This window comes from Pongo pygmaeus, chromosome 14, assembly GCF_028885625.2.
Source record: "Pongo pygmaeus isolate AG05252 chromosome 14, NHGRI_mPonPyg2-v2.0_pri, whole genome shotgun sequence".
NCBI lineage: Eukaryota > Metazoa > Chordata > Mammalia > Primates > Hominidae > Pongo > Pongo pygmaeus.
In genome coordinates this window covers 17,572,542-17,644,630 of record NC_072387.2, presented here as the reverse complement: position 1 = coordinate 17,644,630, position 72,089 = coordinate 17,572,542, and positions in this window count along the sequence as shown.

Sequence of the window (72,089 nt, the reverse complement as noted above, 5' to 3'; positions counted from 1 at the left end):
AAGTCTCTGACAAAACACTGCAATATATATGAATTTTGGAAATGGCCCTACTGCCCATCTATAAAGGAATGGATAAACACAGCATAGTTCATCTATGCAATGCAATATTATAATGGAATATTACACAGCCTGGAACAGGAACAAGGCTCTGACAAAGGCTGCAACGTGAATGAATTTTTGGAAACAGCCCTACTGCCCATCTATGAAGAAATGATAAACACAATGTGATTCCTCCATGCAATGGAATATTATGCACCCTGGAAAAGGAACAAGGCTCTGACAAAAGCTGCAACATGAAAGAATTTTTGGAACAACCCGAACAACCCGACTGCCCATCTATGAATGAATGGATACACATAGCATGGTTCATCCATGCAATGGAATATTATAATGGAATATTATGCAGCCTTGAAAAGAAACGAGGCTCTGACAGAAGACTACAAAATGAATGAACTTTGGAAGCAGCCCTACTGCCCATCTATGAAGCAATGGATAAATAAAGCACAGTTCATCCATGCAGTGGAATATTATGCAGCCAAAAAAAAGAACAAGGCTCTGACAAAGGCTGCAATGTGAATGAATTTTTGGAAACAGCCCTACTGTCCATCTTTGAATGAATGTTAAACACAGTATGGTTTATCCATGCAATAGAATATTATGCAGCCTTGAAAAGGAGCAAGGTTCTGACAAAGGCAGAGACAAGTTGCAATGTGAATGAATTTTTGGAAACAGCCCTACTGCACATCTATGAATGAATAATACACACAATGTGGTTCATCCATGCAATGCCATAATATAATGGAATATTATGCAGCCTTGAAAAGGAAGGAGGCTCTGATAAAGACTGCAACATGCATGAATTTTTGGAAACAGCCCTACTGCCCATCTATGAAGGAATGATAAACACAGTGTGATTCCTCCATGCAATGGAATATTATGCAGCCTGGAAAAGGAACAAGGCTCTGACAAAGGCGGTAACGTGAATGAATTTTTGGAAATAGCCCTACTGCCCATCTATGAAGGAATGACAAACACACCGTCGTTTATCCATGCAGTGGAATATTATGCAGTCTAGAAAAGGAACAATATTTTGACAAAGGCTGTAACATGAATGAATTTTGGAAACAGCCCTACTGCCCATCTATGAAAGAATGATAAACACCATGTGATTCATCCATGCAATGCAATATTATAATGGAATATTATGCAGCCTGGAAAATGAAGAAGGCTCTGACAAAAGGCTGCAATGTGAATGAATTTTTGGAAACAGCCCTACTGCCCACCTATGAATGAATGATAAACACAGTGTTTTTCATCTGTGCAATGCAATCCTATAATGGAATATTATGCAGCCTGGAAAAGGAATGAGACTATGACAAAGACTGCAATGTCAATGAATTTTGGAAACAGCCATACTGCCCATCTGTGTATGAATGGATAAACATCACGTGATTCATTCGTGCAATGCAATATTGTAATGGAATATTATGCAGCCTTGAAAAGGAACAAGGCTCTGACAAAAGGCTGCAATGTTGATGAATTTTGGAAACAGCTCTACTGTCCATCCATGAAGGAATGGAGAAACACAGCATAGTTCATCCATGCAATGGAATATTATAATGGAATATTACACAGCCTGGAAAAGGAACAAGGCTCTGACAAAGACTGCAACGTGAATGAACCTTGAGGACATCATGCTCAGGGAGAAAAGCCAGGCAAAAACACAAAAGCACACGTAGGGTATGATTCCCTTTCAATGAAACGTGCTGAACAGGTAAACTCCTAGAGAAAGATAGTGGATTTGTGGGTGCCAGGGCCTGGGAAGGAGAAATGGAAGTGACTGTTTAATGCGTACAGGGTGCGTTTTTGGGGGTGATGAGAAATTTCTGGACCTAGAGATTGGTGATGGTTGTACAACATTGTGAAAGCACTAAATATCACTGACTCATTGAGTTTAAAACGGCTATAATACTGAATTTTATATATTTGTATTTTGTCATCATAAAAAAGAGTGTACATTGTGAATTTTCCTTTTTTAACAGGTGAGAGGTTGGGTAAAGAATCTTCCAGAATGGACGGACATGGTGACTCACCCCTGAAACCCCAGCACTTTCGGAAGTCAAGGTGGGCAGATCATCTGATGTCAGAAGTTCGAAACTAGCGTGGCCAACATGGCGAAACCCCGTCTCTGCTAAATATACAAAAAAATTAGCCGGGTGTGGTGGTGCACGCCTTAATCCCAGCTACTTGGGAGGCTAAGGCAGCAGAATCGCTTGAACCTGGGAGGCAGAGGTTGCAGTGAGCTAAGACTGTGCCACTGCACTCCAACCTGGAGGACGGAGCAAAAACTCTAAAAAAAAAAAAAAAAAAAAAAAAACTTCCAGAATGCTTGCCTTCTCCACACGCTATGTCACTTTTGCTGGTTGACCTAGAATCCATCCTTTTTTTTTCTTTTTTTTTTTTTCCTCGAATGCAATCCAAACATACAAGCTGAAACTGGCCACAATCGCCACTTATAAAGTGTGATTGGTGTAATAGAGTTGAACTTCCATTTTTACTTAGTTATTTTCATCATACCCAGAACGATTTATGTGGTTTCACACTTAGATGTCCAAAGGGTGCCGGCATTAAAGTGGTTTGTGCTGAATGCCGTTGTAATTCGGAAGGGTTGGGGGCGTCCACTGGCGTAATTGATACTCTAACCCGTAATTGGCACTCTAACTTGAAACACATTTTATTTATAATTTTTATTTATTTATTTATTAATAAAATAAAATTTTATTTACACAATGTGTTTCATTCACGTTGCTGTCTTTGTCGGAAACCTGTTCCTTTTCCAGGCTGCATAATATTCCATTATGAGTCCACGGTTTCTGTGAAGGTATCACCCAAAAAGCCATAACCAAACAAAATGAAGTTCAGAGCCATCATCACAGCCCAGAATGCTGGTGTTCACTTTGGCCCCATTGAGTCTAAGATGTTTTGGTGGGGAGCCCTGATATTCATTTCTGTGCTGCTGGAGACCTTGTAGAGAAATCTCAGCTTACCAAAGGCCAGAAGAGAAACGGCGGAAACGATTTGACATTCTCTGGCTGGGATGCCTGGAGAATTACGCAATGATCCCGAATCATGTGGGTAAAGAAGGAGTTTGGGAAACTTTTGCTGTTTTTGTTTGTTGTTTGTTTGTTTTTGAGACGGACTTTCACCCTGTCACCCAGGCTGGAGTGTAATGGTGTGATCTCGGCTCACTGCAAACTCCACCTCTGGGGTTCAAGAAATTCTCCTGCCTTAGCCTCCCGAGTAGCTGGGATTACAGGCACACGCCACCAAGCCCGACTAATTTTTTTTTTTTTTTGAGATGGAGTCTTGCTCTGTCTCCCAGGCTGGAGTGCAATGTCACGATCTTGGCTCACTGCAACCTCCGCCTCCCGTGTTCAAGCCATTCCCCTGCCTCAGCCTCCGGAGTAGCTGGGACTACAGGCATGCGCTACTGCGCCCAGCTAATTTTTATATTTTTGGTAGAGATGGGGTTTCTCCATGTTGGCCAGGCTAATCTCGAACTCCTGACCTCAGGTGATCTGCCCGTCTCGGCCTCCTGAAGTGCTGTGATTACAGGCGTGAGCCCCTGCACCTGGCCGAGCTAATTTTTTTTTTCTTTGAGACAGACTCTTTCTCTGTCGCCCAGGCTGGAGTGCAGTGGCACAATCTCGGCACACTGCAACCTCCGCCTCCAGGGTTCAAGCAATTCTCCTGCCTCAGCCTCCCAAGTAGCTGGGATTACAGGCACCCGCCACCACGCCTGGCTAATGTTTGTATTTTTAGTAGAGACGGGGTTTCACCATGTTGGCCAGGCTGGTCTCGAACTCCCAACCACAGGTGATCCACCCAGCTCAGCCTCCCAAAGTGCTGGAATAACAGGCGTGAGCCACCACGCCCGGCCGAGTCTGGGAAGGCTTTGACAAAAACGTCGCTTTTCCTGGGAGTTGGTGGCACCAAATGACTGTTGACAAATTCTGTCAGGGTGAAATTGAGCCAGTTGTCACCTTCGGCCACCAGCAAATAAGCCAGTGTGACAGTTGTCACATCTTCTGTAGGCCTTAGCTCAAAGCAAATGTGGCTTGGTGTTTTCCTGGCCTGGTACAAACCTGACCATCTCCCTGTAAACTCTGCCCTCCTCCTTGGGCCTGAAGCAGACCCTGTCCCTTGTCAAACCTCATAGCAGGCTGGGCGTGGCTGCTCACGCCTACGATCAAAGCACTTTGAGAGGCTGAGGCAGGAAGATTGCTTGAGACTTGAAGTTCAAGACCAGCCTAGGCAACACAGTGAGGTCCCGTCACTACAAAAAATGAAAAAATAGCTGGGCATGGTGGTAAGTGCCTGTGGTTCCAGCTACTCGGGAGGCTGAGGGAGGAGAATCACTGGAGCCCAGGAGGTTGAGGCTGCAGTGAGCTGTGATAATGCTGCTGTACTCCAGCCTGGACAACAGAGCAAGACCCTGTTTTTCTTCCTCAAAACACACACACACACACACACACACACACACACACACAAACTCCTTAGGAATTATGGTTCACATATGATTTTTTTTTTTTTTGAGACAGAGTCTTGCTCTCTTCCCCAGGCTGGAGTGCAGTGGGGTGATCTCAGCTCACTGCAACCTCTGCTTCCCCAATTCAAGTGATTCTCCTGCCTCAGCCTCCCAAGTAGCTAGGACTAGAGGCACCTGATACCACGCCCGGCTAATTTTATGTTTTTAGTTGAGACGGGGTTTCGCCATGTTGGCCAGGTTGGTCTCAAACTCCCGACCTCAAATGATCCACCCACTTCAGCCTCCCAAAGTGCTAGGATTATAGGTGTAAGCCATCCCACCTGGCATTTCTTTTCTAAGTATTTTAACGTTGGTTGGACTCAAGGGCGACTAGTCCATGGAGTCAAGGACGATCTGTAATTTCTTTTGAATTTTTTTACATTTTAATTTTAATTTGTGTAGATTTACGGGTTCCAGTTCCAGTTTTGCTCCACGGATATTGTGCGTGGTGAAGTCTCCGCCTTCAGCATCACCAAAGGTTTTGTTCAGTCCTCAAATCATTGATCCCAGGTACTGTTTAAAACCATTTTTTCAGGATAAATGTTAACTTGTTAAGTAAAGTAAGGCTAAGCAGGGAAAAAAAAGAAAAACACCTTTGGACTCAAAAGAGGCATGATATATTTTATATCATGTTCTGCCTGATGGAGGGAAATAAATATTTCTGTACTTATGCCTTGGAGGACCAGGTGAAGCCCCAGAGTGGACGCCCATCACTGTGTTGGAGGCTGTTTACTGAGGTCCTACTATGTGCAAAGCTCTGAGCGGCACGTTGTGAGGAAGAATGAATGATTTGACCTCTGAAAACTCATGTCCCTACTAGGGTAATCCAACACGGGACAGATACAGAAAGGAGATAACGGCCGGGCACGGTAGCTCACACCTGTAATCCTAGCACTTTGGGAGGCAGAGGCAGGAGGATCATGAGGTCAGGAGTTCGAGAGCAGCCTGGCCAACATGGAGAAACCCCATCTCTACTAAAAATGCAAAATTAGCTAGGCATGGTGGCGGGTGCCTGTAATACGAGCTACTGTGGAGGCTGAGGCAGGAAAATCACTTGAACCCAGGAGGTGAATGTTACAGTGAGCTGAGATCATGCCACTGCATTCCAGCCTGGGCAACAGAGCAAAACACCATCCCCCAAACGAAAACAGAAACAAACAAACAAACAGAAACACAGGAGGGAGAGCTCAGCCTTATTTCTGCAAGGGTGACTAATGTGAGTCACGAGGGATCAGGTAAATGGGGTTTTGCAGACTGCATAGGAGTTTGCAAGGGAGATTTAGGAGAGTTTGTGGAGAGGGATCAATACTTGCAAATGCTTAGAGGTGTGGTTGTGGGCACCTTTAACGGGAATAGCAGAAAGGGTGTTGTATGAAGACAGAATCAAAGGGAATGTTATTATTTCTCCAAACAAAGCAGGTACCCCCCAAATCAGGGCATTTTTCTTTATCGTTGTTCTTATTTTAATTTGTCCTCCCAGGCTCTGCCGTTAGGACTCTCGGCTCTTGAGCCTTAATTTTTGCCTTCACTTTTATCTTAATAGTTACATATATATTTAAGATGTTAGTTAGGTATTCTTAATACCCCAACGCAATTTTATAGTTGATTTTTTTTCATGGGGGTTAGGTGGAGGTCCCTTTTAACACTCTAATGCAATCTGTCCAACCTTCACCAATATATAAACAGAGACATTAAGAATAACGGACACCCATCGCTTCTCCCACCCCATCCAGCCCTCTGCGACGCTACCCACAACCCAAGGTGACCCTGTGTGGAGTTTGGTATCCTTCATTTTCTGAATTTCCTTTGATACTTCACTTTATTGCATTTCTCTATTTTAATTGTCTCTAACTTTATGAAAAGTGTATATCATGCTCTATGTAATTTTTTGAGACCAGCATTTCCCACTGAAAACGTCATTTCAAAGATTCTTCCATACTGGATTTCTGCTGTGTCTTCATTTTGGTGGCTCCGTAATATCCCAGTGGGTGAATATTCCACAACATATGGATGCGTCCTTCTGCCTATGGGCATTAGGTTATTTCCTCGTAGAAACAGGAAATGGAAATAGGAATATTTCTATGGGGTATTTTGCGGCAGGGCTACTGTAAACATTTTTAGACATGTTACCTGATGGGCAAATCAAGACTGCCGTGAGACACCCTTTTCACACCAATATTGAAAGACAGGACTAGCTGGATTTCCTAGGCCAACTCGGAATTCCTAAGTCTAGGTGGGGAAGGTGATAGCACCCACCTTGTAACTCAGCTCACACCCAACCAATCGGGTAGCAAAGAGGGAGCTCACTAAAATACAAATTAGGCTAAAAGCAGGAGGTAAAGAAATAGTCAGATCATCTACTACCTGAGAGCACAGGGGGAGGGACAATTATTGGGATATAAACCCAGGTATTTGAACCGGGAGGAGGCAACCCCTTTTGGGTCCCCTCCCATTGTATGAGAGCTCTGTTTTAAAGCTGTTAAATCTTGCAACTGCACACTCTTCTGGTGCATGTTTGTTCCGGCTCGAGCTGAGCTTTCGCTCGCCGTCCACCACTGCTGAACGCCACCGTTGCAGACCCACCATTGACTTCCACCCCTCTGGATAGGGCAGGGTATCTGCTGTGCTTCTGATCCAGCAAGGCACCCCCTGCTATTCACAATCATTGTTCCTGCGTGGCTAAGTGCCCAGGTTTGTCATAATGGAGCTGAACACCAGTCCTGGGTTCCAGGGTTCTCTTCCGTGACCCATGGCTTCTAATAGAACTACAACACTCACTGCATGGCCCAAGGTTCCATTCCTTGGAATCCATGAGGCCAAGAACCCCAGTTCAGAGAACAAAAGACTTGCCGCCATCTTGGGAGTGGCCGGCTGCCATCTTGGGAGTGGCCCACCCCCATCTTGGGAGTGGCCTGCCCCCATCTTGGGAGCTCTAAGACCAAAGACCTGCCCGTAACGATATGATTGGCAAAAATGTTAAAAATGGAGCATTCTGACGGTTGCAGATGTTGCCGTAGGTGCCAGAGATTGGCTTTCCTCAACATTGTAGGGCGAAATGTCTGTCTCAACCACCATTTTGGAAAGGGGTTTGGCCTCATCTTAAAGTTGAGAAACACGGGTTCCCCAGCCCAGCAATTGTACTCTGGTTGTGTCCCCAAGATGAACTCCAGCCTTTGGGTATTGTCAGAGGCACTGGAACCGGAACAACTTCAGCTTGAATAGGGGCTGGGTAAAATGAGGCTGAGACGTACTGGGCTGCATCCCCAGATGGATAAGTCATCCTAAGCTACAGGATGAGTTAGGAGGTTTGCACAAGACACAGGTCACAAAAACCTTGCTGATGTAACAGGTTGCAGTAAAGAAGCTGAATGAAACCCACCAAAACCAAGATGGCAATGAGAGTGACCTCTGGTCATCCTCACTGCTACACTCCCACCAGCGCTAAGACAGTTTACAAATACCATGGCAACGTCAGGAAATTACCCTATATGGTCTAAAAAGGGGAGCCATGAATTATCCACCCCTTGTTTAGCATAAATCCTTTCCTGGGGGCTCCAGGCCTCCTCCCTCTCTGGGGGGTCTGGAATGGCATCCCTGGGCTTGTGGCCTCATCACTCCAGTCTCTACCTCCACTCACAGGTTTTTGGGTTAGAATATGAAACATATCTTTTTTGGGATACATAGTTCAATCCACTTCAAATGTATCAAGTTCTCTCTGGAGGCTCTAGGGAGGATCCTTCCTGCCTCTCCCAGCTCCTAGGGGATCCAGAGTCCCTGAGCTTGTGGCTGCATCACTCCAGTCTCTGTCTCCGTCTCCAGGTGGCCTTCTCCTTTGTGTCTGTGTCTCCTCTTCTGTCTCTTGAAAAGACACTTGTCATTGTATTCAGGGCTTACCCTACTCTACTCCAGGATGATCTCATCTCAAGGCCCTTCACTTTATCACATCTACAGAGACCCTATTTCGAAATAAGTTCTCACTCCAGGTTCTGGGCTTTCAGATGTGGAGAGATCTTTCTGGGGGCCACTGTTCAATCCAGTACAATTGTATCCAGTTAACTCTGGAGGCTCTAGGGGAGGATCCTTCCTGCCTCTCCCAGCTCCTGGGGGATCCGGCATCCCTGGCCTTGTGGTCCCATCACTCCAGTCTCTGCCTCCGTCTCCACGTGACCTTCTCCTATGTGTCTGTGTCTCCTCTTCTGTCTCTTATGGGGACAGCTGTCATTGGATTTAGAGTCCACCCTAATCCAATATGACCTCACCATAACTTGACTAAAACTGCAAAGAGCATATTTCCAAAGAAGGTGATGATCAGAGATTCTGAGTGGATGCGAAGTTTGGAGAGGACACAGTTCCATCCTCTGCAGAGTGTCTTGTGCTGTCTCCAATGTCCTTATCTGCCGGAGACCCTGTGGGCGTTCAGCAAGGTGGTCCTCCTGTGTCACCACCTCCGGGATCTTACCTTTCACCAGGTGTGCCCACCTTGTGGCCGAATGGTGCAATATGAAATGATCTTTGCTCTCCGCTCCCTCATCTCTCTCTCTCTCTGTGTCTCTCTCTCTCTCTCTCTCTCTCTGTCTCTCTCTCTCTGTTTCTCCAGCATGCTGGTCCTGTCCACACCACCTAATCCAGCCGGGTGGACCCCATTCTCATCCACTCAGCAAGGTAGGAAAGAGCTCACGTGAAAACAGGTGAGGATGTGAAGAGGGGCTTCGGAACATGGAGCCAGGGCAAGAGGGTGGGTAACACTGGGATGGAGCCCACAGCATTCTGTGCTAATCCCTGCAGCGGCCTGGGGGCTTTGTATGCATTTGCTCCTCTCCACCATCCACAGCTTCTCACTCTTCCTCCATGTGGTACACATTTTCCTGCCCAGGAGCTGCTCCCTGAGCTCGGGATGCTCTCCCTCTAGATCCCTGCATGGCTGTCACCTTCCTGTCCACACTTAGCAAGACCCACAGTTGTTTAGTTCAGTCTTTGAGGGCAGCTGTCTCCTGAGCAAGACCACCTCTCTCAAGCCTAGAATGTGAGTCAAGGAAGCAGCCAGGAGCTGAACCAGCAGCACTAAAGCTACATCCGCCTCTTCCCAGGAAACGATGGTTTAGAATCATCCTTGTGCACCTGCCAGGATTGTTAGACTCAAAACATAAACAAAGAAAAATAATAAGTGGGCTGGACACAGTGGCTCACGCCTGAAATCCCAGCACTTTGGGAGGCCAAGGTGGGCGGATCACCTGAGGTCAGGAGTTCGAGACCAGCCTGACCAACATGGAGAAACCCCGTCTCTACCAAAAATACAAAACTTGCCGGGCGTGGTGTTGCACACCTGTAATCCAAGCTACTTGGGAGCCTGAGGCTGGAGAATCGCTGGAACCTGGGAGGAGGAGATTGAGTTGAGCTGAGATCGGGCCACTGCACTCCAGCCTGGGTGACAGAGTGAGACTCCATTTCAAAAAAAAAAAAGAGGAACCGTATTTGCAAACTATGCCTCTCTGAAATGCGTTAATTTTAATATATAAGACACTTAGGGCCAGACACACTGGCTCACGCCTGTAATCCCAGCACTTTGTGGGGCTGAGGTGGGCAGATCACGAGGTTAGGAGATCGAGACCATCCTGGCTAACACGGTGAAACACCGTCTCTACTAAAAATATTTAAAAAATTAGCCTGACGTGGTGGCGGGCAACTGTAGTCCCAGTTACTGGGAAGGCTGAGGCAGGAGAATGTCATGAACCCGGGAGGCGGAGGTTGCAGTGAGCTGAGATCGCACCATTGCACTGCAGCCTGGGTGACAGAATGAGACTCCACCTCAAAACAAAACAAACAAACAAACAAACAAAAATTCACAAAGTGAGTGAGATGGCTTGGCCCCTGTGCGCTGACAGTACCTTGCAGAGGAAGCTTTCATGGGATTTTCAGAACGGGTCAGCTGCTCAGGAAGCTCCTCCTGTAGCAGGAAGATGGGGAGGATATTGAAGTAAGACGTGTTCGCTGGGAATAGGCCATCAATGCACGTACTTCCATTCCAAGTTCCATTCCACGTTACATTCCATGTTCCATTCCGCGTTCCATTCCACATTCCACGCCATTCCATTCCACATTCCATTCCATTCCAATCCCCATTCCATAACACATTCCATTCCATTCCATTCCAAACTCCATTCCATTCCATTCCACATTCCATTCCATTCCATTCCATTCCACATTCCATTCCATTCCATTCCATTCCCTTCCACATTCCGTTCCAGATTCCATTCCATTCCATTTCACATTCCATTCCATGTCATTCCACAATCCATTCAACATTCCTCTCCAATACATTCCATATTTCGTTCCATTCCATTCCTCATTCAATTCCATTCTATTCCAATCCACATTCCATTCCATTCCATTCCATTACACATTACACATTCCATTCCACATTTCATTCCACTTTCCATTCCACGTTCCATTCCACATTCCATTCAATTCCATTCTACGTTGTATCCCACGTTCCATTCCATTCCATTCCACTTTCCATTCCGCATTTCATTGCATTCCATTCCACCTTCCTTTGCATTCCATTATACATTCCATTCCACATTCCTTTCCATTCCTTTCCACATTCCATTCCACATTCAATTTCCTTCCATTCCACATTCTATTCCACATTCCGTTCCTTTCCATTTCACATTCCATTCTACGTTCCATTCCTTTCCATTCCACGTTCCATTCCACATTCCATTCCACTCCATAACAAATTCCTTTCCACATTCCATTCCACATTCCATTCCATTCGAATCCATTCCACATTCTATTACATTCCATTCCATATTCTTTCCCATTCCATTTCACATTGCAATCTATTGCATTCCATATTCCATTCCATATTCCATTCCATTCCATTCCACTTTCCATGCCATTCCATTCCACATTCCATTCCATTCCATTACATTACATTACATTCCGCATTACCTTCCATTGCATTCCACATTCCATTCCATTCCACATGGCATTCCTTTTCATTCCACATTCCATTTCATTACATATTTCATTCCATTCCATTACACATTTCATTCCATTCCATTCGACATTCCATTCCATTCCACACTCCATTCCATTCCATTCCACATTCCATTGCATTCCATTCCACATGGTATTCCACATTCAATTCCATTCCATTCCATTCCATTTTCATTGCATTCCATACAAAACTCCATGGCATTCAATTCCACATTCCATTCCTTTCCATTCCATTCCACATTCCATTCCACATTCCATTCCATTCCATTCCAATTTCCACTCTATTCCATTCCACATTCCGTTCCTTTCCATTCCACATTCCATTATATTCCATTCCATTCCGTTCCATTCCAAATTGCATTCCACATTCCATTCCATTTCTTTCCACATTCCATTCCATTCCATTCCACTTTCCATCCCATTCCATTCCATTCCATTCCACTCTCCCTTCCGTTCCATTCCACATTCGATTCCATTCCATTCCACATTCGATTCCATTCCATTCCACATTGCATTCCATTCAACTCCACATTCCATTCCATTAAATTCCACATTCCATTCCATTCCATTCCACATTCCATTCCATTCCAGATTGCATTCCTTTCCATTCCACATTCCATTTCATTCCACATTCCATTCCATTCCACATTCCATTCCATTACATTCCATTTCATACCACATTCGATTCCACATTCAATTACATTGCATTCCACATTCCATTCCATTCAATTCCACTTTCCATTTCATTCTATTCCACATTCCATTCCACTCCATTCCACATTCCATTCCACTCCATTCCATTCCACATTGCATTCCATTCCATTCCACATTCCAATCCATTCCATTCCACATTCCATTCCATTCCAAACCATTCCTTTCCATTCCATTCCACGTACAATTCCATTCCATTCCACGTTCCATTCCATTGCATTCCAAGTTCCATTCACTTCCATTCCACATTCCATTCCATTCAATTCCACATTGCATACCACATTCCATTCCATTGCATTCTATATTCCATTCCACGTTCCATTCCATTCCATTCCACATTACCTTCCACATTCCATTCCATTCCAGTCCACATTCAATTCCATTCCATTCCGTTTCTCATTCCATTCCATTCCATGCCATTCCACATTCCATTCCATTCCATTGCATTCCGCATACCATTCCATTCCATTCCACATTCCATTCCATTCCGCATTCCATTCCACATTCCATTCCGTTCCATTCCAGATTCCATTTCTTTCCATTCCACATTCCAATCCATTCCATTCCACATTCCATTTCTTTCCACATTGCAATCCATTCCATTCCACATTCCATTCCATTCCACACTTCATTCAATTCCACTCCGCATTCTATTCCATTCCTCATTCTGTTCCATTCCATACCATTCCATTCTAGGTTCCATTCCATTCCATTCAAAGTTCCATTCCATTCCATTCCACATTCCATTCCATTCCATTACACATTCCATTCCACATTGCATTCCATTCCATTCTACATTCCATTCCACGCACCGTACCATTCCATTCCAAATTCCTTTCCACATTCCATTACATTACATTCCATTCCAGTCCACATTCCATTCCATTCCATTAAATTCCACATTCAATTCCAAATTCCATACCTTTCCATTCCACATTCCATTCCATTCCGTTTCACATTCCATTCCATTCCATTCCACTTTCCTTTCCATTCCACATTCCATTCCATGCCCTTCTATATTCCATTACATTCCATTCCACATTCCATTGCATTACATTCCATATTTCTTTGCATGCCACATTCCATTCCATTCAATTCCATTACATTCCATTCCAAATTCCATTCCATTCCATTCCATTCCATTCCACATTCCATTCATTTCCATATGGCATTCCATACCGTTCTACCTTCCATTCCATTCCATTCTACATTCCATTCCATTCTGTTGCACATTCCATTCCATTCCTCATCCCAGTGCATTCCATACCATTTCATTCTAATCCATTCCACGTTCCATTCCATTCCATTCTACGTTCCAATCCATTCCATTCCACTTTCCATTCCCTTCCATTCCAAGATCCATTCCATTCCATTCCACATCCATTTCATTCCATTCCACATTCTATTCCACTTTCTATTGTACATTCCATTCCATGTTCCATTCCATTTCATTCCACATTGCATTCCACATTCCATTCCATTTTATTCCATTCCAGTCCACATTCCATTCCATTCCAATAATTCCTCTTTTCATTCAGTTCCATTGCATTCCACATTCCATTTGATTCCATTCCTCATTCCATTCCGCATTCCGTTCCACATCCCATTCCATTCCATTCCATTCCGCATCCCATTGCATTCCATTCCAAATTCCATTCCATTCCATTCCATTCCATTCCACATTCCATTCGATTCCATTCCACATTGCATTCCATTCCATTCCACATTGCATTGCATACCATTCCACATTCTATTCCATGCCATGCCAAATTTAATTCCACATTCCATTCCATTTAATTTCACATTCCATTAGATTCCATTCCATTCCATTCCATTCCATGTTCCATTCCATTCCATCCAAGTTCCATTCCATTCCATTCCAAATTCCATTCCTTTCCATTCCACTTTCCATTCCATTCCGTTCCACTTTCCATTACAGATTCCATTCCTTGCCATTCCAGATTCCATTCCATTCCATTCCACATTCCTTTAAATTCCATTCCACATTCCATTCCAATCCACGTTCCATTCCATTCCACTACGCATTCCTTTCCGCATTCCATTCCACATTCCTTTCCGTTCGATTCCATTCCACATTCCTTTCCATTCCATTCCACGTTCCATTCCACTTTCCATGGCATTCCATTCATTTCCTTTCCGCATTCCATTCCACATTCCATTCCATTCACTTCCATTCCACATTCCCTTCCATTCCATTGCATTCCCTTCCACATTCCATTCCATTCCACATTCCATTCCATTCCATTCCATTCCACATTCCATTCCATTCCACATTCCATTCCATTCCACAGTCCTTTCCACTCCTTTCCGGAATCCATTCCATTCAATTGCACATTCCGTTCCATTCCTCATTCCATTCCATTCCATACCATTCCATTCCATTCCATTCCACGTTCCATTCCATTCCATTCCAAGATCCAATCCATTCCATTCCACTTTCCATTCCATTTCACGTTCCATTCCACATTCCATTCCTCGTTCCATTCCATTCCATTCCACTTTCCATTCCACATTCCATTCCATTCCATTCCATTGCAGTCCACATTCCATTCCATTCCATTCCATTCTACATTCCATTCCATTCCATTCCATTGCAGTCCACATTCCATTCCATTCCATTCCATTCTACATTCCATTCCATTCCATTCCATTGCACATTCCTTTCCACTCCATTCCACATTCCATTCCTCTTTCCACTCCTCATTCCATTCCATTCCATTCCATTCCGCATTCCATTCAATTCCATTCCACATTCCTTTCCATTCCATTCCATTCCATTCCTTTCCACATTCTAGTCGATTCCATTCCACATTCCATTTGATTCCATTCCACATTCCATTCGTTTCCATTCCACATTCCATTCGATTCCATTCCACATTCCATTCCATACCATTCCACATTCTATTCCATGCCATTCCACATTGCATTCCACTTTCCATTCGAATTCATTCCACATTCCATGCAATTCCATTCCATTCCATTCCACATTCCATTCCATTCCATTCCACATTCAATTCCACCTTCCATTGCAATCCATTCCACATTCTATTCCTCATTCCATTCCATTCCATTCCACGTTCCATTACACTCCATTCCACATTCCATTCGATTCCATTCCACATTCCATTCAATTCCATTCCACATTCTATTCCATGCCATTCCACATTGCATTCCACTTTCCATTCGAATTCATTCCTCATTCCATGCAATTCCATTCCATTACATTCCACATTCCATTCCATTCCATTCCACATTCAATTCCACCTTCCATTGCAATCCATTCCACATTCTATTCCTCATTCCATTCCATTCCATTCCACGTTCCATTACACTCCATTCCACATTCCATTCCATTCCATTCCACATTCCATTCCAATCCAGATTGGATTCCGTTCCATTCCACCTTCCATTCCATTCTATTCCACTTTCCATTCCATTCCATTCCACATTCCATTCCTCATGCCATTCCCTCCCATAGCATTCCATTGCATTCTATTAAACGATCCATTCCATTTCATTTCACATTCCATTACATTCCTATCCATTTCCGTCCAAATTCCATACAATTCCATTCCATACCACATTCTTTTCCATTTCATTGCACATTCCATTCCATTCCATTCAATGTTCCATTGCATTCCATTCCACGTTCCATTCCATTCCAATCCACTTTCCATTCCATATAATTCCAAGATCCATTCCACGTTCCATTCCAAGTTCCATTCCACATTCCATTCCATTCCACTTTCCATTCCACATTCCATTCCATTCCTTTCCATTCCACATTCCATTAAATTCTATTCCAGTCCACATTCCATTCCATTCCATTGCATTCCCCATTCCATTCCACGTTCCATTCCATTCCGTTACACACTCCATTCCATTCCTTTCCACATTCCACATTGCATTCCATATTCCATTCTACATTCCATTCCACGGCCCTTTCCGCTTTCCTTTACACGTTCCACTCCATTCCATTCCACGTTCCATTCAACGTTCCATTTCATCAACTCAACATTCCCTTCCATTCCATTCCTTATTCCATTCCGTTCCTAATTCCATTCCATTCCATAACAAATTCGACTCAATTCCATTCCACATTCTTATCCATTCCATTCCACATTCCATTCCATTCCATTCCACATTCCCTTCCATTCCATTCCACATTCCATTTCATTCCATTCCACGTTGCATTCCATTCCATTCCACGTTGCATTCCATTCCCTTCCACATTCCATTCCAAATTCTATTCCATTCCTTTCCACATTCAATTCCACATTCCATTCCACGTTCCATTCCACGTTCCATTAAACGTTCCTTTTCCCGTTCCATTCCACGTTCCATTCCAGTTTCCATTTCATTCCATTCAATATTCCATTCCACATTCCATGTAACGTTCCATTCCACTTTCCATTCCACATTTCATTCCATTCCATTCTACATTCCTCTCCATTTCATTCCATTCCACATTCCACTCCATTCCATTACAGATTCCTTTCAACATTCTACTCCACATTCCACTTCATTCCGTTCCACATTCCATTCCACATTCCATTCTATGCCATTCCACATTGCACTCTTCCATTACATTCCATTCCACATTCCATTCCATTCCATTCCACATTCCATTCAATTCCATTCCACATTCCATTCCACATTCCATTCAATTCCATTCCACGTTCCTTTCCATGTTCCATTCCACGTTCCATTGCACCTTCCATTACATTTCTTTCCACATTCCATTCCACGTTCAATTCAACGATCCATTCCATTCCATTCCACATTCCGTTCCACATTCCATTCCATTCCATTCCACTTTCCATTACACATTCCATTCCATTCCATTCCACATTCCATTCAACATTCGATTCCATTACATTCCACATTTCAGTCCATTCCATTCCATTCCAGTCCAAATTGCATTCAATTCCATTCCATTCAATTCCACATTCCATTCCATTCCATTCCATTCCACCGTCCTTTCCATTGCAATCCACATTATATTCCATTCCATTCCACGTTCCATTCCATGTTCCATTCCACCTTCCATTCCACATCTCATTCCAGTTTCCATTCCACTTTAAATTCCATGGTCCATTCAACGTTCCATTTCACATTCCATTCCATGTTCCATTCCACGTTCCATTCCATTCCATTCAACATTCCGTTCCACATTAAATTCCATTTCATTCCACATTGCATTCCACGTTCCATTACACGTTCTACTCCATTCCATTCCATGTTCCATTTCACGTTCCATTGCATTCCATTCCACATTGCATTCCATTCCATTCCATTTCACCTTCCTTTCCACATACCACTCCATTCCATTCCACATTCCACTCCATTCCATTCCACGTTCCATTCCACATTTCTCTCCATTACATTCCACATTCCATTGCTCATTGCATTCCACATTCCATTCCACAGTCCATTCCATTCCATTACACGTTCCATTCCACATTCAAATCCTTTCCATTGCACAATACATTCATCATTCCATTCCATTCTATTCCATTATTCATTCCCCTCCATTCCGTTGCGTATTCCATTCCACATTCCATTCCACATTCCATTCCATTCCATATTCCATTCCACGTTCCATTCCACCCTCCATTCCACGTTCCATTCCAATTTCCATTCTAATTTAATTTCCACCGTCCATTCCACATTGCATTCCACATTCCATTCTACATTCCAGTTCATTCCATTCACATTCCGTTGCAAGTTCCATTCCATCTTCCATTTCAAGTTCCGTTCAACATTCCTTACCACATTGCATTCCATTCCATTCCACATTCCATTCCACATTCCATTCCATTCTGTTCCACATTCCACTCTATGTTCCATTCCATGTTCTATTCCATTCCATTCCACGTTCCATTTCACGTTCCACTTCATTCCATTCCACATTCCATTCCAAATTCCATTGCATTCCATTCCACATTCCACTCCCTTCCATTGCAATTTCCACTCCATTCCATTCCACATCCCACTCCATTCCATTCCACATTCCATTAAACATTTCTCTCCATTCAATTCCACATTCCATTGCACATTCCATTCCACAATCGATTCCACATTGCATTTCATTCCATTCCAAGTTCCATTCCACATTCCATTCCACATTCAATTCCATTCCATTCCACATTCCATTCCACATTCCATTCCATTCCATTCCATTCCACATTCAACTCCATTCCATTCCATATTCCATTCCTTATTCCATTCCATATTCCATTCCTCATTCCATTCCACATTCCATTCCATATTACATTCCACATTCTATTCCATTCCATTACACATTCAGTTCCATAATCCATTCCACGTTCCATTCCACGTTCAATTCCGCATTCCATTCCAGTTTCCATTTCATTGCATTCCACATTCCATTCCACATTCCATTACACATTCCATTCCATTCCATTCCATTCCATACTCCTTCCCATTCCATTCCACATTCCCTTCCATTCCATTCCTTTCCATTACACATTCCATTACATTCCATTCCCCTTTCCATTCTACGGTCCATTCCACGTTCCATTCCAACTTTCTTTCCAGTTTACATATCACTTACCATTTCAAGTTCCATTCCTCGTCAAATTCCATTGCATTCCTCACTTCATTCCACATTCCCTTCACTGCATTCCACGTTCCATTCCACATTCTGTTCGATTACATTCCACATTCCATTCCATTCCACGTTCCAATCCATTCCATTCCACTTTCCATTCCATTATGTTCCATTCGACATTCCATTCCATTTCATTCCATTCCACATTTTATTGCATTCCATTCGAAATTTCATTCCATTCCATACCACATTCCATTCCACATTCCATTCCATTCCATTCCACATTCCATTGTACATTCCATTCCATTTCATTCCACATTCCATTGTACATTACATTCCATTCCATTCCACATTCCATTCTATTGCATTCCATATTCCATTCCATTTCATTTCACATTCCATTCTACTCCATTCCATTCCAGTCCACAATCCATTCCATTCCACATTCCATTCCATTCCATTCCTTTCCACATTCCATTCCATTCCATTCCATTTCACATTCCGTTACATTCCATTCCGTTCCATTCCATTCCACAATCAATTCCATTCCAATCCGAATTTCATTCCTTTCCATAGCACAATCCGTTCCGCCTTCCATTCCATTCCATTCCATTTTCCATTCTACCTTCCATTCCATGCCATTCCACTTTATATTCAATTCCATTCCACATTCCATTCCATTTCACTTTCCATTCCATTCCATTCCATTCGAGTCCACATTCCATTCCATTCCATTCCACATTCCATTCCATTCCATAAACATTCCATTCCACATTCCACTTCATTCCATTCCACATTCCATTCTAAATTCTTTTCCATTCCATTCCACATTCCATTCTATTCCATTCCACACTCCATTACATTCCATTTCACATTCCATTCCATTCAATTCCTTTGCAGTCCACATTCCATTCTTTTACCTTCCACATTACATTCCATTACATTCCATATTCCAGTCCACATTCTATTCCATTCCTTTCCACATTCCAGTCCACATACTATTCCTTTCCATTCCACATTACATTGCATTCCATTCCACATTCCATTTCATTGCATTCCACATTCTATTACAGATACCATTCCACAATCCATTCCAAATTCCCTTCCCTTCTATTCTACATTCCATTCCGCATTCCATTCATTTCCATTTCAATTTTCATTCCATTCCATTCCATTACACACTGAACTGCCTTCCATTCCACATTCCATTCCATTCCATTGCACATTCAATACCACTTTCCATTCCACATTCCATTCCATTCCATTCCACATTCCATTCCATTCCATTCAACATTCCATTCCACATTCCATTCCACATTGCATTTCAAATTCCATTCCATTCTTTTCCACATTCCATTCCGATTTCCATTCAATTCCAATTCACTTTCCATTACATTCGATTGCATTACACATTCAATTGCATTCCATTCCACATTCCATTACATTTCATTCCACATTCCATTTCCTTCCATTCCGCATTCCATTCCATTCCATTCCGCATTCCATTCCATTCCATTCCAATTCATTCCACATTCCATTCAGTTCCATTCCGTTACACATTCCATTTCATTACGTCACATATTCCATTCCTTTCCATTACATTCCATTCCACATTCCATTCCATTCCATTCCATTCCATTCCATTCCCTGTTCCATTCCATTCCATTCCATTCCACATTGCATTCCATTCCGTTCCACATTGTGTTCCATTCCATCCCGCATTCCATTCCATTCCATTCCATTCCACATTGCATTCCACGTTCTATTCCGCATTCCATTCCATCTTCCATTGCATTCCATTCCACATTCCATTCCATGTTCCATACCATTCCTTTCCACATTGCATTCTACTTTCCATTCCATTCCATTCCTCATTCCATTCCTTATTCCATTCCACTTTCCAGTCAATTGCATTCCACATTCCATTCCATTCCATTCCACATTCCATTCCATTCTGTTCCCTATTCCATTCCACTTTCCATTCCACTCCATTCCACATTACTTTCCACCTTCGATTCCATTCCATTCCTTTCCACCTTCCATTCCATTCCATTACACCTTCCTTTGCATTCCATTCACAATGCATTCCATTCCACTCCACGATCCATTCCATGTTGCATTCCACCTTCCATTCCGCGTTTGATTCCACATTCCACTCCACTTTCCATTCCAGTTTCCACTCCACTTTCCATTCCATTCCCTTCCACGTTCCATTCCACTTTCCCTTCCACTTTCCATTCCACGTTAAAGTCCACGTACCATTCCGCATTCCATTCCACATTACATTCCATTCCACATTACATTCCACTCCACATTGCATTCCACATTTCATTCCACGTTCCATTGCACGTTCCGTTTGAAGTTCCTTTCCACGTTGCATTCCAAGTTCCATTCCACGTTCCATTCAATTACATTCCACATTCCATTCCATTCGATCCCTCATTCCACTCCATTCTATTCCACATTGCACTCCATTCAATTTCACATTCCATTCCACGTTTCACTCCATTCCATTCCACACTCCATTGCACTTTGCATTCCACATTCCATTCCACATTGCATTCCATTTCATTCCACATTCCACTCCATTCCATTCCATTCCACATTCCATTCCATCCCATTCCATTCCATTCCATTCCTCCTTCCATTCCACTTTCCATTCCAGATTCCATTGCACTTTCCATTCCTTTCCATTCTGCATTCCATTCCACATTTCATTGCATTCCATTACACATTCCAATCCACATTCCATACCATTACATTCCACATTCCATTCCAAATTCCATTCCGTTCCATTCCACACTGCATTCCAATACATTCCATAGTCCATCGCATTACATTCCACATTCAATTCGATTCCATTCCACCTTACATTCCATTGCATTCCACATTGCATTCCATTCCATTCCACGTTCCATTCCACTTTCCATTCCAGTTTCCACTCCACTTTCCATTCCACTTTCCACTGCACGTTCCATTCTCTTCCATTCGACGTTCCATTCCACTTTCCATTCCACTTTCCGTTCCACGTTGCATTCCACATTGCATTACACGGTCCATTCCACGTTCCATTCCAAGTTACTTTCCACATTCCATTCCACTTTCCATTCCACGTTACATTCCACGTTCCATTCCACGTTCCATTCCACGTTCCATTCCACGTTACATTCCACTTTCCATTCCATGTTCCGTTCCAAGTTCCATTCCACATTCCATTACATTCCACATTCGATTCAAAATTCCATTCCACATTTCATTCCTCTCCATTCCACGTTCCACTCCATTCAAATCCACATTCCATTCCATTCCATTCCACATTATATTCCACATTTTACTCCATTCCATTCCACGTTGCACTGTACATTCCATTCCACATTCGATTCCACATATCATTCCATTCCATTCCACATTCCACTCCATTCCATTCCATTCCGCATTCCACTCCATTCCATTCAACATTCCCTTCTACATTCCTTTCCATTCCATTCCACATTGCATTACACATTCCATTCCATTCCATTCCATTCTGCAATACATTCCATTCCATTCCACATTCCATTCCATTCCGTCCCATTCCACATTCCATTCCATTCCACATTCCATTCCATTTCATTCCATTCCACATTCCATTCCATTCCATTCCAATCCATTACACATTCCATTCCACATACCATTCCATTCCACCTTCCATTCCCCATTGCATTCCATTCCATTCCATGTTCCATTCCATTCCATTCCATTCCGCAATCCATTCCATTCCTTTCCACATTCCATTCCATTCCATTCCTTTGCACATTCCATTCCATTCCATTCCATTCCGCAATCCATTCCATTCCTTTCCACATTCCATTCCATTCCATTCCTTTGCACACTCCATTCCATTCCATTCCATTCCACATTCTATTCCATTCCATTCCAATCCATTCCACATTCCATTCCATTCCATTCCATTCCACATTCCATTCCATTCCATTGCAATACATTCCACATTCCATTCCCATTCCATTCCATTCCACTTTCCATTTCCCATTCCATTCCATTCCATTCCAGGTTATATTCCATTCCATTCCATTCCATTCTGCAATCCACGCCATTCCATTCCACATTCCACATTCCATTCCATTCCATTCCATTCCATATTCCATTCCATTCCATTCCAAACCATTCCTCATTCAGTTCCATTCCACATTCCGTTCCATATTCCATTCCATTCCCTTTAATATTCCATTCTATTCCATCCCATAAAATTCCACATTCCTTTCCATTCCATTTCAAATTCCATTCCATTCCATTCCACATTCCATTAATTTCCCTTCCACATTCCATATTATTCCATTCCATTCCACATTCCATTCTATTCCACATTCCATTCTACATTCCATTCTATTCCATATTCCATTCCCCATTCCATTCTTTTCCGTTCCACATTCCATTCCAATACATTACACATTCCATTACATTCCATTCCACATTGCATTCCATTTCATTCCACGTTGCATTGCATTCTATTAGACATTCCACTCCAAATTCAATTCCATTCCATTGCACATTCCAATCCACATTTATTTCCATTCCATTCCACATTCCATACCAAATTCCATTCCACTTTCGATTCCAAGTTCCATTCCACATTCCATTCCACGTTCCATTCCACGTTCCATTCCACCTTCCTCTCCATTCCATTCCACATTCCATTCCACATTCCATTCAACGTTCCATTCCATTCCATTCCACATTTCATTACTCATTCGAATCCATTTGATTTCACTTTCCATTCCACATTCAATTCCACATTCCTTTCCATTCCATTTGACATTGCATTCCACATAACATTCCATTGCATTCCACATTCCATTGCATTCCATTCCACATTCCATTCCACATTCCATTCTCTTCCATGCAACATTCCATTCCACATTGCATTCCATTCCATTCCACCTTCCATTCCAAATTCCATTCCATTCCAATCCACATTGCATTCCATTAATTTCCGCATTCCATTCCATTCCATTCCATTCCACATTCCATTCCAATACATTCCACATTCCATTCCATTCCATTCCTCATTGCATTCCATTCCATTACACGTTCCATTCCACGTTCCCTTCCCCTTTCCCCTCCATGTTCCATTCCATTCCATTTCACCCTCCATTCCATGTTCCATTCCACATTCTGTTCAATTCCATTCCGCATTCCATTCTATTCCATTGCACGTATCATTCCTCGTTCCATTCCTTTTCATTCCACATTCCATTCCATTCCATTCCACATTCCATTCCATTCCATTACATTATATTCCTTCCCACATTTTATTCCATTCCATTCAATTCCACTTTCCATTCCATTGCATTCCATTACACTTTCCATTCCATTCCATTCCACATTGCTTTGCATTCCATTCCAAATTCCATTGCGTTACACATTCCATTCCACTCCATTCCACATTCCATTGCATTGCATTATACATTCAATTCCATTCGTTTCCATTCCAGTCCATTCCACATTCCTTTCCATTCCATTCCGTTCCGCAATCCATTCCATTTGATTCCACATCCCATTCCATTCCATTCCACTTTCCATTCCACATTCCATTCCATTCCATGCCACATTCCATTACATTTCATTCGAAATTCTGTTGAATTCCATTCCAGATTCCATTCCTTTCCATTCCACATTCCATTCGACTCCATTCCACATTCCATTCCGTTCCATTCCACATTCCATTCCGTTAAATTCCACATTCCATACTATTCCGTTCCACATTCCATTCCATTCCATTCCACATTCCATTCCATTCCTTTTCACATTTCATTCCATGCCATTCCACATTCCATTCCACATTCCTTTCTATTCCATTCCACATTCCGTTCCATTCCATTCCATTACACATTAATTTCCATTCCATTCCACATTCCATTCCGGATTACCTTCCATTCCATTCCATTCCATTCCATTCCCTTCCATTCCATTCCACTTTCCATTCCATTCCATTCCATTCCTTTCCATTTCATTCCATTTTCCATTCCATTCCACATTCCATTCCATTCCATTCCATTCCATGTTCCATTCTATTCCATTACATTCCATTCTACATTCCATTCCAATCCAATCCACGTTCCATTCAATTCCATACCACATTGCATTCCACGTTCCATTCCATTCCATTCCACATTGCATTCTACATTCTATTCCATTCCATTCCACATTCCATTCCATTCCACATTCCCTTCCATACCATTCCACATTACATTCTTCATTCCATTCTGCATTCCATTCCTATACATTCCACATTCCATTCAATTCCATTCCACGTTACATTGCTTTCTATTTCACATTCAATTGCATTCCTTTTCATTACAGTCCACATTCCTTTCCATTCCACATTTCATTCCATTCCATTCCACCTTCCATTCCATTTCATTCCGCATTCCTTTCAATATCACATTCCATTCCATTACACATTCCGTTCCATTCAATTCCACACTGCTTTCCATTCCATTCCACATTCCATTCCAGATTACATTCCCTTACATTCCACATTCCATTCCACCTTCCATTCCATTCCATTCCATATTCCATTCCATTCCATTCCATTCCAAATTCCGTTCCATTCCATTCCATTCCAACTTCCTTTCCATTCATTTGCACATTGCATTCCATTTCATTCCGTGTTCCATTCCACTTTCCATTCCACCTTCCATTCTACGTTCCATTCCACTTTACACTCCATGTACCATGGCATTGCATTCCACATTCCATTCCACTTTCCATTCCACATTCCATTCCACGTTCCATTCCACATTCCATTCCACATTCCATTCCACATTCCATTCTTTTCCATTCCATATTCCATTCCACCTTCTATTCTACGTTCCATTCCATTCAATTCCACGTTTCATTACATTCTATTGCACATTCCATTCCATTCCTTTCCACATTCCGTTCCACTTTACCTTCCATTCCATTCTGCATTCTACTCCCTTGAATTTACATTGCACTCCGTTTCATTCCTCATACCATTTCACATTTCACTCCATTCCATTAGACATTACATTGCACATTCCTTCCCACCTTCCATTCCACATTGCATTCCATTCCATTTCGCATTCCACTCCATTCCATTCCATTCCACATTCTATTCCATTCCATTCCACTTTCCATTCCATTCCATTTCAATTTCCATTCCTTTACTTTCCAATCCTTTCCACGTTCCATTCCACTCCTTTCCACATTACTTTCCAGTCCATTCCATTCCACGTTCCATTCCAGGTTCCATTCCACCTTTCATTCCACATTCCATTCTATTCCATTTTATTCCATTGCACATTCCACTACTTTCCATTCCTCATTCCATTCCCTTTCCTTTCCGCATTCCATTCCACATTCCATTCCAATCCATTCCACCTTCTGCTTCCTTCCATTCCAGTCCACATTCTATTCCATTCCATTCAACATTCCACTCCACATTTCATTCCATTCCGTTCCTCATTCCATTCAATATTCCATTCCGCTTTCCATTCCACGTTCCATTCCACGTTCCATTCCAGAATCCATTCCATTGCATTCCACATTCCATTCCACATTCCATTCCATTCCATTCCGCATTTCATTCCACATTCCATTCTATTCCTTTCCATTCCACATTCCATTCCATTCCATTCCACATTCCCTTCCATTCCATTCTTTTCCATTCCACATTCCATTCCACATTCCATTGCATTCCATTCCACTTTCCTTTCCATTCCATTCCACATTGCATTCCATTCCATTCCACGTTCCACTCCACATTCCGTTCAACATTCCATTCTACATTCCGTTCCACCTTCCATTCCATTACATTCCATATTAGATTCCATTCCATTCCATTCCATTCCACTCCATATTAGATTCCATTCCATTCCATTCCATTCCACATTCCATTCCATTCCATTCCATTCCACATTCCATTCCACTTTCCATTCCATTCCATTCCACATTTCATTCCATTCCATTCCATTACGTTCCATTCCACATTCCTTTCCATTCCATTAAACCTTCCTTTCCATTCCATTCCACATTGCATTCCATTTCACTCCACTTTCCATTCGACGTTCCATTCCACGTTTCTTTCCACGCTGCATTGCACGTTCCATTTCACGTTCCATTCCATTCCCTTCCACATTTCATTCAAAATTCCATTCCATTCCATTCCACTTTCCATTCTACTTTGCCATCCATTATTTTCCACTTTCCATTCCAAGTGCCATTACATTACATTCCACTTTGTGTTCCACATTCCATTACATTCCGTATTGCATTCCACCTTCCGTTCCACATTCCATTCCACATTCCTTTCTAATCCATTTCATTCCACATTCCATTCCATTCCATTCCATTCCTCTCCATTCCACCTTCCATTCCACATTCCATTCCACATTCCTTTCCTTTCCATTCTACTTTCCATTCCACGGTACGTTGCGCGTTCCATTCCACCTTAAATTCCATTTCCTTCCACATTCCATTCCAAATTCCATTCCATTGAATTCCACATTCCATTCCACATTCCATTGCACATTCCATTCCACATTCCACTCCATTCCATTCCACATTCAACTACTTTCCATTCCATTCCATTCCACATTCCATTCCATTCCATTCCATTCCACATTCCATTCCATTCCATGCCACATTCCATTCGACATTCCATTCCACATTCAATTCCATTCCACTCTACATTCCATTCCTTTCATTTCCACATTCCTTTCAATTCCATTATACATTCCATTCTATTCCATACCGCATTCTATTCCACATTCCATTCCGTTCCACTCTAAATTCCATTCCATTCAATTCCACATTCCATTGCATTCCATTTCACATTCCATTCCATTCCATACCACATTCCATTCCACTTTCCATTCCGTTCCACTCTACATTGTATTCCATTCCATTCCACATTCCATTCCATTCCATTCCATTCCACATTCCGTTCCAAAGCTTTCCACATTCCATTCCATTCCGAATTACTTTCCACATTCCATTCTACTTTCCATTCCATTACATTCCACGTTCCATTCCAAGTGCCATTACATTCCAATCCACTTTCCATTCCACATTCCATTACATTACGTTCCGTATTCCAATCCACCCTCCATTCCACATTCCATTCCACATTCCCCTCCAATCCATTCTATTCCACATTCCATTCCATTCCATTCCTTTCCATTCCACCTTCCATTCCACATTCCATTCCACATTCCGTTCCTTTCCATTCTACTTTCCATTCCACGGTATTTTCAATGTTCCATTCCACCTTAAAATCCATTTCATTCCACATTCCATTCCAGATTCCATTCCATTGCATTCCACATTCCATTCCACATACCATTCCACATTCCATTCCACATTTCACTCCATTCCATACCACATTCAGCTACATTCCATTACATTCCACACCACATTCCATTCCATTCCATTCCATTCCACATTCCATTCAATTCCTTTCCAGAATCCATTCCATTCCATTACATTTCATTACATTCCATTCCAGAGTCCATTCCATTCCATTCCACATTCCAGTCCACGTTGCATTCCATTCCATTCCATTCCGCATTCCATTCCATTCCATTCCACATTCCCTTCCATTTCATTCCATTCCATTGCACATTGCATTCCACATTCCATTCCTTTCCATACCACATTCCATTCCACGGTACATTCCGCGTTCCATTCCTCGTTAAATTCCATTCCATTCCACATTGCTTTCCACATTGCATTCCATTGCCTTCCACGTTGCTTTCCACATTCCATTCCATTCCAATCCACATTCCATTACATTCCATTCCACATTCCATCCCATACAATTCCACTCTACATTCCATTCCATTCCTTTCTTCCCCACATTCCATCCATTCTGTTCCATTGCATGTTCCATTCCATTCCATACTACATTCCATTCCACATTCCATTCCATTCCATTTTACTTTCCATTCCATTCCATTCTACATTCCATCCAATTCCATTCCACATTCCATTCAATTCCATTCCACGTTCCATTCCATTCCATTTCACATTCCATTCCATTCCATTCCAGTCCAAATTCGATTCCATTCCATTTGACATTCCATTCCATTCCATTCCACATCACATTCCATTCCATTCAGCTTTTCATTCCACATTCTGTTCCATTCCATTGCACATTGAATTCCATATTCCATTCCACATTCAGTTACATTGCATTCCACATTCCATTCCACATTCCATTCTACATTCCATTCCAAATTCCATTCCACTCTATTACACACTGTATTCCGCATTACATTCAATTCCATTTCACATTCCATTCCTTTCCATTCCATTCCACATTGAAGAGTATTCCATTCCACTTTCCATTCCATTAAATTGCACATTTAATTCCACATTCCTTTCCACATTCCATTCCATTCTATTCCACATTCCATTCCACATTCCATTAAAGATTCCATTCCACATTCCATTCCATTCTATTCAGCATTCAATTCCGTGTTCCATTCAATTCCATTTCACATTCCATTCCATTCAATTCCACCTTCCATTCCACATTCCATTCCACATTCCATTCCATTCTATTCCCCATTCCATTTCGCAATCCATTCAATCCCGTTTCACATTCCATTCCATACTATTCCACCTTCAATTGCATTCCATTCCACATTCCATTCCATTACGTTGCAGATCAATTCCACATTCCATTCCATTCCATTCCACATTCCATTCCTTTCTGTTCCACATTCCATTCCGCATTCAATTCAATTGTATTTCACATTCCATTGCATTCCATTCCATTCCACATTCAATTGCATTCCATTCCACATTCCATTCCATTTCATTCCATACTATAGTACATTCCATTCCATTCCACATTCCAATCCATTCCACTTCACCTTCCATTCCACATTACATACCATTCAATTTGACATTCCATTCGACGTTCCATTCCATTCCATTCCACATTCCATTCCACATTGCTTTGCATTCTACGTTGCATTCCATTCAATTCCAAATTCCATTCCACATTGCATCCCATTCTTTTCCACATCAATTACATTCCATTCCATTCTACATTCCATTCCATTCCATTCTACATTCCTTTTCATTCAATTTCACTTTCCATTCAAGTCCATTCCGGATTCCATTGCACATTCCATTCCATTCCATTCCATTGTGCTTTCCATTCTAAATTCCCATCCATTCCATTCCACATTCCATTCCTTTACATTCCATTCCATTCCATTCCATATTCCATTCCAATCCACATTCCATTCCATTCCATTCCATTCCACATTCTATTCCATTCTATTCCATTTCTAAATCCATTCAATTCCATTCCACATTCCATTCCATTCCATTCCACATTCAATTCCAATTTCCCTTCCATTCCATTCCAGGTTCCATTCCATTCTATTCCATTCCATTCCACAATACATTCAACATTCCCTTCCCTTCTATTCCACATTCCATTCCATATTCCATTCCATTCCATTCCACATTCCATTTCATTCCACATTCCATTCCATTTCATTCCACATTGCATTCCATTCCATTCCACGTTGCATTCCATTCCATTCCACATTCCATTCCGTTTCATTACATTCCTTTCCTCATTCCACTCCATTCCATTCCATTCCAATCTACATTGCATTCCATTCCATTCCATTCCATTGCATTTTTCATTGCATTCCATTCCTCATTCCATTTCTTTCCATTCCACATTCCATTGCATTCCATTCCACATTACATTCCATTCCACATTTCATTCCACATTCGATTACATTCCGTTATACATTCCATGCAACATTCCATTCCATTCCATTCCACATTCCATTCCAATTTCCACTCCATTTCATTCCACATTCCATTCAACATTCCATTCCACATTCCATTCCACATTCCATTCCAATTTCCACTCCATTTCATTCCACATTCCATTCCACATTCCATTCCATTCCATTCCACATACCATTCTATTCCATTCTATTAAACATTCCATTGCATTGCATTCCACATTTAATTCCAATTCATTCCACATTCCATTTCACATTCCATTCCATTCCATTGCATATTCCATTCCACATTCCGTTCCACATTCCATTCCTCTCCCTTTCACTTTGATTTCCACATAGCATTCCATTCCATTCTACATTCCATTCCATTCCTTTCCGCATTCCATTCCATTGCATAAATCATTCCCTTCCAAATTCCATTCCACATTGCATTCGATTTCATTCCACATTCCATTGAATTCCATTCCACGTTACTTTCCAAATTCCATACAAAATTCCATTCCATTTCATTCCACTTTCCATTCCTCATTCCATTGCACATTCTCTTCCACTTCCCATTCCATTCCATTCCACTTTCCATTCCATTCCATTCCACATTCGATTCCACTTTCCATTCCATTCCATAACACATTCCATTCCATTCCATTCCACTTTCCACATTCCATTTCACTTCCCATTCCACTTTCGTTTCTACATTTCATTCGACGTACCTTTCCACGTTCCATTCCATTCCATTACACGTTCTATTCCACGTTCCATTCCATTCCATTCCACGTTCCATTCCAGTTTCCATTCCGTTCCACTCCACGTTCCACTCCATTCCATTCCACGTTCCTTTCCATGTTCCCTTACATTCCATTCTGTTCCATTCCACATACAATACGATTCATTTCTACTTTCCATTCCACTCCTTTCCAGATTGCATTCCATTGCATTCCATTTCACTTTCCATTCCATTCCATTCCACGTTCCATTCCGTTCCATTCCACATTCCATTCCATTCCAATTCCAATTCCATTCCATTCCATTCCAGTCCACATTCGATTCCATTCCATTTGACATTCCATTGCTTTCCATTCCACGTCACATTCCATTCCTTTCAGCTTTTCATTCCTCATTCCATTCGGTTACATTGCACATTCAATTCCACATTCCATTCCACATTCAATTGCATTGCATTCCACATTCCATTCCTCATTCCATTCTACATTCTATTCCAAATTCCATTCCACTCTATTACACAATGTATTCCACATTACATTCAATTCCTTTTCACATTCCATTCCTTTCCATTCCATTCCTCATTGAATAGTACTCCATTCCACTTTCCATTCCATTCTATTGCACATTTAATTCCACATTCCTTTCCACATTCCATTCCATTCTATTCCACATTCTATTCCACATTCCATTCCACATTCCATTCCATTCTATTCAGCATTCCATTCCGTGTTCCATTCAACTCCATTTCACATTCCATTCCATTCTATTCCACCTTCCATTCCACATTTCATTCCACATTCCATTCCATTCTATTCCCCATTCCATTTCGCAATCCATTCAATCCCGTTTCACATTCCATTTCATACTATTCCACCTTCAATTGCATTCCATTCCACATTCTATTCCATTACATTGCAGATCAATTTCACATTCCATTCCATTCCATTCCACATTCCATTCCTTAGTGTTCCACTTTCCATTCCGCATTCAATTCAATTGTATTTCACATTCCATTGCATTCCATTCAATTCTACATTCAATTGCATTCCATTCCACATTCCATTCCATTTCATTCCATACTATATTACATTCCATTCCATTCCACATTCCAATCCATTCCACTTCACCTTCCATTCCACATTTCACACCATTCAATTTGACATTTCATTCGACATTCCATTCCATTCCATTCCACATTCCATTCCACATTGCATTCCATTCCACGTTGCATTCCATTCAATTCCAAATTCCATTCCACATTGCATCCCATTCTTTTCCACATCCATTATATTCCATTCCATTCTACATTCCATTCCATTCCATTCTACATTCCTTTCCATTCAGTTTCACTTTCCGTTCAAGCCCATTCTGGATTCCATTGCACATTCCATTCCATTCCATTCCATTCCACATTCCATTCTAAATTCCCATCCATTCCATTCCACATTCCATTCCTTTCCATTCCATTCCATTCGACATTCCATTCCATTCCATTCCACATTACATTCCTTTACATTCCATTCCATTCCATATTCCATTCCATTCCACATTCCATTCCATTCCATTCCATTCCACATTCAATTCCATTCTATTCCATTTCAAATTCCATTCAATTCCATTCCACATTCCATTCCATTCCATTCCACATTCTATTCTAAATTCCCTTCCATTCCATTCCAGGTTCCATTCCATTCTATTCCATTCCATTCCACAATACATTCAACATTCCCTTCCCTTCTATTCCACATTCCATTCCATTCCATTCTATTCCATTCCATATTCCATTCCATTCCATTCCACTGTCCATTTCATTCCACATTGCATTCCATTCCATTCCACGTTGCATTCCATTCCATTCCACATTCCATTCCGTTTCATTACATTCCTTTCCTCATTCCACTCCATTCCATTCCATTCCAATCTACATTGCATTCCATTCCATTCCATTCCATCTTTCATTGCATTCCATTCCTCATTCCATTCCTTTCCATCACACATTCCATTGCATTCCATTCCACATTCCATTCCACATTCCATTCCATTCCACATTTCATTCCACATTCGTTTCCATTCCGTTACACATTCCATTCAACATTCCATTCCATTCCATTCCACATTCCATTCCACTTTCCACTCCATTTCATTCCATATTCCATTCCACATTCCATTCCATTCCATTCCACATTCCATTCCATTCCATTCCATTCCACATTCCATTACACTCCATTCCATTCTATTAAACATTCCATTCCTTTGCATTCCACATTTTATTCCAATTCAGTCCACATTCCATTTCACATTCCATTCCATTCCATTCCATTCCATATTCCATTCCACATTCCATTCCACATTCCATTCCAATCCCTTTCACGTTGATTTCCACATTGCATTCCATTCCATTCTATATTCCATTGCATTCCTTTCCGCATTCTATTCCATTGCATTCCGCATTGAATTCCATTCCATTGCATTCCGCATTGCATTCCATTCCATTGCATAAATCATTCCATTCCAAATTCCATTCCACATTCCATTCGATTTCATTCCACATTCCGTTGAATTCCATTCCACGTTACTTTCCACATTCCATACAAAATTCCATTCCATTTCATGCCCCTTTCCATTCCACATTCTATTGCACATTCTCTTCCACTTCCTATTCCATTCCATTCCACTTTCCATTCCATTCCATGCCACATTCGATTCCAATTTCCATTCCATTCCATAACACATTCCATTCCATTCCATTCCACATTCCACATTCCATTTCACTTCCCATTCCACTTTCGTTTCTACATTTCATTCGACGTACCTTTCCATGTTCTATTCCATTCCATTACACGTTCTATTCCACATTCCATTCCATTCCATTCCAAGTTCCATTCCAGTTTCCATTCCGTTCCACTCCACGTTCCATTCCGCTTTCCATTCCATTCCATTCCGTGTTCCTTTCCATGTTCCATTACATTCCATTCTGTTCCATTCCACATACAATTGCATTCATTTCCACTTTCCATTCCACTCCTTTCCAGATTGCATTCCATTGCATTCCATTTCACTTTCCATTCCATTCCATTCCACATTCCATTTCGTTCCATTCCACATTCCATTCCATTCCAATCCCAGTTCCATTCCATTGCATTGCATTCCATTCCATTCCACATTCCAATGCATTCTACTCCACATTCCCTTCCATTCCAATCCATTCCACTTTCCATTCCTTTCCATTCCATGTTCCATTCCGCGTTCCATTCTTCTTTCCATTCCATTCCATTCGACATTCCATTCCACATTGCATTCCATTTCATTCTACATTCCATTACACATTCCATTCAATTCCATTGCTCCTACCATTCCACATTGCATTCAATTCCATTCCACTTTCCACTCCATTCCAATCTACATTCCGTTCCATTCCATTCCACATTCCATTCCATTCAATTCCATTCCATACCATTCCGCATTCCATTCCATTCCACATTCTATTCCGTTCCATTCCACGCTCCTTTTCCTTCCATTCCAATCTATTCCACATGCCATCCCACATTGTATTCCATCCCATTCCACTTTCCATTACACAATCCATTCCATTCTGTTACACATTACATTCCACATTCCATTCCATTCCATTCCACATTCCATTCCACATTGTGTTCCTTTCCATTCCACATTTCATTCCATATTCCATTCCTTTCCATACCACATTCCTTTCAATTCTTTTCCATATTCCATTCCATTCCACATTCCACATTCCATTCCACTTTCCATTCCACGTTCCATTCCATTTCATTCCACTTTGCATTCCACTTTCCATTCCATTGCATTCCTCATTCCATTCAACTTTCCATTCCACATACCATTCCATTACATTCCGTATTCCATTCCACCTTCCATTCCACATTAGATTCCAATTCATTCCTTTCCACATTCTTTTCCATTCCATTCCATTGCTTTCCATTCCACTTTCCATTCTTCATTCCATTCCACATTCCATTCCTTTCCATTCTACTTTCCATTCTGCGGTCCATTCTGCATTCCATTCCACGTTAAATTCCATTCCATTCCACATTCCATTCTACATTACTTTCCATTCCATACCACATTCCATTCCACATTCCATTCCGTTCCTCTCTACATTCCATTCCATTCCATTCCACATTCCATTCCATTCCATTCCATTCCACATTCCATTCCAAAGCATTCCACATTCCATTCCATTCCATTCCACATTCCATTCCATATTCCCCTCCATTGCATTCCACATTCCATTGTACATTCCATTCCACATTCCATTCCACATACCATTGCATTTCATTCCACATTAAACTCTATTGCATTCTTTTCCATATACCATTATATTCATTCCATATTCCATTCCATTCTATTTCAAATTCCATTTCATTCCATTTCATTCCTTTCCACACTCCGTTGAATTCCATTCCACATTCCATTCTATTCCATTCCACATTCCACTGCATTCCATTCCATTCCACATTACACTCCATTCCATTCCACATTCTATTCCATATTCCATTCCATTTTCCATTGCACATTCCATTCCACATTCCTTTCCATTCCATTCCACTTTCCACTCTGTTCCTTTCCATTCCACATTCAATTCCATTCCATTCCACATTCCATTACATATTCCATTCCACATTCCGTTTGACGTTCCTTTCCTTTCCATTCTACATTCCACTCCACATTCCATTCCATTGCATTCCACATTCCATTCCAAATTCCTTTCAATTCCATTCTGCATTGCATTCCACATTCCATTCCATTCCATTCCACATTCCATTCCACTGCATTCCATTCCATTCCAAATCCCATTCCATTCCATTCCACCTTGCAATCCATTCCATTCCACATTCCATTCCATATTCCATTCAAATCCATTCCACATTGCATTCCACTTTCCATTCAATTCCATTCAACTTTTCATTCCATGGCATTCCATTCCATTCCAAATTCCATTCCATTCCAATCCACCATCCATTCCATTCCATTCCACATTACATTCCTTTCCATTCCACGACTGTTTCACGTTTCATTCCACTTTCAATTCCACGTTCCATGGCATTCCATTCCACTTTCCACTCCACGTTCCATTCCACGTTCCATTTCACGTTCTATTCCACGTTGCATTCCATGTTCCATTCCACATTCCATTCCACGTTCCATTCCGCATTCCATTCCACATTCTATTCCAGATTCCTTTTCATTGCATTCCACATTCCATTACGCATTCCACTCCATTCCGTTCCTCATTCCATTCCACATTCTGCCCCATTCCATTAAACATTCCATTCCATTCCATTCCATTCCACATTCCATTCCACATTCCAATTCACATTCCATTCCATTACATTCCACGTTTCATTCCCTTCCATTCCATGTTCCATTCCATTCCGTTTCAGTTTCCAATCCACTTTCCATTCCATTCCACTCCATGTTCCATTCCATTCCATTCAACTTTCCATTCCACATTCCATTCCATTGCAATCCACATTCCATTCCATTCCATTCCACGTTCCATTCCACATTCCATTCCATTCCATTCCTCGTTCCATTCTATTGCATTCCACGTTCCATTCCATTCCATTCCACAATCCATTCTATATTCCATTCCATTCCATTCCACATATCATTCCATTCCATTCCCTTACATTCTGCATTCCATTGCATTCCATTCCACGTTCCATTCCGCATTATATTCCACTGCATTCCACTTTCCATTCCATTCCATTCCATTCCACATGCAATTCCTTTCTATTCCACTTTCAATTCCACGTTCCATTCAATTGCTTTCCACATTCGATTCCATTCCATTAAACCTTCCATTCCACATTTCATTACATTCCTTTTCACATTTCATTCCACATCAACATTCCATTCCACGTTCCTTTCCACTTTACATTCCGTTGCATTCTACATTCCAATCCATTCCATTCCACATTCCATTCCACATTCCATTACGTTCAAATCCACATTCCATTGGATTCCATTCCTCATTCCATTCCATTCCATTCCTCAATCCATTCTACATTCCATTCCATTCCATTCCACATTCCGTTCCATTGCATTCCACGTTGAATTACACATTCCATTCCACATTCCATTCCATTCCTTTCCACATTCCATTCTATATTTCATTCCATTCCATTCCACATTCCATTCCAGTTTCCATTCCATTGCATTCCACATTCCATTCCATTCCATTCCACATTCCATTGCACATTCCAAACCATTACATTCCACTTTCCATTCCATTCCATTCCAGATTCCATTTCACATTCCAATCTCTTCCATTCCACATTCCATTCCACATTTCATTCCATTCCATTTCACGTTCCATTCCACATTCCATTCCGTTCCTTTCCACATTCCATTCCACTCCATTCCACATTCCATTCCACATTATATTCCACATTCCATTCCACATTCCATTCCATTGTATTCCGCAATTCATTCCACATTCTATTCCATTCCATTCCACCTTCCAAAACTTTCCATTCCACATTCAAATCCATTTCATTCAGCATTGCATTCCACTCCTTTCCATATTCTATTCCACCTTCCATTCCATTCCGTTCCACATTCCATTCCATTCCATTCCATATTCCATTCCATTCCACTCCATTCCACTTTCCATTCCATTCCATTCCACATTCCATTCCACATTCCATTCCATTCCATTCCACATTCCATTCTATATTTCATTCCATTCCATTCCACATTCCATTCCAGTTTCCATTCCATTGCATTCCACATTCCATTCCATTCCATTCCACATTCCATTGCACATTCCAAACCATTCCATTCCACTTTCCATTCCATTCCATTCCAGATTCCATTTCACATTCCATTATCTTCCATTCCACATTTCATTCCACATTTCATTCCATTCCATTTCACGTTCCATTCCATTCCAGATTCCATTTCACATTCCATTATCTTCCATTCCACATTTCATTCCACATTTCATTCCATTCCATTTCACGTTCCATTCCACATTCCATTCCGTTCCTTTCCACATTCCATTCCACTCCATTCCACATTTCATTCCACATTATATTGCATTCCATTCCACATTCCATTCCATTCCATTCCACCGTCCATTCCCTTCCATTCCACGTTCCATTGCATTCCGCTGCACTTTCAATTTCATTCCATTCCACTTTCCATTCCACGTTGCATTCAACATTCCATTCCATTCCATTCCACTTTCCAATCCACATTCCTTTCCATTCCATTCCACATTCCATTCCACATTGCACTCCATTCCATTCCACTCCATTCCATGTTCCATTCCATTCAATTCCAAGTTCCATTCTACCTTACATTCCACATTCCATTCCATTCCTTTCCACGTTTCATTATGTTACATTCCACTTTCCATTCCATTGCATTCCACTTTCCAATGGACATTCCAATCCATTCCAGTCCACAATCCATTCCATTGCATTCCACATTCCATTCCACATCCCATTCCATTCCTTTCCACATTCCATTGAGTTCTATTTCACATTCCATTCCACATTGCATTCCATTTCATTCCAATTTCCATTCCACATTTAATTCCATTGCATTCACCATTCCATTCCATTCCATTCCATTCAACAATAATTCCACATTCCATTCCATTGCATTCACCATTCCATTCCATTCAACAATCATTCCACATTCCATTCCATTCTATTCCACATTCCATTCCACGTTCCACACCGTTTCATTTCACGTTCATTCCATTCCAATCCATTCCATTCCATTCCTCATTCCATTGCATTTCATTCCATTGCATTCCACATTCCATTCCACATTCTATTCCACTTTCCATTCCATTCCATTCCACATTCCATTCCACATTCCATTCCAATCCATTTCACTTTCCCTTAAATTTCATTCCAGTCTATTCAACATTCCATTCCAATTGCATTTCACGTTCCATTCCAAGTTCCATTCCATTTTCCATTTCACATTCCATTCCACGTTCCATTCCTCATTTAATTCCATTCCATTTCATATTCCATTCCACATTCAATTCTGTTGAATTCCAAATTGCATTCCACTCCATTGCATTCCACTTTGCATTCCATTCCATTCCATATCCCATTCCTTTGCATTCCACATTGCATTCCATTCCACATTCCATTTCATAACATATCATTCCACATTCCTTTCAATTCCATTCCACTTTACTTTCCTTTGCACATTCCATTGCATTCCATTCCATATTCCATTCCATTCCATTGCATTGCACTATCCATTCCACATCCTATTCTATTCCATGTTGCATTCCACATTCCATTCCACATTCTATTCCATTTCACATTCCATTTCACGTTCCATTCGACGTTCTGTGAAACATTGCATTCCATTCCATTCCACAATCCATTCCACATTCCACTTCTTTCCACGTTCCTTTCCACATTCCATTCCATATTCCATTACATTTTGTTACACATTCCATTCAACTCCACATTCGATTCCATTCCATTCCACATTCCATTCCATTCCATTCCATAGCAGTCCACATTTCATTCCAGTCCATACCATTCCAGATTCCATTCCTTACCATTCCACATTCCATTCCCTTTCATTCCACGTTCCATTCACATTCCATTCCACGTTATATTCCCTTTTCCATTCTACATTCCATTCCACGTTCAATTTCCAATCCCTGACATTCCAATTTCCTTTCCACGTTCCTTTCCACGTTCCATTCCATTCCATTCCATGTTCCATTCCACGTTGCATATCACGTTCCTTTCCTCGTTCCATTCCATTAAATTCTACGTTACATTCCACTTTCTATTCCATGTTACATTCCATTGCATTCCACGTTCCATTCCATTCCATTCCACTTCATTCCACGTTCCATTTCACATTCAATTCCATTCCTTTCCACATTGCATTGAATTCTATTTCACGTTCCATTCCACATTGCATTCCATTTCATTCCATTTTCCATTCCACATTTCATTCAATTGCATTCCCCATTCCATTCCATTCCATTCAACATTCATTCCACATTCCATTCCATTCCACATTCCATTCCACATTCCACACCATTACATTTCACGTTCATTCCATTCCAATCCATTCCATTCCATTCCTAATTCCATTCCATTTCATTCCATTCCATTCCACATTCCATTCCACATTCCATTCCATTGCATTTCACATTCCATTAAACATTCCATTCCAATCCATTTCACGTTGCCTTAAATTTCATTCCAGTCCATTCCACATTCCATTCCCATTGCATTTCACTTTCCTTTCCAAGTTCCATTCCATTTTCCATTTCACATTCCATTCCACGTTCCATTCCACTTTTAATTCCATTCCATTTCATATTCCATTCCACATTCAATTCTGTTGAATTCCACACTGCATTCCACTCCATTCCATTGCAAATTGCATTCCATTCCATTCCATATTCCATTCCATTCCTTTCCAAATTCCATTCCATTCCATTATACATTCCATTCCATAACATATCATTCCACATTCCTTTCAATTCCATTCTACTTCCATTCCATTGCACATTCCATTGCATTCCATTCCACATTCCATTCCATTCCATTCCACAATCCATTCCACATTCTATTCTATTCCACGTTCCATTCCACATTCCATTTGACATTCTATTCCATTCCACGTTCCATTCGACGTTTTGTAAAACATTGCGTTCCATTCCATTCCACAATCTATTCCACCTTCCACTTCATTCCACATTCCATTCCACATAACATTCCATATTCCATTCCATTCCATTACACATTCCATTCCAATACCCATTCGATTCCATTTGATTCCACATTCCATTCCATTCCATTCCATATCAGTCCACATTCCATTCCATTACATAGCATTCCAGATTACATTCCTTACCATTCCACATTCCATTCCATTCCATTCCATGTTCCATTCACGATCCATTCCATGTTCCATTCCCTGTTCCATTCTACTTTCCATTCCACGTACGATTTCACGTTCCAATCCCTGACATTCCAATTTCCATTCCACGTTCCATTACAAGTTCCATTCCATTCCATTCCACGTTCCATTCCACGTTGCATATCACGTTCCATTCCACATTCCATTCCATTAAATTCCACGTTACATTCCACTTTATATTCCATGTTACATTCCATTCCATTCCACGTTCCATTGCACGTTCCATTCCACATTCCATTCCATTCCATTCCACACTCCATTTTACATTCCATTCCATTAAATTCCACATTCCATTGCACACTCCATTCCATTCCATTCCACTTTCCTTTCCTTTCCATTCCACATTATATTCCATTACATTCCACATTCCATTCCACATTCCATTCCATTCCATTCCATGTTCCATTCACGATCCATTCCATGTTCCATTCCCTGTTCCATTCTACTTTCCATTCCACGTACGATTTCACGTTCCAATCCCTGACATTCCAATTTCCATTCCACGTTCCATTACAAGTTCCATTCCATTCCATTCCACGTTCCATTCCACGTTGCATATCACGTTCCATTCCACGTTCCATTCCATTAAATTCCACGTTACATTCCACTTTATATTCCATGTTACATTCCATTCCATTCCACGTTCCATTGCACGTTCCATTCCACATTCCATTCCATTCCATTCCACACTCCATTTTACATTCCATTCCATTAAATTCCACATTCCATTGCACACTCCATTCCATTCCATTCCACTTTCCTTTCCTTTCCATTCCACATTATATTCCATTACATTCCACATTCCATTTCACATTCCATTCCATTCCATTCCACATTCCATTGCACATTCCATTCCATTCCATTGCACTTTGCATTCCACACAGCATTCCATTCCATTCCACATTCCATTCCATTCCATTCCACATCCTTTCTTTCCTTTCCACGGTCCATTCTATTCCATTCCGCATTGCATTGTCATTTAATTCCATTCCGCAGTCCATTCCGCATTCCATTCCATTAAATTCAACTTACCATTTCACATTCCATTCCATTAAATTCTGCATTCCATTCCGCATTCCATTCCATTCTATACTCCATTCCATTCCACATTCCATTCCATTCCATTCCATTCCAGATTCCATTCCATTCCATATTTCATTCCACCATCCAATCCATTTTATTCCACGTTCCATTCCAATCCATTCCACATTCCATTCCATTCCACTCCACGTTCCATTCCACATTCCATTCCATTCCACATTCCATTGCACATTCCATTCCATTCCATTCCACTTTGCATTCCACACAGCATTCCATTCCTTCACACATTCCATTCCATTCCATTTCATGATAGTTTCCATTACATTCCATTCAATTCCACATTGCATTCCATCCCATTCCTTTCCACTTTGCATTCCACACAGCATTCCCTTCCATCCCACATTCCATTCCATTCCATTCCATGATCCTTTCCATTACAATCCATTCCATTCCACATTACATTCCATTCCACTACACCTTCCATTCCACTTTGCAATTAAATCCATTGCACATTCCATTCCACATTCCATTCCATTCCATTCCATTCCACCTTCCATTCCATTCCATTCCACCTTCCATTCGATTCCACATTCCTTTCCACATTTCATATCATGCCATTCCCCATTCCATTCTGCATTCCATTCCCCGTTGCATTCCATTCATTTTCACATTCCATTCTACATTCCATTCAATTCCATTCCGCATTCCGTTCCATTCCATTCTTCATTCCAATCCATCCCATTCCATTCCATTCCACCTTCCATTGCATTTCATTCAGCATTCCATTCCATTCCAGCATTCCATTCCACATTCCATTCCATTCCATTCAACATTCCATTCCATTCCATTCCTTTCCATTCCATATTCCATCCCATTCTATTCCACATTCCATTCCATTCCACTGTATATTCCATTGCATTCCATTCTACTCCACAATCCATTCCACATTCCATTCCATTCCACATTCGATTCCACATTCCATTCCACATTCCATTGGATTCCACTTACCATTCGATTTCACATTCCATTTCATTCCATTTCACTTTCCATTCCATTCCACATTCCATACCACATTGCATTCCATTCCATTCCAAGTTCCATTCTACATTCCATTCCACTCCATTCCGCATTCCATACCATTCCATTCCACCTTCCATTCCATTCCATTCCACGTTCTATTCCACATTCCATCCCATTCCATTCCACATTCCATTCCATTCCATTCTACGTTCCATTCCACTCTATTCTACTTTCCATTCCACATTGCATTCCATTCTATTCCACATTCCATTCAATATTATATTCCACGTTGCATTCCATTCTACGTTCCATTCCACATTCCATTGGATTCCACGTTCCATTCCACATTCCATTCAACATTCCATTCCACATTCTATTCCACGTTCCATTCCAATTTCCATTCCAAACTCAATTCCATTCCATTCTGCTTTCTATTCCATTCCATTCCACATTCCTTTCCATTGCATTTCACATTCCATTCCACATTCCTTTCCCTTCCATTCCACATTCCATTACATATTCCATTCCATTCCATTCCACATTCCGTTCCACATTCCTTTCCACCTTCCATTCCACATTCCAGTCCATTCCATTCCCCCTTCCATTCCACATTCCATTCCTTTCAATTCCACATTCCATTCCACATGCCATTCCACTCCATTTCACTTTCCATTAAATTCCATTGCGTTCCTTTCCAATTTCTATTCCCATTCCATTCCAAGTTCCTTTCCACGTTCCATTCCACGTTCGATTCCTCATTTCATTCCATTACATATTCCATTTCACATTCCATTCCATTCCATTCCACATTCCATTCCACATACCATTCCATTCCATTCCACATTCCATTCCATTCCATTACCCATTCTATTCCACATTTCTTTCCATTCCATTCCGCATTCCATTCCACATACCTTTACGTTCCATTCTGCATTCCATTATACATTCCATTCCATTCCATTCCATATTCCATTTCACTTTCCTTTCCATTGCATTATGCATTCCATTATAAATTCCTTTCCATTCCATTGCCCATTCCATTCCACATTCCATTCCATTCCATTCCACATTCCATTCCATTCCATACTGCATTCCAATCCACTTTCCATTCCATTCCATTAAACATTCCATTCCACATTCCTTTACATTCCATTCTGCATTCCATTCCACATTCCATTCCATTCCGCATTCCATTCCACATTAAATTCCATTGCATTCCACATTCCATTCCACATTACTTTCCATTCCATTCCGCATTCCGTTCCACAACCCATTCCATCCCATTCCCCATTCCACTCCACATTCCATTCCATTCCATTACACATTCCAATCCATTACATACCGCATTCCTTTCCACATTCCATTCCATCCCGCATTTCCTTCCACATTCCATTCCATTCCATTCCACATGCCTTTCCACTTTCCAATTCATTAAATTCCGCATTCCATTCCACATTACATTCCATAAAATTCTGCACTACATTCCACCTTCCATTCCATTCCCTTCCCCGTTGCATTCCATATCCCTTTCCATTCCATTCCATGTACCATTCCACGTTATATATATCATTCCATTCCACATTCTTTCCATTCTATTCCTTTCCATTTCACATTCCATTCCATTCCATTCCACATTCCATTCCACGTTCCAATCCACGTTCCATTCTATTCCATTCCACATTCCATTCCATTCCATTCCACATTCCATTCCATATTCCATACCATTCTTTCCATGTTACATTACATTCCATTCCACAATCCATTCCACATTCCATTCTAATTCATTCCACATTCCACTGCACTCCATTCCACATTCCATTGCCTTCCATTCCATTCTACATCCCAATCAATTCAGTTCAGTATTCAATTCCTTTCCATTCCACATTCCATTCCATTCCATTCCACTTTCCATTCTACATTCCATTCCATTCTATTCCACATTGCACTCCTTTCCATTCCATATTCCACTCCATTCCATTCCATTTAACATTCCATTCCAATCCATTCCACATTCTATTCCATTCCATTTCACATTCCATTCCATTCCATTCCACATTCCATTCCACTTTCCATTCCATTCCATTCCACATTGCATTCCACTCAATTCCACTTTCCATTCCACATTCCATTCCATTCCTTTCCATTTCACATTCCATTCCATTCCATTCCACATTCCATTCAACATTCCATTACATTCCATTCGGCATTCCATTTCACATTCCATTACTTTCTATTTCACATTCCATTCCATTTTATTCCACACAAAATTCCATTCCACCTTCCATTCCATTCCATTCCACATTCCATTAAATTCCATTCCACATTGCATTCCATTCAATTCAATTACATATTCTTTCTACATTCTACTCCTTTCATCTTTCCATTGCACATTCCATTCCACATACATTTCCACGTTCCATTCCACATAACTTTCCACGTTCCATTCCACATTCCATTCCACCTTCCAATCCATTCCATTCCACTTTTCATTCCACATTCCATTTCATTCCATTCCACACAGCGTTACAATCCATTCCACGTTCCATTCTATTCAATTCAACATTCCAGTCCATTCCACGTGCCATTCCTCTTTCAATTCCACGTTCCATTCCACATTCCATTCCATTCCGTTGCATGTTTCATTTCACATTCCCTTCCACATTCCATCACATTAAACGTTCCATTCCACATTCAATTCCACGTTAAATTCCACATTCCATTCCTTTCCATTCCACGTTCTATTCCACATTCCATTCCATTCAATTCCACATTTCATTTCATTCCATTCGATGTTCCATTCCACATTCCTTTCCATTTCTTTCCACATTCCGTTCCATTCCACATTCCCTTCCTTTCCATTCCTTTCCATTCCACTTTCCATTCCATTCCATTGCACATTCCATTCCATTCCCCATTCTATTATATTGTATTCCATATTCCATTCCACATTCCATTCCGTTCCCTTCCACATTCCATTCCACATTCCAATCCATTCCATTCCACATTCCATTCCACATTGCATTCCACATTCCATTCCACTACATTCCACATTGCATTCCATTCAATACCATTCCATTAAATTCCATATTCCGTTCCATTCCATTCCACATTCCATTCCATTCCATTCCACTTTCCGTTCCATTCCTTTCCACATTACATTACTCATTCCATTCCACATACCATTCTACGTTCCATTCCACTTTCCATTCTACATTCCTTTTCACATTCCATTCCATTCCATTACACATTCCATTTCACAATACATTCCATATCGTTCCGCATTGCTTTACAATCCATTCCACATTCCATTTCATTCCATGGAACATTCCATTCCATTCCATTCCACATTACATTCCATTTTCCATTCCACATTCGATTCCATTCCAGTCCATTCCATTCCACATTCCATTCCATATTCCATTCGATGCCACTCCATTCCATTCCACATTCCATTCCACATTCAATTCCATTCCATTCCACTTTCCGTTCCCTACCATTCCACATTCCAATCAGTTGCATTCCACATTCCATTCTGCATTCCATTCCGTTCCACATTCTCTTCCACATTCCATTCCATTACATTCCATTCCACATTCCATTCCTTTCCACATTCCATTCCATAACTCGTTCCATTCTACATTCCATTCTACGTTCCATTCCACGTTCCATTCCACATTCCATTCCATTCCGTTACACTTTCCATTCCGTTACAGTTTCCATTCCACATTCCATTGAATTCTATTCCACATTCCATTATATTCCTTTCCACATTCCATACCACATTCCTTTCCATTCCATTCCACATTCCATTCCACATTCCATTCCACATTCCATTCCACATTCCATTCCAAGTTCCTTTCCACATTCCATTCCACATTTCATTCAGTTTCATTCTACATTCCATTCATTCCAATCCACATTCCACTCCATTCGATTCCATATTCCATTGCATTCTAATCCACATTCCATTCCTTTCCATTCCATATTAAATTCTATTCCATTCCACATTCCATTCCCTTGCATTCCATTCCACATTCCATTCCATTCCATTCCACATTCCATTCCATTCCACATTCCCTTCCACGTTCCATTCCATTCCATTCCACATTCCATTTGATTCCAATCCGCATTCCATTCCACTTTCTATTCCATTCCATTCCACATTTCATTCCACATTCCATTCCATTCCATTCCATTCCAATCCACATTCCATTCCAAATTCCATTCAATTCCTCCATTCAACATTCCCTTCCACATTCCATTCCTTTCGTCCATTCCACATTCAATTCCATTCCATTAAACATTCCATTCTTTTCCATTCCACATTTCATTCCACATTCCATTCCATTCCATTACCTTCCATTCCATTGCATTCCACATTCCGTTACACACTCCATACGACTTTCCATTCCACATTCCATTCCATATTCCATTGCATTCCATTCCTTATTCTGTTCCACTCCATTCCACATTCCATTCCAGTCCATTCCACCTTAAATGCCAAATCGACTCCACATTCTAATCCACATTCCATTCCATTGCATTCCACAATCCATTCGACATTCCTTTCCTTTCCATTCCACATTCCATCCCATTGCATTCCACATTCCATTCCACATTCCATTCCATTCCACATTCCTTTCCATTCCATTTCACATTCCATTCCACTCCACATTCAATACTATTCTTTTCAACACCACATTTCATTGCATTCCATATTCCCGTGCATTCCGTTCCACATTCCTTTCCATTCCATTCCACATTCAATTCCATTCCATTAAACGTTCCATTCCACATTTCATTCCTCATTCCATTCCATTCCATTCCACATTCCATTCCATTCCATTCCATATTCCATTCCATTCCACATTCCATTCCATTCCATTCCACATTTCATTCTAGATTACATTCCACATTCCATTCCATCCCATTCCACATTCCCTTCCACATTCCATTCCATTCCATTCCACATTCCATTCGATTCCAATCCACATTCCATTCCACTTTCTATTCCATTCCATTCCACATTTCATTCCACATTCCATTCCATTCCATTCCATTCCAATCCACATTCCATTCCAAATTCCTTTCAATTCCTCCATTCAAGATTCCTTTCCACATTCCATTCCATTCCTCCATTCCACATTCAATTCCATTCCATTCCACATTCCATTCTGTTGCATTCCACATTTCATTCTACATTCCATTACATTCCATTACATTCCATACCACATTCCGTTCCACATTCTTCTCCATTGCATTCCACATTGTATTCCATTCCATTCCATTCCATATTCCATTCCACATTCCATTCCATACCACGTTCCATTCCTCTTTCCAATCCACATTCGTTTCCACGTTCCATTCTACATTCCATTCCACATTCCATTCCATTCCAGATTCTATTCCACATTCCATTCAATTCCTTTCCTCATTACATTAAACGTTCCATTCCACAGTCCATCCCATTTGATTCCACCTTCCATTCCACATTCCATTGAATTCCATTACACATTCCATTCCACATTTCATTCCACATTCCATACCGCATTCCTTTCCATTCCATTCCACATTCCATACCACATTCCATTTCTTTCCATTCCACATTGCATTCCGTTCCATTCCACATTCAATTCCATTCCATTCCACGTTCCATTCCACATTCCATACCACATTCCATTCCTTTCCATTCCACATTCCATTCCATTCCATTCCACATTCCATTCCATTCCATTCCACGTTCCATTCCACATTCCATTCCATTCCATTCTATTCCACAATCAGTTGCATTCCATTCCATTCCATTCCATTCCATTCCACATTGCATTCCATTCCACTCCATTCAACATTCCATTCCATACCACCTTCCGTTCCACATTGCATTCCACATTCCTTTCCAAGTTCCATTCCACATTCCATTGCATTGCGTGACACTTTCCATTCCACACTGCATTCCATTTCATTCCATATTGCGTTTCATTCCATTCCACATTCTATTCCATTCCATTCCACATTCCAATCCATTGCATTCCATTCCATTCCTTTCAATTCCATTCCACATTCCATTCATTCCATTCCACCTTCCATTCCATTCCATTCCACATTGGATACCATTCCATTCCATTCCACGTACATTTCCACATTCCATTTTATTCCATTCCACATTCCATTCCAGTTTCCTTTCCATTTCATTTCGCATTCCATTCCATTCCATTTCAAATTCCATTCGTTTCCATTCCTCAGTCCATTGCATTCCATGTCATTTCACATTTCATACCATTGCTTTCCACGTACCATTCCATTATACATTTCACATTGCATTCCATTCCATTCCACATTCCATTCCAAATTCCATTTCATTCCTTTCCACTTTACATTCCATTCCATTCCACATTCCATTCCTTTCCATTCCGTTCCACTGCATTCCAATCCATTTTACATTACATTCTACATTCTATTGCATTCCATTCTATTTGCATCACACATTCCATTCCACGTTCCATTCCACAATCCTTTCCAATTAATTCCACACACCATTCCACATTCCGTTCAATTCCATTTCACATTCCATTCCACATTCCATTCCATTTCACGTTCCATTCCAAATTCCATTCGACATTCCATTCCATTCCACGTTCCTTTCCACATTCCAATCAATTCCATTCCACATTCCATTCCATTCCACGTTCCTTTCCACATTCCAATCAATTCCATTCCACATTCCATACCATTACATTCAACATTCCCTACCGCGTTCCATTCCATTCCATTCCTCATTCCATTCGAAATTCCATTGTATTCCATTCCACGTTTCATTTCATTCCATTCCACATCCCATTCCACATTCCATTCCATTCCATTGCACATTCCATTCCATTCCACATTCCATTCCTTTGCACGTTCCATTTCACTTTCCATTCCATTTAAAGCAACATTCCATTAAATTCCATTCCACATTCCATGCCATTCCATTTCATAGTCCATTCCACATTCCGTGCCATTCCATTCCATTCCACATTCCATTCTATTGTATTTCACTTTCAATTACATCACATTCCACATTCCATTCCGTTCCATTCCATTCCATGTTCTGTTGCATTCCATTCCAAGTTCCATTCCATTCCATTTCATGTTCCATTCCATTCCATTCCACTTTCCAGTCCATTCCATTCGACGGTCCATTTCACATTCCATTCCATTCCATTCCATTCCATTCCATTCCACGTTCCATTCTATTCCATTAGACGTTCCATTGAACATTCCATTGCATTCCAATCCACATTCCATTCCATTCCATTCCATTCCATATTGCATTATATTCCATTGTATTCCTCATTCCATTCCATTGCATTCCATTCCACATTCCATTCCATTCCATTTCATTCCAGATTCCATTCCATTCCATTCCATTGCATTCCACATTCCATTCCATTTCATTCAATTGCTTTCCACATTCCATTCCATTCCATTCCACATTCCATTCCATTATATTCCAAATTTCATTCCATTCCACATTTCATTCCATTCCATTCCACATTCCGTTCACTTCCATTAAACATTCCATTCTATTTCAATTTTACATTCCATTCCATTTCATATTCCACTCCATTCCTTTCCATTCCATTCCACATTCCATTCCACATTACATTCCATTCCCTTCCACATTCCATTCCATTCCATTCCTGTTTCCATTTCACTTTCCATTCCATTCCATTCCACTTTCAATTCCATTGTATTCCACATTCCATTCCATTCCATTAAAAATTCCATTCTATTTCCATTACACATTCCATTCCACGTTCCGTTCCATTCCACTACTTTCCTTTCCACATTCCATTCCATTCTACATGCCATTCCATATTCCATTCCATTCCATTCCACAATTCGTTGCACATTCCAATACGTCACTTTCCACATTCCATTCCATTCCATTCCACATTCCATTCCAGTCCATTCCATTCTACATTCCGTTCCACTCCATTCTATTCCATTCAATTCCATTCCATTCCATTGCATTCCACATTCCATTCCATTCCTTTCCACATTCCATTCCACTTCCATTCCATTCCTTTCCACATTGCTTTGCAGTTTCTATTCCATTCCATTCTACATTCCATTCCATTACATTCCACATTCCTTTCCATTCAATTAAACATCGCATTCCATTCCATTTCAAATTCCATTCCATGACTTTCCTTTCCAATCTATTCCACTTTCCATTCCATATTCTATTCCATTCATTTGCCTTCCATTCCACATTACATTCCACTTTCCATTCCATTCCATTCCGCATTCCATTGCACGTTGCATTTCACTTTCTGTTCCAAGTTCCATTCCACATTCCATGTAACGTTCCATTCCATTCCATTCCACATTCCATTTCATTCCATTCCACATTTCATTCCATTCCACATTCCATTCCAAATTCCATTCAATTCCATTCCACATTCCCTTCCATTCCATTCCACATTCCATTCCATTAAATATTCCATTCCAGATTCCATTCCATTCCATTCCACATTGCATTCCATTCCACATTCCATTCGATGCCATTCCACATTCCACTCCACATTCCAATCCATTCCATTCCACATTCCATTCCATTGCTCTTTCCATGCCATTCCATTCCACATTCCATTCAAAATTCCAGACCATTCCATTCCATTCACATTCCATTACATTGCATTCCAATTTCAATTCGATTGCATTCCACATTTCATTCCATTCCATTCCACGTTCCGTTCCATTCTAAGTTCCATTCCATTCCATTTCACGTTCCATTGCATTCCATTCCACTCTCCATTCCATTCCTTTCCAAGTTCCATTTCACATTCTATTCCACTTTCCATTCCATTCCATTCCACATTCCATTCCACATTCCCTTACATTTCTTTCCACATTCCATTTCTCATTCCATTCCATTCCATTCCATTCCATATGCGATTACATTCCATTCTATTCCACATTCCATTAGTTTGCCTTCCATTCCAAATTCCATTCCTTTCCATGTTACATTCCATTACATTCCACATTCCATGCCATTCTATTCCACATTCCATTCCATTCCATTCGACTGCATTCCCCAATTCATTCCAGTCCGTTCCATTCCTTTCCATTCGAATTTCCATTCCATTCCGTTCCATTACACATTCCACTCTATTACATTCAACATTCAATTCCACGTTCCTTTCTATTCCATTCCACATTCCATTCCATTCGATTCCACATACAATTCCATTCCATTTAACATTCCTTTCTATTTCAATTTCATATTCCATTATATTAAATTCCATTCCCAATTCCACTCCGCTACCTTCCACGCCATTCCACATTCCATCCCACTTTTCCTTCCATTCCTTTTCACATTCCATTCTGTTCCATTACACATTACATTACACGTTCCATTCCATTCCATTCCACATTCCAATGCACATTCCGTTCCACTTTCTATTCAATTCCATTGCACATTCCTTTCCATTCCACGTTCCATTCCCCATTCCATTCCTCATTCCCTTGCATTCCATTCTACCTTCCTTTACATTCCATATTCCATACCTCTTTCCATTCCGCGTTCCATTCCTTTCCATTTCATTCCTTTCCACATTCCATTCCATTTCATTTCATTTTCCATTCCACGTTCCATTCTACGTTCCATTCCATGCTCCATTCCATGTTTCATTCCATTTCCTTTCAAATTCCATTCCACTCCATTCCATTCCATTCCACATTCAATGGCATCCCTTTCCACATTCCATTCCATTGCATTCCATTCCACGTTCCATTCCGTTCCATTCCATGTTCCATTCCATTCCATTCCACTTTTGATTCCTCACTCCATTTCATTCCCTCCTCTTTCCATTCCACTTTCCATTCCACATTCCATTCCATTCCTTTCCATTCCATTCCACATTACATTCCATTCCACATTCCGTTCCACATTCCTTTCCAGATTCCATTCCACATTCCACTCCATTCCATTCCACATTCCATTCCAAATTGTATTCCACTTTCCATTCCATTCCATTCCACATTCCCTACCATTCCACATTACAAATCACATTCCATTCCTCATTGCACTCCATTCCATTACACATTTCTTTCCATTCCACATTCCTTTCCACATTCCAATGCACATTCCATTCCATTCCTTTCCATTTCACTCCTCGTTCCATTCCACATTCCATTCCACATTCCATTCCATTCCTTTAATTCCATTCCATTCCATTCCATTCCATTCCGCATTCCATTCCATTCCATTCCGATACATTCCACATTACATTCCATTCGATTCCACTTTCCATTCCCTTCCATTCCACATACCGTTCCAGATTCCATTCCACTTTCCATTTCACTCCATTCCACGTTCCATTCCATACCACTTTACATTCCACTCCATTCCATGTTCCATTCCGCATTCCACTCCAGGTTTCATTCCACGTTATATTCCAAATTCCATTCCGTTCCATTCCACGTTTCATTCCTCAATCCATTCCACTTTCCATTCCATTCAGTTCCAAATTCCCTTCCACATCCCAATCCACAATAAATTCCATTCCATTCCACATTAAAATTCATTACATTCCACATTCCGTTCCATTCTATTCCATTCCATTCCTCATTCCATCACACATTCCATTACATTGCATTCCAAGTTCCATTCCATTCAATTCCACATTCCAATCCACATACGAGTCCATTCATTTCCAAATTTCAATCCATATTCCATTTCTCTCCATTCCACATATCACTCCATTCCATTCCCTTCATTTCCACATTCCATTCCATTCCATTCCACATTCCATTCCATTCAATTCACTTCCATTCCAAATTCCTTTTTATTTCATTCCACATTCCATTCCATTCCATTCCATTTCATTCGACATTCCATACCATTCCATTCCACATTACATTCCACTCCGTTCCATTCCATATTCCATTAAATTCCATTCCACATTCTGTTACATTGCATTCCATATTCCATTCCACATTCTATTCCATTCCACATTCCATTCCATTCCATTGATTCCATTCCATTCCACATTCCATTCCATTCCATTCCACATTCCGTTATATTACATTCCATTTTCCATTCCACATTTCATTCCATTCCACATTCCATTGATTCCATTCCATCCCACATTCCATTCCATTCCATTCCACATTCCATTGCATTCCAATTCACATTCTATTAAACACTCCATTCCATTCCATTCGACATTCCATTCCACATCACATTCCATTCAACCCCTCATTCAATTCCTCATTCCATTCAATTCAGTTCCACATTGCATTCCATATTCCATTCCACATTCCATTTCACATTCCATTCTGTTCCATTCCACATTCCATTCAATTCCATTCTACGTTCCATTCCACATTCCATTTATTTCCATTCCACTTTCCATTCCACATTCCATTCCATTCAACTTTCAATTCTATTCCTTTCCACATTCCATTCCATTCCATTCTATATTCCAGCCCTTTCCATTTCACACTTCATTCCATTCCATTTCATATTCCATTGTGTTCCTTTCCAATTTCCCTTCCATTCCATTGCATCTTCCATTCCATTCTATTAAACATTCCATTCCACATTGCATTCCTCATTCAATTCCATTCCATTACGCATTCCTTTCCATTCCATTTCATTCCACGTTCAATACCATTCCTTCGACATTCGATTCCACATTCCATTCCACGTTCCATTCCACATTCCATTCCATTCGATTCCACATTCCTTTCCACTTTGCATTCCATTCAATGTACCATTCCACTTTCCATTCCTCTTTCCATTCCACATTCCGTTCCACATTCCATTCCATTCCATTCTACATTTCTTTCCATTACGTTTCACATTCCATTCCACATTCCACTTCATTCCTTATTCCATTCCATTCCATTCCATTCCACATTGACTTCCATTCCACTCCACTTTCCATTCCACATTGCATTCCATTTCATTCCGTATTCCATTGCATTCCATTCCACATTCTATTCCATTCCATTCCAAATTCCATTCCATTCCATTAAAAGTTTCATTCCACTTTCTATTCCTCATTCCATTCCATTCCATTCCACATTCCCCTCCATTCCATTTAACATTCCATTCCATTCAATTCCATTCCATTCCACATTCCATTCCATTCCTTTCCATTCAATTCAATTCTATTCCATTCCTCATTCCATTCCATTCCATTCAACATTCCATTCCATTCCATTCCACATTGCATTCCATTCCATTCCATTCCACGTACAATTCCACATTCCATTCCATTTCATTCCATATACCATTCCACATTCCTTTAAATTCCATTCCGCATTGCGTTACACTTTCCGTTACATTCAATTTCACATTGCATTCTATTCCATTCCAAATTCCATTCCAGTCCATTCCATTCCATTCCATTCCACAGTTCATTCCATTCCATTTCATTCCACATTTCAAACCATTGCATTTCATGTACTATTCCACTATCCATTCCTCTTTGCATTCCATTGCATTCCACAATCCATTCCACATTCCTTTCCATTCCATTCCACATTCCATTCCATTCCACATTGCATTCCATTCCATTCCACATTCCATTCCATTCCATTCCACAATTAATTCCATTCCATTCCACGTTGCATTCAATTCCTTTCCACGTTCCATTCCATTCCATTCCACTTTCCATTCCATTCCATTCTATTCCATTCCACGTTCCATTCCAATCCATCCCACATTCCATCCACATTCCATTCCACATTCCTTTCCTTTCCATTAAACATTCCATTCCATTCCACATTATATTGCTTTCCATTCCACAGTCCATTCCATTCCATTCCACATTCCATTGCATACAATTCCATTCCATTCCATTCCACAGTCCATTCCACTTTCCATTCTTTTCCATTACACATTCCATTCCATTCCTTTTCAAATCCCATTCAATTCCATTCCATTCTATTCCATTCCACATTCGTTTGCATTCCAATCCATATTCCATTCCATGGCATTCCAATCCGTATTCCAGTCCATTCCATTCCATGATACATTCCACTTTCCGTTCCACATTCCTTTCCATTCTATTCCACATTCCATGCCACATGCCATTCCATTCCATTCCAAATTCCATCCCGCATTCCATTCCATTCCATTCCACATTTCATTGCATTACAATCCACGTTACATTCCATTCCATTCCTCATTCCATTCCACATTCCTTTCCACATTCAATTCCACATTCCTTTCCGTTCCATTCAACATTCCATTACACATTCTATTACATTCCACTCCACATTCCTATCCACATTCCGTTCCGCATTCAATTCCAGATTCCATTCTAGTGCATTCCACATTCCATTACACATTCCATTCCATTCCATTCTGCATTCCATTCCACATAGCATTCCATTCCATTCCATTCCAAATTTCATTCCACATTCCATTCCATTCAACTTTCCATTTCACATTCCATTCCACATTGTATTCCACTTTCTCTTCTACATCCCATTCCACTCCATTCCACATTCCCTTCCACATTCCACTGAATTCCATTCCAAAATCCATTCCATTCCATTCCACATTCTATTCTACATTCCTTTCCAATCCATTCCACCTTCCATTCGACATTCCATTACATTCCATTCCACATTGCATTCCATTCCATTTCTTTCCACATTCCATTCCACATTCTATTGAATTCCACTTTCCATTCCACATTCCACTCAACATTCCATTTCAGGTTACACCCCACATTACATTACTTTCCATTCCACATTCTATTCCACATTCCATTATATTCCATTCCACATTCCATTCCATTCCATTGGACATTCCATTCCATTCCATTCCACATTACATTCCACATTACATTCCATTCCACGTTCCATTCAACATTCCATTTCACATTCCATTCCGTTACACGTTACATTCCCCTTTCCATTCCACATTCCATTCCACGTTACATTCCATTTCATTCCATATTCCATTCCACATTCCTTTCCATTCCATTCCACATTGCATTCCACATTCAATTCCACAATTGATTCCACATTCCATTCTATTCCACGTTCCATTTAACATTCCATTCCGCATTCCCCTCCTTACACATTCCATTCCAGATTCCATTCCACATTCCTTTCCCCATTTCATTCCATAACATTCCACGTTCCATTCCACATTCCTTTCCATTCCATTCCACATTCCATTCCATTGCCTTCCACATTGCATTCCACATCATTTCCATTCCATTACATATTCCATTCCACATTCCTCTCCATTCCATTACAGTTTCCATTGCATTGCATTCCATTCCATTCCACATTCCATTCTGTTCCATTCCATTCCACATTCCATTGCATTGCATTCCACATTCCGTTCCACATTCCACTCCATTCCATTTCAGATTCCATTGCATTCCATTCCATTCCATTCAACATTCCATTCCATTTCCATTCCAGGTTCCATTCCATGTTCCCTTCCACGTTCCATTCCACGTTCCATTCCACATTTCATTCCATTCCATTTCATATTCTGTTCCACATTCCACTTCATTCCATCCCACATTCCATTCCAAATCCCATTCCATTCTGTTCAACATTCAATTCCATTGTATTCCATATTCCATTCCATTGCATTCCAGATTTCATTCCATTCCGTTCCATTCCACATTCCATTCCAATCAATTCCACATTGCATTCCATTCCATTCCATATTCCAATCCACATTCTTTTGCATTGCATTCTTCATTCCATTCCACATTCCATTCCATTGCATTCCACATTCCATTGCACGTTCCTTTCCATTTCCTTCCACATTCCATTCCTTTCCATTCCATTCCACCTTCCATTCCCTTCCATTCCGTTCCATTCCATTCCATTCCACATTCCATTCCAATCCATTGCAATCTAATTTCCATTCTATTCCATTCCAAATTCCATGCCATTCAATTCCATTTAATTACACATTCCTTTCCATTCCACATTCCATTCCACATTCCATTCCATTGCATTCCACATTCCGTTTCGTTGTATTGCACATTCCAATCCACATTCCATAACATTCCATTCCACATTCCATCCACATTAAATTCCACATTCCATTGCATTTAATTAAACATTCCATTCCATTCCACCTTCCATTCCACTTTATATTACATTAAATTCCACAGTCCATTCCATTCCTTTTCACGTTCAATTCCATTCCATACCTCATTCCATTCCGTTGCTTTACACATTGCCTTCCACATTCCATATCATTACATTCCATGTTCCATTCCACGTTCCAGTCCACAATCCATTCCACATTTCATTCCATTCCATTTCATATTCCAATCCACATTCCATTCCATTCCATTCCACATTCCATTCCTCATTCTTTTCCATTCCATTCCATATTCCATTCCACTGCATTCCACATTCCAATCCATTTCATTCCATTCCACATTCCATTCCATTCCATTCCAAATTCCATTCCATTGCATTCCACATTCCATTCCGTTCCATTCCTCGTTCCATTCCATATTCCATTCCATTCCATTCCCCGTTCCATTCCACATTCCATTCCATTCCATTCCATTCCCAATTCCATTCCACATTCCATTCCATTCCATTCCACATTCCATCCCGTTCCATTTCACATTCCATTCCTTTCCATTCCACATTCAATTCCATTCCATTCACTATTCCATTCCATTACATTCCACGTTCCATTCCACGTTCCATTCCACTTTCCATTCCACATTCCATTCCATTCCATTCCATTCCACATTCCATTCCATTCCTTTCCGAATTCCATTCCACTTTCCATTTTATTCCATTCTGCTTTCCATTCCACATTCCTTTCCTTTCCATTCAACATTCCATTCCACATTCCTTTCCATTCCATTCCGCACTCCATTCCACTCAATTCTACATTCCATTGCATTTCACATTCAATTCCATTCCATTCCACATTCCTTTGAATTTCATTGCACGTTTCCTTCCATTCCATTCAACTTTCCACTCCTTTCCTTTCCCCCTAGGATTCATCATTCCATTCCATTCCATCCCACATTCCATTATACATTCCATTCCATTCCATTCCTCATTCCATTCCATTCCATTGCACATTCCATTCCATTGCACATTCCATTCAACATTCCATGCCACGTTCCATTCCATGTTCCATTCCACGTTGCTTTCCACGTTACATTCCAAGTTGCTTTCCACGTTCCATTTCAAGTACCATTCCACGTTCCATTTCTCATTCCATCCCACATTCCACTCCATTCCATTCCACAATACATTCCACATTCCATTCCATTCCATTCCACATTCGTTTCCTCTCTACATTGCAATCCATTCCACATTCCATTCCACATTCCATTCCATTCTATTCCACATTGCATTCCATTCCATTAAACATTTATTTCCATTCCATTCCACTCTCATTTCCATTCCATTTGACTTTCCGTTCCATTCCATTCCATTCCAGTTTCCGTTCCATTCCATTCCATTCCATTCCACTATCCATTCCACATTCCATTCCATTCCATTGCATTCCACATTTCATTCCATTCCATTCCACGTTGCATTCCATTCCATTCCATTCCGTTCCACATTCCATACCATTTCTTTCGGCAATCCGTTCCATTCCATTCCAAATTCCATTCGATTTCATTCGGCATTCCATTCCATTCCATTCCACATTCCATTCCATTCCATTCCATATTCCATTCCATTCCATTCCATTCCATTCCGCATTCCATTCTTTTCCATTACACATTCCATTCCACTCCATACCATTCCATTCCACATTCCATTCCACATTCCATTCCATTCCATTCTACATTCCATTCCATTCCAATACACATTCCGTTCCATTCCATTACACATTCCATTCCATTCTATTCCACTTTCCGTTTCACGTTCCCTTCCACGTTCCATTCCACATTCCATTCCACATTTCATTCCATCTTCCTTTCCATATTCCATTCCACGTTCGATTCCTCTTTCCATTACTCATTCCATTCCACAATCCATTTCATTCCATTCCACATTCAATTCCACGTACCATTTCTTTCTTCCCACAATCCATTCCACATTGCAATCCCTTCAATTCCACATTCCATTCCATCGTCAATTCCACTTTTTTTCAACGTTCCATTCCACATTCCACTCCAGTTTCAAGTCCACGATACATTCCATGATCCATTCCACATTGCATTCCATTCCAATCCATTCTTCTGTCCGTTTGACATTCCATTGCATTCCATTCCATTCCACATTCCATTCCACTCCATTCCACATTGCTTTCCATTGCAATTCAAATTCCATTCAATTCCATTCAAAATACCATTCCATTCCATCCCACATTCCATTCCATTCCATTCAACACTGCATTCAACTGCAATCCAAATTCCATTCAATTCCATTCAAAATACCATTCCATTCCATTCCACAATCCTTTCCATATTCCATTCCATTCCATTCCATATTGGATTCGACTTTCCATTCCGTTTCTTTCCAAATTCCATTCCATTCCATTCCATTCCATTCCACAATCCATTCCACATTCCATTCCATTCCACCTTCCATTCCACATTCCATTCCACCTTTCATTCCATTCCACATTCCATTCCACTTTCCATTCCATATTCCATTCCATTCCATTCCACGTTCCATTCCACATTCCATTTAATTCCATTCCACATTCCAATCCACCATCCATTCCACATTCCATTACATTACACGTTCCATTCCACTCCATTCCACGTTCCATTCCACATTCCATACCACATTCCATTCCATTCCATGGTCCATTCCACGTTCCATTTGATGTTCCATTCCACATTGCATACCTTTCCATTCCATGTTCCATTCCACATTGTGTTCCATTCCATTCCTCAATGAATTTCATTCCATTCCACTTTCCATTCCACATTCCTTTCCATTCCATTCAACATTCCATTCCACATTCCCTTTCATTTCATTCCACTTTCCTTTCCACATTCCATTCCATTCCATTCCATTCAGCTTTGTATTCCACATTCCATTATACAATCCGTTCTGCTTTCCATTCCATCCCATTCCACAATCCATTCCACATTCCATTCCATTCCATTCCACATTGCATTCCATTCCATTCCATTCCATTCCACATTCCATTCTACTTTACCTTCCATTCCATTCCACAATCCATTTCATGCTTCAGTACATTCCATTCGATTCCATACAACATTCCATTCCACGTTCTATTCCATTCCGTTACACAGTCCATTGCATCCATTCCATTCCATTCCACATTTCATTCCACATTCCATTCCATGCCTTTCCACAATCCATTCCACTTTCCATTCCAGTCAATTCCACTCCACTCCATTCCGCATTCCATTCCAAATTCCATTCCGCAATCCATTCCACATTCCATTCCATTGCATACCACATTCTATTCAACCGTTCATTCCTTTCCGTTCCACATTCCATTGCAATCCATTCCACATTACATTCGACATTCCATTCCATTCCATTCCGTTCTGCAATCAATTCCACATTCCATTCAAACTTCCGTGCCATTCCTTTCCACATTACTTTCCATTCAATTCCACATTCTATTCCACATTCCATTCCATTCTATTACACATTCAAATACATTCCATTCCGCATTCAATTCCACATCTCATTCCATTCAATTCCACATTCCATTCCACGTTCCATTACACTTTCCAATCCACATTCCATTCCCTTCCTTTTCATTCCACATTTCATTCCAGATTCCATTCCTTTCCATATTCCATTCCATTCCACATTGCATTCCATTCCATTCCATATTCTATTCTATTCCATTCCACATTGCATTCCATTCCTTTCCATATTCTGTTCTATTCTATTCCACATTCCCTTCCATTCCATTCCACATTCCTTTTCATTCTATTCCACTTTCCATTTCACATTCCATTCCAGTTTCCATTCCCTTTCATTCCATTCCATTCCACATTCCATTCCAAATTCCATTCCATTCCATATTCCATTCCATTCCATTCCACGTTGCATTCCATTCTGTTCCATATTCCATTGCATTCCATTCCACATTCCATTCCATTCCATTCCATTCCACATTCCATTCCATTCCACATTCCATTCCATTCTATTCTACGTTCCATTCCACACTCAATTCCACATTCCATTCCATTCCATTTCAAATTCCATTCCACATTCCACTCCACTTTCCATTCCATTCCATTCCATTCCACATTCCATTCCATTTCATTCCACATTCCATTCCCTTCCATTCCGCATTGCATTCCATTCCATTCCATTCCACATTGCATTCCATATTCCATTCCATTCCACGTTCCATTCCACATTCCATTACACATTCGATTCCACGTTCCATTCCACATTCCATTCCATTCCATTCCTCATACCATTCCCCATTCCATTCAATTCCATTCCACATTCCATTCCACCTTCCATTCCATTCAATTTCACATTCTATTCCACATTCCATTCAATTCGGTTGCACATTCCATTCCATTCTATTACACATTCCATTCCACATTCCATTCCATTGCAGTCAATATTCCATTCCACATTCCATTCCATTCCATTCCACATTGCATTTCATTCCATTTCGCATTTCATTTCATTCCATTCCACATTATATTGAATTCCATTCCACATTCCATTCCACTGCATTCCACATTCCGTTCCATTCCATTCCATGTTCCATTCCATTCCACGTTCCATTCCACTTTCCACTCCATGTTACTTTCCATATTCAGTTCCATTCCACTCCACATTCCACTCCACATTCCATTCCATTCCTTTCCACTTTCCATTCCATTTCATTCCACATTCCATTTAGCATTCCATTCCATTCCATTCCACATTGCATTCCACAATCCATTCCATGTACCATTACAATCCTCGTTACATTCCTCTCCATTCCTCTTTATATTCCACATTCTTTTCCATGTTGAATTCCATTCCACATTCCATTCCCAATTCCATTCCACGTTTCATTTCACATTCCATTCCATTCCACTCCACGTTACATTCCACATTCCATTCTATTCTATTCCACATTCCATTCCACATTCCATTACTTTCCACGTTCCTTTCCCCATTCCATTACACCTTCCATTCCACATTCCATTCCACTCCACTCCATGTTCCATTACACATTCCATTCCTTTCCGTTCCACATTCCTTTCCATCTCATTCCACATTCCATTCCACATTCCATTCCATTCCATTCCACGTTCCAATCCACATTCCATTCCATTCCATTTCAAATTCCATTGCGTCTCATTCCGCTTTCCATTTGCCTTTCCACTCAATTCCATTCCATGTTACGTTCCACATTCCATTCCACAATCCATTCCTCATTCCATTCCATTCAACATTCCATTCCACATTCCATTCCACATTCCATTCAATTCCTCATTCCATTCCAATTTCCATTGCATTCCAGTCGACTTTCCATTCCACTTTCCATTCTATTCCATTACACTTTCCATTCCATTCCATTCCACTTTGCATTCCATTCCATTCCACTTTCCATTCCTTTCCATTCAACGTTCCATTCCACATTCCATTCCATTGCATTCCAGATACCATTCCACATTCCATTCAATTCCATTCCCCATTTCATTCCATTCCATTCCACATTGCATACGACATTCCATTCCATTCCATTCCACATTCCATTCCATTCAATTCCACATTCCATTGCATTCCACATTACATTACAGAATCCATTCTGCATTCCATTCTTTTCCACTATCCATTCCACGTTTCATTCCACATTTCATTCTATTCAATGTTCCATACCACATTCCATTCCACATTCCATTCTGTTCCACGTTCCATTTGACATTCCATTCGATTGAATTCCACGTTCCATTCCACATTCCATTCCATTCAATTCCACATTGCACTCCATTGAATTCCACATTGCATTCCATTCCATTCCATTCCACATTCAATTTCATTCGATTCCACATTCCATTCCGTTCCTTTCCACATTGCATTCCATTCCATTCCAGTCCACATTGTATTCCATTCCATTCCATTCCAAATGCCATTCCACCTTTCATTCCATTCCACATTACATTCCACTTATCATTCCATATTCCATTCCACGTTCCATTCCACATTCCATAGCACATTCCATTCCACGTTCCATTACACATTCCACTCCATTCCATTCCACATTCCATTGCATTCCATTCCACATACCGTACCGCATTCCATTAAACTCTATTCCACATTACATTCCACATTCCATTCAATCCCATTCCTCATTGCATTCCTTTCCATTCCACATTGCATTCCATTCCAATCCACATTCAATTCCATTCCTTTTCACATTCCATTGCATTATATTCCATTCAACATTGCATTCAATTCCAGTCAGCATTCCATTAAGTTCCATTTCATTCAACGTTGCTTGCTATTCCAATCCACTTTCCATTCCATTCCATTCCGCATTCCATACCATTCCACATTCCATTCCACATTCCATTCCATTCCACGTTCAACTTCACATTCCATTCCACGTTCCATACCACATTCCATTTTTTTCAATTCCACTCTCCATTCCACGTTCCCGGCCATATTCCTATTCATTCCATTCCACATTCCATTCAATTCTATTCCTTATTCTATTCAATTCCTGTCCAGATTACATTCCATTCAATTCCAAATTACATTACGTTTTATTCGACATTCCCTTCCACGTTCCATTCCATTGCATTCGGCGTTCCATTCCATTGCATTCCACATTCCATTCCATTCCATTCCACATTCTATTCCATTCCATTCCGTTTCACTTTCTATTCCACATTCCATTGCATTCCATTCCACATTCCATTCTTCTCCAATACGTTGCAATCCATTCCATTCCTTTCTACATTCCACTCCATTACATTCCATTCCGCATTACCTTATATTCCATTCTGCATTCCATCCAGTTCCGTTCCATATTCCATTCCATTCCATTCCATTCAACATTCCATACCATTCCAATCCACATTACATTCCGTTCCATTTCACACTCCATTCCATTCAATGCCATTCCATTCCATTCCACATTCCATTCCATACCAATCCACATTTCATTCCACATTGCATTCCACATTCCATTCCATTCCATTGCACATTCCATTCCCTTCCATTCCACATTCCATTCCATTCCACATTCCTTTCCATTCCATTCCACTTTCCAGTCTTTTCTATTCCACATTCCATTACTTTCCATTACGCATTCCATTCCATTCCATTCCACATTCAATTCCACATTCCATTACACTTTCCATTCCGCATTCCATTCCACGTTTCGTTCCACTTTCCAATCCACGTTCCATTCCACTTTCCATTCCGTTCCATTCCACGTTCCATTCCACATTCCATTCCATTCCATTCTACATTCCATTCCACATTCCATTCCATTCCATTCCATATTCCATTACATTCCATTCCACTTTCCATTCCAAATTCCATTTCATTCCATTTCACATTGCATTCCATTCCATTCTACTTTCCATTCCACATTCCATTCCATTACATTCCACATTCCTTTCCACTTTCCATTTGATTGCATTCCACATTCCTTTCCAAATTCCATTCCATTCTATTTCATATTCCATTCCACATTCCTTTCCATTCCAATCCACATTCAATTTCACATTCCTTTCTGTTCCATTCCACTTCCCATTCCACATTCCGTTCCATTCCATTCCACATTCATTTCCATTCCATTCCTCTTTCCATTCCATTCCTATGCATTCCACTCAATATTCCATTCCATTCCATTCCGTTCCATTTTCCATTCCATTCCATTACACAATCCATTCTACATTCCATTTCATTCCATTCCTCATTCCATTGAATTGCATATCACTTTCCATTCCATTTCTTTTCAAATTCGATTCCATTGCATCTGATTCCAGTCCACCTTCCATTCCATTCTATTCCACATTTCATTCCATTCCATTCCATTCCTTTCCATTCCACATTCCATGCCATTCCATACCATTCCACGTTGCATTCCAATCCATTCCATTGCATTGCACATTCCATTCCACATTACATTCAATTCCATTTCACATTCGATTCCACAATCCATTCCATTCCATTCCATATTTCATTCCACATTCCATTCCACTTCATTCCACATTCCATACAACGTTCCATTGCACCTTCCATTCAATTTCCTTCGACATTCCAGTCCATTCCAATACAAGTTCATTTCCATTGTGTTCCATGTTAAATTCCATTCCATTCCACATTCCATTCTACATTCCATTCCATTCTACATACCATTCTATTCCATTACACGTTCCATTCCATTGTATTCCATTCCATTCCATTCCACATTCCACTCCACGTTACATTACACATTCCATTCCACTTTCCATTCCACATTCCTTTCTACGTTCCTTTCCACGTTCAATACCACGTTCCGTTCCATTCCATTGCATATTCCATTCCATTCCATTCCACGTTCCATTCCATTGCATTCTATATTCCTTTCCAGATTACATTCAATTCCATTCCACATTTCATTCCATTGCAATCCACATTCCATTCCATTACATTCCACATTCCATTCAATTTCATTCCACATTCCAATCCATACACTTTCCATTCCATTCCATTCCACATTCTGTTCCATTCCATTCCACATTCCATTCCATTCAATTCCACATTCCATTGCATTCTATTTGCCATTCTTTCCACTTTCCATTCCATTCCATTCCTCATTCCATTCCTTTCCAATACATTGCATTCCATTCCATTCCATTCCATTTCACATTCCACTCCTCTACATTCCATTCCACATTCCTTTTCGTTCCATTCCACATTCCATTCCACATTTCATTCGCATCCACTCCATTCCATTCGACTTTCCTTTCCATTCGATTTCACATTCGATTCCACATTCCATTGCATTCCATTCTCGCTCCATTCTATATTCCATTCCACATTCCTTTCCAAATTCCATTCCGCATTCCATTGCATTCCATTCCACATGCATTCCATTCCAAATTCCATTCCATTCCATTTGACGATCCATTGCATTGCATTCCACGTTCCATTCCGCATTCCATTCCATTCCACATTCCATTCTATTCCATTCCACCTTCCATTCCACATTTCATTCCATTCTATTCCACATTCCATTCAATTCCATTCCATTCCACATTCCATTCCATTCCATTCAACGTTCTACTGTATTCCATTTCACGTTACATTCCATTCCATTCCACGTTCCATTCTACGTTCCATTCAATTCCATTCCATATCATTCCATCCCTTTCCAGATTCCATTCAATGTTCCATTCCATTCCAGATTACATTCCACATTCCATTCCATTCCATTCCATATTCCATTCAACTTTCCATTACACATTCCATTCCACATTCCATTGCACACTCCATTCCATTCCATTCCACGTTCCAATCCATTCCAGAACATTTTCTATTCCATTCATTCCACATTCCATTCCACATTCCATTCCACTTTCAATCCCACGTTCCATTCCACGTTCCATTCCACTTTTTGTTTCATTCCATTTCACGTTCTATTTAACTTTCCATTCCACGTTCCATTCCACATTTCATTCCTTTCCATTTCATACTCCATTCCACATTCCATTCCATTCCATTCCCTTCCTTTCCACATTCCATTCTATTCCATTCCATGTTCCATTCCATTCCATTACACGTTCCATTCCATGTTCCATTCCATTCCATTACACGTTCCATTCCTTCCCACTTCACGTTCCATTCCACTTTCCATTCCATTCCATTCCATTCCACATTCCATTTCACATTCCATTCCATTCCATATTCCATTCTACATTCCATTCCATTCCATTCCACATTCCAATCCATTGTATTCCACATTCCATTCCATTTAGTTCCACATTCTCTTCTACATTTCATCCCATTTCATTGCACATTCCATTCAATTGCATACCACAGTCCATTCCATTCCAATTCATATTTAATTGCATTCCATTCCATTCTTGTCCACATTCCATTCCATTCCATTCCACATTCCGTTCCATTCCATTCCACATTCCATTCCATTCCATTTCAATCTAAATTCCATTCCTTTCCATTCCATTGCACATTTTATTCCAATCCATTACATTCCTTTACACATTCCATTTGACATTCCGTTCCATTCCATTTCACATTCGATTCCACATTCCATTCCGTTCCATTCCACCTTCCATTCCACTTTCTTCTCCACATTCCATTCCACCCCATTCCACATTCCATTCCCTATTTCATTCCACATTCCATTCCATTCCATTCCACATTCCATTTTATTCCTTTCTACGTTCCATTCCATTCCATTCCACATTCTCTTCCAGTCCATTCTACGTTCCATTCAACATTCCTTTCCATTACATATTCCATTCCATTACATTACACTTTCCATTACAGATTCTATTCCATTGCATTCCACATTGTATTTTATTTCACATTCCATTCTGTTCCATTCAACATTCCATTACTTTCCGCATTCCATTCCATTCCATTCCACTTTCCATTCCATTCCATACACCTTCCAATCCATTCAATTCCATTCCACTCCATTCCACATTCCATACAATTCCATTCCGTATTCTAATCCAGTTTCCATTCCATTTCATTCCACGTACCATTCCATTTAATTCCAAATTCGATTCCATTCAATTCTACATTTCATTCCACTCCAATCCATTCAAGTCCTCATTCCGTTCATTTCCATTCCATTCCAAACTATATTCCCTTCCATTTCAGTCCACATTCTACTCCATTCCATCCCATTCCGTTCCATATTCCATTTCAGTACATTCCACATTCCATTCCATTCCTTTCCATATTCCATTCCACATTAAATTCCATTCCATATTCAATTCCATTGCATTCCATTCCACTCCATATTCCATTCCATTGTATTCCATTCCACATTCCATTCCATTCCATTCTACCTTCCATTGCATTCCATTTAACATTGCATTCCGTTCCATTTCACGTTCCATTCCATTCCACTTTCCATTCCATTCAAATCCATTCCACTCTACATTCCTTTCCTCTCCAGTTTCCATTCCATTCCATTCCGCATTCCAATTCACCCTCGATTCCATTCCGTTCCACATTAGTATCCATATTCCATTCCACATTCAATTTGTTTCCGTTCCATTCCACATTCCATTCCATTCCATTCCACATTCCAATCCATTCCATTCCACATTCCATTCCACATTCCATTCCATTCCTTTCCACATTCCACTCCATTGCATTCCACATTCCATTCCACATTTCATTCCATTCCATTCCATTGCCCCTTCCATTCCATTCCATTCCACGTTCCATCCCATTCCATTCCACATTCCATTCCATTCATAATACATTCCATTCCATTCCATACCTCATTCCATTTCATTACATATTCTCTTCCATTCCACTTTCCATTCCATTCCATTCAACTTTCCATTCAACTTTCCATTCCATTCCATTCCTGGTTCCATTCCACATTCCATTCCTTTCCTTTCCACGTTCCATTCCATTCCATTCCACATTCCATTGCACATACCTTTCCATTCGATTCCTTTCAGCATTCCACTTTCCATTCCTTTCCTATCCGCATTCTATTCCACTTTCCATTCCATTTCACATTCCATTCCATGTTACATTCCATTCCATTCCACATTCGAATTCCACGTTCCATTCCATTCCATTCCACATTCCATTTTAGATTCAATTCCACATTCCATTCCATTCGATTCCATTCCACATTCCATTGCATTCTCTTTCACATTCCATTAAATTCCATTAAACATTCCATTCCATTCCATTCCATTCCACATTCCATTTTATTTCATTCCCCGTTCCATTGCCTTCCATTCCACGTTCTATTCCATTCCATTCCACTTTCCATTCAACATTCCATTCCATTACACATTCCTTTCCATTACATTACTCTTTCCATTCCACATTGCATTCCATTGCATTCCCCATTGTATTCCATTTCACATTCCATTCTGTTCCATTCCACATTCCATTCCATTCCACATTCCATTCCATTCCATTCCACTTTCCATTCCATTCCATACACCTTCCAATCCATTCCATTCCATTCCACTCCATTCCACATTCCATTCCATTCCTTGTTCTAATCCAGTTTCCATTCCATTTCATTCCATGTTCCATTCCATTTAATTCCACATTCGATTCCATTCAATTCTACATTTCATTCCATTCCATTCCATTCAAGTCCTCATTCCATTCAATTTCATTCCATTCCAAACTATATTCCATTCCATTCCAGTCCGTATTCCACTCCATTACATCCCATTCCATTCCACATTCCATTTCAGTACATTCCACATTCCATTCCATTCCTTTCCACTTTCCATTCAACATTAAATTCCATTCCATATTCCATTCCATTCTACATTCCATTCTATTCCATTCTATCTTCGATTCTATTCCATTTAACATTGCATACCATTCCATTTCACATTCCTTGCCATTCCACCTTCCATTCCATTCAAATCCATTATATTCTACATTCCATTCCATTCCACTTTCCATTCCATTCCATTCCACCTTCCAATTACCCCTCAATTCCATTCTGTTCCACATTCCTATCCACATTGCTTTCCACATTCAATTTGTTTCCATTCAATTCCACATTCCATTCCATTCCATTCCTCATTCCAATCCATTCTATTCCACATTCCTTTCCATTCTACATTCCATTGCACATTCCATTCCATTCCTTTCCACATTCCACTCCATTGCATTCCACATTCCATTCCACATTCCATTCCATTCCATTGCACCTTCAATTCCATTCCATTCCACGCTGCATTCCATTCCACATTCCAATCCATTCGATTGCACCTTCAATTCCATTCCATTCCACGTTGCATTCCATTCCTTTCCACATTCCATTCAATTCATTACACATTCCATTCCATTCCATACCTCATTCAATTTCATTACATATTCCATTCCATTCCACTTTCCATTCCATTCCATTCAACGTTCCATTCAACGTTCCATTCCATTCCATTCCTGGTTCCATTCCAAATTCCATTCCTTTCCATTCCACGTTCCATTCCATTCAATTCCACATTCCATTCCATTCCACATTCCATTGTACATTCCATTCCATTCCATTCCTTTCAACATTCCACATTCCATTCCATTACTTTCCACATTCCATTCCACCTTCCATTCCACTTTCCATTCCACACTCCAATCCACATTCCATTCCACATTCCATTCCATTCCATTCAATTCCGCATTGTATTCCACTCCATTCCACATTCCATTCCACCTTCCATTCCACTTTCCATTCCACACTCCATTCCACATTCCATTCCACATTCCATTCCATTCCATTCCATTCCGCATTGTATTCTATTCCATTCCACCTTCCATTCCACATTCCATTCCACATACCATTCCATGTTCCATTCCATGTTCCCATTGCATTTCATTCCATTCCACATTTCATTCCATTCCACATTTCATTCCATTCCATTCCATTTCACATTCCACTCCATTCCATTTCAATTGCCATTTCACATTCCAGTCCATTGCATTCCTCATTCCATTCCGTGACATTCCACATTCCATTCCACTTTCCATTATATTCTAATCCACATTTCAT